The following is a 72,089-nucleotide window of genomic DNA, read 5'->3' on the forward strand; positions in this document are numbered from 1 at the left end:
AAATCCCCACTAAATCTTCAAGACTTCCACAACCCTTGGGAATACGTGACTCCTCCTCGCTTCCTGTGATTGAAAGGCATTGGTTTGCATGAATCTGAAGCTGGATTTCTTCCTCTGATATATTGATGGAGTCGGAAATGTTTTCAATGCAGCTGTTGGTCCTCAAACTCCTGGACTTTCACAATTTACACTCATATGTGAGAGCGAGAGTGCAAAATAAAAAGTAGGTCATCTTTATTGAAAATATAAGCACTAGCTAGGGCTCTGCACTGATTAATCGCATCCAAAATTAAAGTTTACATAATATATGTGTGTGTACTGTGTATAATTATTTTGTATATATAAATACACACGCACACACATGCATGTATATATTTGAGATTTATTTGCATGTATATGTATATATATATAATTTATGTATAAATAACACGTTTTCTTAAGTATATACATGCACGGTACACACACATATTATGTAAACACAAACCTTTATTTTGGATTCGATTAATCTGTTCTCATTGTATAATCCCTGTCATTTCATTTCTCTTACAGTAACTGTTTCAATCCCTCTTTTAATATCTGTTTAAGTGTTGACCGGTTGCAGTATATTTCCAATCTCTCATCCAAGACGATATGAATCCTCCTCTTACTCGGTTTCTCAGCTGGTCTGAGTGAATAGCCATAGAAATGCTTTATTATTTTTGTAGATGTGGACCAATATCACGGTTTTAACGCTGTTCCCCACTGTACACTTTTCCCGCTTTTGACGTTCATTGTGTCCATTCCTGTGTAACGGCGAGACGTGGCGTAGCTCTTGACAGTGCCTCACATTAAAGTCTCACTGTTTATCAAGCAAATGCTGTCTGAATCTCTCCACGCTTCAAGCTCTTTTCTTTTTGTTGTTTACTCCGCATTATCCATTGTCATATTTATCACATGTGTGTGTTTTTTTTGTATGACAGGTGCTTGCTAAGACTCACCCTGAAGGTATTCAGATTTTCAATGTAATGCATTACAAAACTGTATACACCTTCTGCATTCCCGGGTCTGTTTGGACCAGGTGGAACAAAGCTTAAAAAACAGGCATAACTTCATATTTTTTAAATTAAAAACATATTGTGTCTAATCAGCTCTTTTTTTAATTTTATTTTTTACCATCTACCTTTTTATTAATTAAAAAAATTAAGAAATGCTTTGAAATTTCGGTAACACTTTACAATAAGGTTTGTTAGTTAACAAACTAATAATGAACTGCACGTATACAGCATTTATCAATCTTTGTTAATGTTAATTTCAACATTTACTAATACTTTATTCAAATCTTGTTAACATTGGTTAATGACCTGTGAACTAACAATGAACAGCTTTATTTTTTATTAACTAACATTAACAAAGATTAACAAATACAGTGACAAATGTATTGCTCATGGTTAGTTCATGTTAGTTATTACATTAACTTATGTTTAATAAATTAACCTGTGTTTACGAAATTTAACAATTTTCAGGAACTACAGCAAAACCAGTGTGATGCAATTTTATCAATATTTATGAGAAGTTTTATTTCAATATATCATTACATTTATATGAACCTATGAGAATTACCACTATGAACTCCATTGAATTTAAATGAATTTGAAACTTATGACTGCTCAAAACAGACTAAGTGTATGAAACCTACGTACTATTTTTCTAACAAAACAACAGCAATATGACTTGCATACATTTTTACTTTATTCTGAAGAAATTCTGATGATACGGCTTGAATTTCCTTTTCATGTTGCAATGGTTCATCAACAGGTGCAGCAAAGTGAGATGTGGACTTTTTCTTTTCCAAATTTATTGTCTGTGAACTTTTGCTCAAACACATTAGGACATTAATATGTTTGTCATTTTATTTTTATTTCAGAACTATTCCGTGTTTGCATGCGTGACAAAGAAAACGCAGCCCCAGTGGGAAGGGAATATGTGTGTGTGTGAGTGTAGGAAAGAGGCTAAATGTATTTCACTGAAGTGATTTGGGTCAAATCAGCATAGTTTCATGTGTTAATCCACAGGTCACTTCCGGGTCAGAACGGACCCGGACGCAAAAGGTGTAACAGTTTAGTTTAAATGGTTATATTTCTTTATTTTTTTGTTTAAAAAAATTGCAAAAAAAGAGAAATGTGTATTTTGACATTTTTAACACACCCACACAATTTCCTCTTCATACTAAAAACTATGGTTTTTTTGTAAAAAAACAAACAAAAAAAACGGCCTGTTCCTGTTCCTGGTCAGAACGGACCAGAATGCAATAGGAGGGTTAAATCTCATTCTGCTTGGGTCATGTGACTTGTTGAGGAGAGATGTGCTGTTACTCTTTCATATGTTTTGTCCTGTTCCAATTAAAGTTGTAACTTCATCAGAATGGCACGAAACTTTGTGACTTTTCTGGCACTTGCTATGTGCACACACACACACACACACACACACACACACACACACACACACACAAATTGAGGGCATGATTTAAAGAGGTTAAAGGAATAGTTCACCTAAAAATAAAAAATTATCCTATAATTTACTCACTCTCAAGTCAATTCTCACCTATAGCTTACGCAACGCCTAAATCCCGTCATGCGTGGGGTCAGAGGTCACCCTTCCGCCGGGACTCGACCCTCTCGTGAACGCATGACGACGTTACTGGAAGCCATTGATTATAATTCATACTTTTCTTACAAAACCCGATGGCTTCAGAAGGCCTTTATTAAACTAATAGAGCGTATGGATTCGTTTTATGGTGGATGGACTCACTTTTTTTAACTTTAAAAACTAATCGCTCCCATTATAAAACAGGGGATTTTTGGGTGAACTATTACTTAAAGTGGTCATTAAAATCCAATTATGTTTTTTGCATAACTCAAGTCATCCTACCAAACCCCACATAATACCCATTCATCCATGTTTCAAACTGCATATAACCCACATAAAATAATAATAATAAATATTATTTATAATAAAACTTTCCTCACGTTTCACTGTACTAGAACGTATGCAGTGTATACAGTATATTTTATGCATCAAAGCAAGACCATACTTCATTATATGTTGCTATTCCTGTACGGATTCTGCATGTATTCTGTATCTTTTATTCAGAGAACGAATTTAAACCGTCTTGACTTTTATTAATTCCCAGGATATGAATTCTTGAAATCAACAATTTAATTTGAATGGTATAGCCTATGGTGACATTTAAATAAAATGTAATTTAATAAAAAATGACATTTTAATTTAAGATTAAATGAAAGTCCAGCTTTTAATATTGTGTATATGTCTCTGTGGTGTTTTTAATATGCTTTAAGACAAACCATGTGTAAATTCATAAGTCGACAGCATTGCTGAGTATTTTCTCCTTAAAACTGCAGTGAACCAAAGACAGTCTCAAAAACACGGTTTGAAATCGCTGGTGTTTCTGACGTCACAAACTACCTTGTAACCAATCAGATCAACGTGTGATCGTCAACGAGTGGATCTCTGAGTGAGTGAGTGAGTGGAGGCGGGGCTCTTTTGCATATACCCTTATACTAAAAGAGAAAAGGGTGTCGAGTTACATTCAAGCTATTTTAAGGCATGAAGAAATTATTTTCAACGAAAAAATGCTTAAATGTGTAATTTCGGTGATGAAAGATAAGTTTTAAGGGGGAAATGATTGACTACAGAGAGACTTAACTAGTGAAAATACAATTACAGATATCAAGAATTACAGTTTTTACTAGTTGAATTTAAATCATTGATATCGAGATTTCGTATTTCTGCGAGTGTTGACGTCATTGTTGATATCAAGAAATAGCATTTTACCAGTGGAAATGTAATTTCTGATATCAAGAAATACATATAATTGGAATGAATGATAAAAACGCTTGCCATACACTCTAAAAAAGGCTGGTTTGGGGTCAAATATAGACAAATCCAACTGTTGGATTTGTCTATATTTGACCCTATGATTTGACCCAAACATTTGATTTGACCCAGCATTTTTTTTTAGAGTGTAGCCTATATGGCAAGGGTAAACTTGTGTTTAGGGTTGTGGTTATGGATTAGGCCATCGAAAATATCTTTAACCTGATTATAAAGTAAATGGAGATAGTGATACAAACGCGCGCCCGCGCGTGTGAAGAAATGTGTGTGTGACGAAAGCTCAGCATTAGTGACGCAGTGTCTGTGTGCGCGCGGTTGGAGCGCGCGACTCCACCCAACGGCCAGAACTGAAGCACAAAACAACTTTCGCGAGCGCAGCGCGAGTCATGGCGTCAAAGAAGATCTCCTGAAGAACAAACTGCACAAACTCTCACCAAAAGCCCATAACAAGCCATCGACGACCGTCTGGATCTAATATAAACAACAAAAAAGTCCACTTTACGAAGGAATCATGGTTACCGAGTGTCGACTTTAAAGCTAGCAGAGCGCAGCTAGCTCAAGAGTTTGGCGTCGCGAGGAGTTTCGCGAACAGTGTAAATATAGTGTAAATATCTAATTTAATACAGAGTAGTGTGAGAAAGCGAGCTGTACGTGTCTCTGTGAGAGTTTGCTGGTGTGTAGTTTGTCTGTGGACGGGTGGAGATGGCTCAGTCACCGGTATCTGTTCAAGTTCCTGGAATGCAGGTGAGTTGGTGTGGAAAGGTAACGACAGGCCATCATCATCATCATCATCATCGGCTAATCCGCATTCACATTTTAATACACTCATGAATCATCTATATCACACCTTTACATTCGTTTCTGTCAGTTCAAGGCACACTTGCTATTTTTATTCAGCCCTAATATCAACTCTAACAAAAAGTACTATCGTATTACCATATTTTGTTGTTGTTGACATTCAATGTAAATGCGATGATTTTCTTCATGTAACGTTACCATGGCATTCTTTTAAATTCCTTAAAGTGCTATAAATACCATGGTACATGAATAACCCAAAAAATATAAGATTTTGAAATTTAGTAATTTATTTAATGTCATTGCATTTAAGAGCGTAAGACCATTAGTGCATTTTTGAAAAAAGATATATTATTCATATGTTATGCTGTCCTCTGTAGTGACACCAGGACTCAGTTGTTAAAAAAATTAAAAGACATGAAATTACATGTATAGGCAAAAACAATTGGATTTTTTTTCATTCAGCAAATAATTTTTAGGTTTCAGATTTTTTTTTAACTAAGCTTTGTATAAAGATGATTCTCAACTATGTTATAATACATAGAATGGAATGAAAATATACTATTTTACTTATTGCAATATCTGGGTAAAATGGCCATAAATGGGTTTTCCTATTCAATACAATGTATCTGTACTCTGTATCTAATCTGCATGTTAATGTGTTCTTGGGGGAAAATGTAATGAAAAAAGAAGTGTAATAATTGTCAACATTTCCGTAATATCTAATATTTCATAGGAATATTGATACATAATTTCACTTGTCTCCCAGAATGCCTGATAAACATGTTGTAAGTCCTGGTGTCTCTACAGTGTTCATGTATGCAATCAATGGCCTGTTCTGTAACAGAGTCATATTTTGATTAGAAACCCCATAACATTCTCCAGAGATGTTGATTTAAGTAGTCCGATTTAAATGATAATTACAAAATACTACCATATTTCCATAAGAGTGCTAAATTTGATCGCTAAATTTAAATTAATATTAAAGAGCAAGGAGAAGTTGTTGTGATGGTGAAACCTCCAAGCATTTGGTATTGCTAAAGAAAAAAAGCATTGACTGTGTTCTTTAGTCTTTACGACATTCACACTTAAAACTGTGACATATGTATACTTAAAAATAAATCCTATTGGTGCATTCACAAACAACTTATTCAGACTTTTGTCATTAAAATCGATTACTGTTTTGATCATGATTTAACTGAGCAACATTCAAAATCCTATGCATTGACGTATACTAGATTAGTTTATTGCTACATCATAAAATAATTTCTATTGAACATGGATTGGATCCATTTTGACATTCGACAGGTATAGATAAATAAAACAGAGCAAAGATGCGTTTGAAATAAACAACGCTCTTCTAACAGTTGTTTTCGGGTACAGAAATATATTAAGCAAACGTAAAATATAGTCTTCAATGTAAAAGTTAAATCATTAAAGTTACAAAAGCTATTTAGTCAAGAGTAGTGAGCAATGTTTTTTGTTAAATACACATATATATATATATATTTAATTTATTTATTATTATAGAGTTATTATGACAAACAAAATGTATCTAATATGTAATTATTTCCGAGAGCAGTTTGTCCAGTTTGACTGTATGTTAGAATGAGGACACTAATGAGGATATTAATTGTATAGAAATCTTTTTATTTATTAATTTTGCTGATGTTTTTTTTATACATGCGTGACTGAAATGATGGATTAGTCACTGAGTTGAAGTGTATCTATATTTGTAAATCTCTAATATGCTCTGGTCTAGAGATGGGGTGGATATGTGTTGTGTGTAAGGTGTGCTAGTGTTCGCTAGCAAGCGTTTGCTGCGTATGATCTAGGACAGTGATGTAATCCCTATCTTTTAAGCCTTTGTGTGTGACAGCAATAAATAGCCTTACTTGCAGCACAGGAAGACAGGAAGTGTGAATGTGGTTCTGTGTTGTGGCCGATGTCACAACTTCACACTCGGTAAACGATTGTAACAAAACCGAAAAACCCATAGTAGCACATCAGAACTTTCTAACAGCAAACCGGGATCAGAAACGCCACAGCTATTCCTCCTGGAATAACACACACTTCTCTGCTATGACAACTTGTGTTGTTGCTGGGTTTGTATTGTTAATCATTATGCAGCACAGCAGATGGGTAACTCTGCTCATTAATGTAACACTTGTGCCAGGCCTTTTAATGTTTGTTTTATGAGTTTTCCTAAGGTTTAAAGTGCAGTTTCGTCCCCTTTTACATAGGCTACGCCATTGTCCATTCACGGAGGTGATGTGCTAATAGCTCCAGAAGCACGAAGGAGTGTGTTTTAGGCGTAGCGTCGGGGTGTGTCCCGCGAGGAAGTGTTTCACACACTGGTTTCGCGCCTGAGTCAGCTCGACAGGTACAGTGAAAGGAGAGACGGCTCTGAAGGAAGGAACATGATCAAAGCTTGTTGTGTCATGTAGCTCGTACCCACGTGCACTTGCTGCATTATCCTCAGTGTGTTTCTGCAGGCCCTGAGGGATTCTGCTTTGTGTCCTGTTCGTGTGTTTGTCTAGCTGTCAGTGGAGGAAAATACGTCCGGCTGATAAATCTTGTGGGGGTACACACACACACACACACGCACGCACACACACCCGCCCCTGGGAGCTTGTTAACATGCAGATAGCCTAGTCATTAACGCGTCAGAGGTTTATCAGAGGGACGCAGACGTGCAGGATGAAGCGCTGTGGAGATGCCCGCTTTAATTGCATATAACATCTAACTAGATGACAAACCTTTCGTTTCAGAGTACTTTTTTTGTGCCTAATAACTGTGACTGCACATTATTAAAATTATAATAAAAGCAAAAGAATTATCACTATATTCTTAGAATTTTAGTAGATTAGTAATGCAAATTCTTTTAACTGATTAAAGTGCCCCTATTATGCTATTTTAAAGGCTCCTGATTTTGTTTTGGATTCTCCTACAACAGGTTTACATGCATCAAATGTCAAAAAAACACTTTCATTTTCTCATAATATACATTGCATACCAGATGACCCAGTCTGTTGTGATTGGTCTACTCTGATTGGCCAGATGGCCCAGTCTGTTGTGATTGGTCTACTCTGCTCTGATTGGTCAGATGACCCAGTCTGTTGTGATTGGTCTACTCTGCTCTGATTGGCCAGATGGCCCAGTCTGTTGTGATTGGTCTACTCTGCTCTGATTGGCCAGATGGCCCAGTCTGTTGTGATTGGTCTACTCTGCTCTGATTGGCCAGATGACCAAGTCTGTTGTGATTGGTCTACTCTGCTCTGATTGGTCAGTTGACCCAGTCTGTTGTGATTGGTCTACTCTGCTCTGATTGGTCAGCTGACCCAGTCTGTTGTGATTGGTCTACTCTCCTCTGATTGGTCAGATGACCCAGTCAGTTGTGATGGCTCTACTCTGCTCTGATTGGTCAGATGACCCAGTCTGTTGTGATTGGTCTACTCCCCTCTGATTGGTCAGATGGCCCAGTCTGTTGTGATTGGTCTACTCTCCTCTGATTGGTCAGATGACCCAGTCAGTTGTGATGGCTCTACTCTACTCTGATTGGTCAGATGACCCAGTCTTTTGTGATTGGTCTACTCCCCTCTGATTGGTCAGATGGCCCAGTCTGTTGTGATTGGTCTACTCTGCTCTGATTGGTCAGATGGCCCAGTCTGTTGTGATTGGTCTACTCTGCTCTGATTGGTCAGATGACCCAGTCTGTTGTGATTGGTCTACTCCGCTCTGATTGGTCAGCTGGCCCAGTCTGTTGTGATGGGTCTGCTCCGCTCTGATTGGTCAGATGGCCCAGTCTGAAGTGCTTTGTTATGGTGAGTTAATAAACTCAACCAAATGCATCCTATATGAGATTAATGAGATATATACAACATAAAAGCAATATTGCAGGTCTTCTGGCTTCAGATGTTTTCTGCTGCTTTGGCCGCACAGATGCTGATTCTCCCGGTGTCTTCACTGGTAAAGCACAATAGTATGCGTTTCATTTTCTGATTTTCACTCTTTGACTCAGCACACAACATTGTGCTTCTAGTGCATCTACATAAGCGAGAGGATTCTCTCCGATGTTTAGTGAATCCACTTCATTTCAGCATGGGTCGCACCGTATGTAATTAAAACACCAGACTAGAGGTTATGCATTGACGTCACTCCCCCTCGGGAACACACCCCCTCAGCTGAGTGGCAGAAGAGACTAGATTTAATAAAGGAAACTGCGAAAACGCAAGTAAAACAAACGATTGTCAGTTTAAACTAAAGGTTGGACAACTTACAACTTACCAAAGATCTAATGATCCCTGGATATAGACATGCAGCATGAATCGTGTTTCCTGACATTTATATGAGCCTGATTTCGACGCCGGGGAAATACATAAAGCAAATTTGCCTGTGAACACTTTATAAATACAATATAAGTCTAAATGCAGGTGATTACTTATATCAATGTTATATATCGTCCAGCCCTAAAACTTGTATAGGTTTTTGTCAGCGTTTATTTAAAAACATCTGAATATGCTTAATCAGCCCACAACGCACGTGGTCGTGTAAACCTGTTTTCTTTTATCGGAGTAAGGTTATAAACGGCTTAAGCATAAACTGGTCGACACAGGTAGTAGTTTTTTGCATCTTACTCCGATTTCGCACCGTATGTAAACGCATTACTGTACGTTCGCACTGCCGCCGACTTGAGCTCTGGCCGCCCTGTCAAGGACGCTTGTCAAAGAGTACGGGGAAGCTTGTTGACGCTTTGGCCGCTCTGACGTAGCAGCATTCTATGTTCGAGAGAAGAGAAGTGTCACAACATGAAATGTAAACAGAAAAAACAAGCAATACATTGAAACCTTTTATAATGACAGCATTTTTATAAACATTTTTGTCACATTTGGTTGAAAAAAGAAAGAATAATTAGCTATTATTATTATTTGCATCTAGTGCATCTAGTGGTCAAATCGGTGGTACCCTGAGCAAATGAATTGCATTCCTGCTTAAAATGAGTGTTTGTAAATATTTCCAATAAAAGTTGCGCTCATCCTCAAATGTGTATCACTGGATCATTATGGATCATCAACGTCATATCACAAATGATAGGAAACGCAACAACGGCGATGATTAGCTTCTCCATTTTCTCTGAACTAATGTTTTGGTAGCAACGAAAGTTTACATCTTATGTTTCTCCGGAAACAGCGTGAAGGATGTCTATATTCCGATTGATTGCTGCCGTTTTGCCGCTGAACCGCGTCATAGCTCGTTACCATAAAGTTGAACTATGGTTTTGGGGTGTCGAAATTAATCGTTTCTACGATGCATCGCGATGCAGACGAGGACGATTCGGTATCGGTTCGGTAACGGACCTCAACCGATTATAATATACTGCCACTTTTCTGACGTCATTTATCGGGTATGTGCTTTGTTGCGGTAGCATACACTGGCAGAGGGAGGCGAGACGTGAGTGCGAGTAATTAAAAATGCTCCAACTACTTTAAAAGCCTACATCTGGGCACATTTCAGCTCTTATGAACAACCGGGTGAGCACGAGCTGGAGAAGACTCGCTGTGTGCGCTCATGTCACGCACACATAGAATATGCAGGAGGTATACACTAACTTGATAAACCACGTTAGCCGTGTTCACCGCGAGCTGTTAGCGCCTGCAGAGTCTGAGTGCTTTAGAGATGCGCGGATGAGCTCCAGCGTCACCCGAATCCACAGCCAAAAACACATCATCCACCCGCCACAATAATGCTCTCTGATTAAAGTATCTGCACCCGACGGTCAAATTACAATTATTCTGTGGTTACGCGTGATTATAAATGGATGATCGTCACCTTCAACAGCGGACTCGGCGACGGTTGATGCGCGCTCTCTAGGGTAACATTATACACTGATGAATGAGCGCTGCTTTTAAATGAACATTTCTCTAAAACAAAATGGATTTGACAATTTTATTTTATTTTAACATTTATTTTCTTAATGGTATAAACAGGCTTTACACCCTTGAAACTTAAACTGGAATGTCACTGTTTCTGTCACTGCGACTTCCCGAACAGGCGAACACGCGCACACGCAACATTTTTTAAGTAAAATTGAAAATTGAGGATGCAGTGCATCGTAATGCATCATGATATCGAATTGAACTGAATTGATGACATGATAATCGTAATCGAACCGAACCGTGAGACCAGTGTAGGTTCACAGCACTAATCCAGACAGAGTGAGCGTTTTGCAGGAAAGGAAGAAGGAAATGTAACACAAACGCGAACTCTTTCATGTCCCAGAAAATGATAAAATGTGCTCTCATCTCGTGCAGCAGAAGTAGAAGTGGTTCAGTCAAAACGCTGCATCTGTCACTCGATTAGAGGTTAATATACGAGCTGTGAGTTTCCCGCTGACATGTTGCAAGCTTTATTTAACATCACACAACCACAACCGAAATACTCGGGAGTCAGATACGCAAATGATTGTTTTGTCATCACACAGGGGCATGGCCTGATCAAAGCGCTTTCCCGTTTTAGATGTGTTTTTCGCATCATTCATGCTGAAAACAAATGCTGCCGCTCAAAAAACGTATCGCACAGGCACAAGTACCAAACTGAGAGACATGGGTACTTTCGTGTCTACCTGCGCTTGAATATGGCCAGGCTTAAAAAACCCACACAAATGATGAACTTCTGTGAAGATGCAGCACTGGCTCGAGTGTCTTTCATACTGACCCCGGGCCATCAGGCAGTCCTTATTGTACAGCCCTGCAGTATATATGGTTTTAACAAGTACATCGCCAACCCACAAACAGTGTGAAAACTGCTTCCCATTGTGCCAATCAAAACACCCTTTAATGATGAATAATGATCAAGATTTACTTGTAAATTCTGTATACTTTTGTTTACCGGACAAATGTATAGAATGTGGTACTATTTTTAACCACCACAACAAATTAGTTGTGTCGATGTCCATGTTCTTGCATAAAGTTTGTCTCTGGCCTTATTGTCCAAAATGCATGTGGGGCTTGTCATAAAATGTGCCAAATCTGTAAAACCCACTGTAGTTTTAAAGCCCCTTTTGTGAAATGGCTTGATGAGTGCTGTTTTACTCTGTTGAAGCATTTCCATTTGAAACCAAAGTCTGTCACATCAGTATGAAGCCCTATAGTTTTAGGCATTGAGGTACAACTACTGACTCCAGTAAAGGTGGTTCGAGTGAGATAAACAGAATATTTAATGAGGAAAAATAGAGCACAGTAATAGCGCACCTCCATTACTTCTCTGTGGATTAACTTGCAAATTAATTGTTTAACACAACACAGGACTAGTAGTGTTCATTTTGATTGAATCCAGACTTTTAAGCTTATAAACGGACTCAAAACAACAAAACTTCACTATGCCTCTTATATTTTTATCAGTATTGACTGGAAGTTGGATTCACTTCCTCATCCAGTGAAATAACTGTACCTGCAATAGTTGAACAGGTTATTTGTATTTGATTTATAGAGCTCCACTCCCAAATGTTTCTTTGAATATTATTGACTAACCTAGTGTAGCATTGGCATTCTCTCTGTTATAAACACTTATAAACTTCTTATCTTTGATCTTCATTGTTCCATTAAGCTTTTATAAAACTGGAGGGATATATTTAAGCAACTACAAATCCTTTCTGTGCAGTGAAACACATGATTGTGGAAGATTTTGTTAATAGTCAATTTTATTTCTAACTATAAACTCGGATCCCAAAAAGCACGAGTTTGTGATTACCATGAACTTACCTGGTATATACAGTATTGTCAAGTGAACTAATCTTTTGTCTTGGTTTATAGCTATTTATCTAACCCTGTGTAACTTTTGTATTGCAGAACAGTCGAACAGACCCCGAGGAGCTGTTCACTAAACTGGAGCGCATCGGGAAGGGCTCGTTCGGTGAGGTGTTTAAAGGCATCGACCGCCGCTCTCAGAACGTAGTGGCCATCAAAACCATCGATCTTGAGGAAGCAGAAGATGAAATCGAAGACATCCAACAGGAGATCACCGTTCTCAGCCAGTGTGATAGTCCTCATGTCACCAAATACTATGGCTCTTACCTAAAGGTATGGATCGATGCTTTACTGGTTCACACATTAGCTGTAGCACATTGCTTGTAGGTTTGTTACAATACCAAAATGTCAGTAGTCGATACCAGAAAAATTCCACGGTTCTCTATACCATAGTGAAAACTGTTGGAACTGTATCTGAGAATAAAACATTAAATATGTTAATTATTAATGATGATAAAAAAATACATTCAAACAGCATGTACCCTTCAATTTTTTTAAAGTAAACATTGCTTTCCAAAATGTCAATTGAAAAGTTATTAAAATGAACTTTCATTATAAATAATAGAAAAGAGAGAGGTCCACTACTTGATGCAGTTCCTCCCAAACCTCTGACTCGACTTTTTAAAATACGTAATTCAACATATAATACATCCAAAATGTAAAAATTGACAGTCTACTCCACTTCCCTGCAGTGCTGCAATCCTGCACATTTAAAGTTTGCATTCTTTTAATTCAGTTAAGAGGTCACATCATGACTTATCAATCTTCTATTGGTGTCACATCTTTACTTCAAGGGATAGTTCACCCAAAAATAAAAATAATTTACCCATAACCCTCAAGCCATCCAAGCTGTATATGCGTTTCTTCTTTCAGCCAAACACAATCAGAGTTATACTGGCTCTTCCAAGCTTTATAATGGGAGTGAATGGGACCCTAGATTTTGAAGGCCAAAAAAAGCACATCCATCCATCATAAAAGTAATCCATACGGAGGTCAGAGGTCACTCGTCCACCAGAACTAGACTCGCGTACGGTCGTTACCAGAAGCCAGTGATTATAGTTTATTAAGTTATAAATATGGATATTTTTCTTACACAAACGCATGGCTTTGCAGCTTTTTTGGGCTTCAAAGTCTCAGGTACCATTCACTCCCATTATAAAGCTGGGAAGAGCCAGGACATTTTTTTAAATTATGGGAGACATTTATGGGTGAACTAACCCAACGAATTTGCAGGGCAACACAATGGTTGTCACATTTAAATATGGTTGTCATCCCTGAAACTTTGTCATCTTGCACAAGTAACATATCCCCCGCTTTTCTTCTGACCAGATGAAAACGTAAATGTTTTCAAATAAATTACATTACTAACGTTTAGATCTAGCCTTTGATCAGTAAGATAAGATCACATACTGCAAATTGGCTAGCTACCTACTGAGCGACTGAAACACCTTATGGGAAAAAGATATATATGCGTTAATCTTCAGTCCCTTCCGAGCTGTTGCCACCTCTTAAAAGCTATGCTGATATTTACTCCCGTTTTACCAGGTGAAATCGGACCCGACAGCTCAAATTACAAATCATTTTTTATAAGTTTACCGAAATCGGATAATCAAATTGAATCAAATTTAAAAATAATCACTGCATAGTCTTTAGTGTATTAATTACAAATCAATAGATTATTATTAAAGCTACAAAAGTTATTCAGTCATTAGCACAGACAGCAGCAAATGTATTACATTAAGACCTAATGCATGGATCTAATATAATATTACACTTTAGATTCTCCCTCCTACTGTTTGCGTTCACTTAAGACATAACCAACAATGCTTAAGTGAATACTCAAGACAGATGTTTTAAGATAATTCAGTGTGTAATTCAGTGCAATACGTTGCTAAAGAGAGCTCAATTCAGGATCACATGGTGTCTTTTTGTGCAGCGATTCGGGTGTGTGTCAGTCAGCACGAGGAACGCATCTTTTATGTGGATCATTGTGCATAGCTAATTAATATCAATCACGTCCTGCACTATTTTCACAATCACGCATGTGCACAAGTCCTTTGCTTCCTATTGACATGCGCAACTTTTTTATTAATATAATAGTAGTAGCCTACTTTATTTACAATAAAACAGCACATTAGTTTTTTTCAGGCCTATTTAATTACATTTTTTTTTAATCTTTTTTTTTTAATGCATCGATATTAGGGATGGCTCGATACCGATACTGGCATAGGGGATCAGGTCGATACTGTCCTCTTATTCTCATAAAAATTAGCCGATACCACGTACATTTTGCGAAACGGAACTGGCTGCCGCGAGTGCTCTAGGTGAACCGAGGCATAGGGACGTGCACTCCCAACGCAACAGTGCGGCGCGGCACTAGATCTGATGGCTGAGTGCGGGCGCGGACAGTAATGCACTCACTCTGTGTGTGCGGGAGAATAAAACGATTCGAGGGACTCCCGCAAACTAGAAATATCTATGAATAAAACAATTAAAACTAATAGATTTTTATTCATCTGTTGCAGAAAAGCAAGAATAACAACTAAAACAGAATAGAAACGATTTTAGGGCTGCAGCGATCGATTCTTTTTGTAACCGATTAATCTAGCACTTAATCGATCGATTAATCGGATATTTTTTTGTGTGTGTGTTTTATTAACAGAATAGTTATATTAAACTTGTGTCTATTTCAGTTAAAGCTGTTATATACTATAAGTTATATAGTATGCAAGTTATAAAGCTATCTCATATGTGAATTTTCCTTTAAGATGTTATAATATAACCACTCTAAGCATCTAAGCATATTTGTGTATTCTGCTAGTTTAACGCTGAAGAAGAGCTGTAACGAGACTTGTTGTTGAACACGCAGAAAAAAAAAAAAAAACTGACGCACTTTTTGTTCTGTGCGTTTTAACTGATAAATGAGTACTCCGAATCTTTATTAAAAACAAGCAGCCTGGGGACTTTAATTTTTTGTTGTTGTCTGTAACTATTTGGAAGACGTGAAATACAAACAAGGTCTCGCAAAGACTGCAATACAATATTTGTTCCTCCATCACGTCCCGGTGTGTACAGTGAATGCATGCTGAAATTGTTGTTGCGTGGCTTCATAAAAGTTTAAGCATATGTGATGCATTGCTGCAATTGGTCTGACGTGTGTGTGTGTGTGTGTGTGTGTGTGTGTGTGTGTGTGTGTGTGTGTGTGTGTGTGTGTGTGTGTGTGTGTGTGTGTGTGTGTGTGTGTGTTCTTTTTTTAGGCTATACTCTCTTGCAATTGAACGTGATAGTTAAGTTTACTACTTAAAAATGTCATCAAAGCTAAAAATCATATCTAGTCAAACCGCATCACGACATCCCTACAAATACAGTATGGGATTAAAATCAGCGAACATCAATAGGCTTAGACCACGTTACCTTGTTTCAGCGAGTTAAGTGTATTAAGTGAATTAAGTGTGTAATGATCACACACTTTATACAATTTCTGCCGTTTATTTACATATTTATTCTCCGCCATCGCGCAAACTAAATTCAAAATATATGCTTCCTGAACAGGTCCGTGTGAATAAACGGTCCGTGTGAAACAATCAAATCCCTGCGCCGCGCGTATACTGCGCGTCATAGGAATTTAACGAGGCTTCGATGCAGAGTTTTTGCCTCGAGGAATTTTTGTAATCGAGTAACTCGAGGAATCGTGTTAGCCCTAGATGTAGCCAATCACAGTCATATGTGTTGATTTCTTGAACGCAATGGCCAATCAGAAGCATTTAAGATAGACACCCCTCACCACTCAACTTTTTTGTTCAGTGCTGAATTCTGTATGCTGGCAAATCCTCTAATTATAACAGTGTGTGGATATTATGAAAAAATCAATGTGCAGTCAGCTTCACTGATAATAACAGAGATGTGTGAGATCGCGATGAACTGTCAGCTTTTTAGGAATTAGACTATTAAGGGAGCGCACTTTGCGCGCATTCAGTCATTCCCGACCACGCACGCAGTAACTGCTTGCTTTTGTGTTTAATTAACAGTGGTTTGTCTGTTAATACATTTATTATTTTACTCATTATTATTTATTTGTTAAAACAAGCAGAGAAGAAAATAAAAACAGTCTTCTAACCTGTGTTCTAAAATAGTCTTGTCTTCTTTTCTGGGAGCCTATAGTTACTTTTGCGGTAGAAATATCGGTATCGGTACTCTGTATCGGCAAGTACACAAATGTAAATACTCGTACTCGTATCGGTTTGAAAAAAATGGTAACGGGCCATCCCTAATCGATACTGAATCGTTCACATCAGCCTTACAATGCAAAGTAAAAATGATTATATTCCACATTTGTTCCACTCTGTCATAATCCACACTTGACTCATTTGGCTCCAGTGCCACGTGGAAATATTGACAGCCGTAAATTACAGAGCTTCTGTTCAGAAAGTGCAGCACTGGCAGGATTTTGATTCACGAGTACCCCAGTATTGTTGTAGCGCTGTAGTTTTGTGCAGTGTGTGTGTTTGTGTGATTTGATGCTACTGGTGACTCAGGGCCAAACCCTTTGTGCGATGTCACAATACCTGTATTTCTGGAGGGCTGCCAGAGCGTGTGCTCATAGATTTTGTCTGGCCGCTCGTGAGTGTGTGTGTGTGTGTGTGTGCGCATTGATGGTCAGTGTTTACAACAAATGATGACAAGTCGGCATTAGGCTTGACTTTTTTGTCCATGAGGAATTGATTGGATGGTTGAACCCACAAAAGACACTCCCTGCCCTTGACTTACTAACTTCAGTAGCTTTAATAACAATCTAATATTCAATTCATACAGTAAAGACTGAGTAAAGTAATAAAATATTAAATAAAACACCAGTCTCTATAGTCTCTATTTCTTACCTGAATACTACTGTTAGATGTTCCTCAAAAATTTCATTTTGTATTTATTTTATGCTATTGCATTTTGTTTCTTTGTTCATAGTTCCTGGCTGTTTACTTGTCTTCAATAATCTTTGAGAGCTTTTTACAGAGAGTTGAATCTGAAACCCCAATTGTCACAATACCAAATTTTCAGTAATCAATACCAATACCATTGAAATTTAACAATGCTTGATATCAATTTGTGATGCCAAAGATGATGATAAATGCAGTAGAATTGAATGTAGTCATATTTTCACCGGTTCATGTGGTTCAAACATTGCTGAACACTGTCCATAATGTCCTGTTTTTCTGCTTTCTGTAATCATAAATATATTTTTTTAATTCATTTATTTAGTGGTTAAGCGCCATACATGTGTAGTCACCTATTATTTCTCGTCTCATTATAATATTATGTATATGATATATCGGTGCCTGCCGTCTTACACTTAACCGTATTTCGCACTTGACAATATTTATCTGGAGTTTTTCAAATCGTGGTTATGAAACATGATTTTAATTAAAATGTGAAGTGATAATATTAACTGAAGAACTGTTTTTTCCATGTTATGGAAGTCAATATATTTACACTTTAAAGAGTAGAAAGTAAGTAAGTAGAAAACATGAAGATATATAAAATAAAGTAATTTTATCTGTGTAAATGAGATTTTTCATATTATAATCCAAGTACAATTGCTTTTCTCATTAAAAAAAAAGATGTTCGTCAGATATCATGTCATTAGATGCTTTCCCAGTGTTTCCTGTATCAAACACAGAACGCCAGTCTTAAAGATTCACGAAACGGCCTCAAACTCGCTTGAGCTAGCAATGTAAATCAGAGCCTTTACTGAGGTCACAAATGACATTTTTCAGTAGTGTCAGATTCAAAGTGCACCATGTACTGTGATGTATACTCATATATTATATTAACTATGCACTCAGTCAGAAAGAAAGAGGTTTCCCTCCCCTGAGTTTATAGTTAATTGTCTGTTGTTTTTCTTTTAGGGTAGTAAACTATGGATCATAATGGAGTATCTGGGAGGGGGTTCGGCTCTGGACCTGGTAAGCCCTTCGACTTTATCATTGAGCCTCCACAGCTACAGAATACATCTGATCCTGCCTCAACCTTGTGTGTGTGTGTGTGTGTGTGTGTGTGTGTGTGTGTGCGTGCGTGCGCGTGCAGCTGCGAGCCGGACCCTTTGACGAATACCAGATAGCCACCATGCTGAAAGAGATTTTAAAGGGTTTGGACTACCTGCACTGTGAGAAGAAAATCCACAGGGACATAAAAGGTGTGTACGCAGAGTATTTGTGTCTGCTTGGGTAAGTGGGTGTGACGACTTTGTTTTTCCACCGTCGTTTGTTTTTCCACTTGTCTGAACTGTGCAGGGCGAGGTAGATTCCAGCTGGGTCGTCTGCAATTAGCTGCACTGATTGGTGTTGTGTCTTCAATATTTGTTCAGTAGTTTTGTGTAAGTAAGAATGTATTCCTCTGGGCCTTAGAACAGGGTTGATGAAAAGCTAATAAATAATTAAATCAAACGTAACATTAAAATAAACGCTTTGGGCTGCACAATTAAACTGAAATAGCAGTTTTATCTTATCAAATCAAAAGTTGCAATTTTGAAGTAGTATATACAATTTTCTATGTTAAAATACATGATCTTAACGCAGTTTATCATTCATTGACTACTATAAGTATGCCATTCATAGGTTTCTCTGATTGATCTTCAATTATGTTCAGTAGTTTTGTGTTCTTAATATTATTATTATTTTTTAAATCTTTGTGTGATTTCAGTCTTAAACTTGTCAATATCCCATAATGAGAATTTTTTTTTTATATTTTCAGGTGTAAAATGTGAGAGTTTTAAAAGTAATAATTTATTCCTCTGGGCCTTAGAACAGGGTTTCCCAAATGAAGGTTTGTGAGTTAATGAAAAGCTAATGAAAAATTAAATCAAATGTAATATTAAAATGAACAAATTGGGCTGCACAATTAAACTGAAATGGCGATCATATCTTATCAAATCAAAGGCTGCAGTTTCATTAAAGGAGATGTAAGATTTTTTTATGTTAAAATGCATTATCTTAACCCAGTTTATCGTTCATCGACTACTATTAGTATGCCATTAATAGGTTTCTCTCCCAAAAATGTAAAAATTGAGCTCCTCAGGCACCTTAAAAACATCAGATCTGTCCATCTCTTTCCAGCTCAACCTATAGCAAGAGTTGGGGCCTGAGGCTGTTGAGCCGGTGTGGGGGTTCAGGATTGATGCGCTACATATGAAAAGACATTCAACTGCTTTTAGGCCTTCAATGATGAAACGGGTTATAGGCTACACACATTAAAGCGAACGTGACCTCGTTATGCACCCATTCAGTTTACCAGATGTTTACTTTAACTACTACAGTGTAGACAGTAGGGCTGGGTAAAAAATATCGATTTCTCGATTTTAATCTATTCTCATTTTTACGAACCGATGTCGATTCTTAAATCCCAAGAATCGATTAGTCATCCTGTTTTCAGTTGATGAATGAATGGAACATTGTAGCGCGCATCCCATCCAATAAACGCAAAAATTCTTTGTGCTTTGTTACTATTGATATGAAACAAAGTCTCAGATTTCAAATTACGTCCATTTTCTTACGAAATTCAAAAACAAATACCGTTTTGGCGCTGTGGCGTGAGATCGCTCTGGCGCAGCTCAAGAGAAGCAGCAGTGCCGAGCACACATAATCTTCTCTTCCGCCTTAATATTACCAGTTACAGCGTGAAATAAACATGAATGAGCATCTGAAAGTGTGTTAAAAGATAAGAGTATAACTTATCGAAATCCTTGTTGTCACATGGAATCGCTCAATCATTGTTTCAACCGAGGAAAGACGTCAGTGAAACAGCTTGTAAACAATGTCATGTAACGTCACATTTACCTCAGAAAAACCATATCCAGTGACCATGAACTCGTTAGTGAGCTAGAAAAATTAACTCTAGAGAGGAGCATTTTGCTAAATATATGCACCATATTACATATGCATTTTATGTTATTTTATAATTATTTTATGTTTTTCAATATTTAATGCATGTTTGAATAAATCTGGCAAGTTTTTATGACAGCCACCATTTAAATATTTATATTTCATATAACTTTATTATTAGAAAAATAAATAAAAGTGTAATTGTTTGTATACAAATCAGTAAATCTTTACCTTCAATATTAGGCTATAGTAGGCTAATGAAACAATTTTAATGATACAACTGAATCCCATAGTTTACAGCATTGGTTAAGAGATTTGTTTTCCTTGAGAAAATTTGCCATGTATTGTACCTGATATCCAAAATAATCAATATTGAATCGAATCGTAATCGAAATCGAATCGAATTGGAAGCTTGTGAATCGAAATCGAATTGTGAAATGTGTGTCAATACCCAGCCCTAGTAGACAGCCTTAAACAACAGTTGTGGTGTGTCATGTCAGAATAAGTGACCAGTGGAGATGCGTTGGATTGGTTTATTATAAGTAAGATGCTCATTCTCTCTTGCAGGGTTTTTCCTGGGTCAAAAATATTTTTTTTGGGTGGTGGCGGATGAACATGGTCCTCCACACATCCAGTACAAAGTACCCTTACCATGTGAACTGCGAGCCAGTACTGACAATAAATCCATAATTAATGCCAAGAACCATTTTGTAATATTTACTTTTCCTATTTATTCTCTAAATAAAAAATAATCACGGTCAGGACGGATCATAAAACAAAGTGCTTTGAACTATTTTATTTATAAAAATCTGTAAGTTTATTTAAAAAAAGGGGAATGTGTGACTTATTTGAAAGGAAATAAAATGAACAACAAAGTAGCACATTACATGGAAAAAGTGGCAGAATTATTAATTTGCATCATTTTATATAATACTAGATTGTTTTTTTCCGTCCATTGCTATGGTTATCACGGTCAATTACGCATTTAAATGCACTTGTCAATCCAGAAACTTTGCAATGTTAGCAGCTTTAAAATGATGTATTATATACAGAAAGCGAACAAAGATCGCTGCCGTTATAATCACTGAAGCTGTAAATAACAACGCGAGGCACACAAAGCTGCAGCCTTGAAGAAACTTCTGTTATAATCAATAAAGATGTGCAATGAATCTTTTATTGACATTGTGTTTATACTTTGTTGGTTATAATGAAAGGATTCGCAGATTCTGACTAACTTAGTCACATCTGATTGGCCCTTGCTTTCGCAAGTTCAACAGATATCACTGTGATTGGCTAGAAAGCTCAACCCTGCAAAAACACGTTGTAAATAGAAACCCTTTGTTTTTCACAGAGCACTTACACAGTCACAGGAATTTTTTTAAGTGTTTAAAGCAGCCGGCTATCAGAATAAATCTTTTGCGGGACAAAGATTAGTTTTGGCAGCCGCCAAAATATTTTTAATTCAGGAAAAACCCCAATCTAGACAGCGTGAGCTTACTCATTTGCACTCAAAAACACAGCTAAAAGTATTGCTAATGTTGGACCTTTGTTTGAACTTTTACCAATTTAGACATGCATTCACAAGCACCCGTTAGAGCTGTGATTGTGATGTTTGAGAAATACATTAATTTACACACATGCAGCTTATAACTGCGTGTTTTCAGAGGTTCACAGTAAATGCTGCTTCTCACGGACTCCAGCAAGTTCTGAGTTCAATATTCATTTGGAAACGCAATGTGCACTACGTTCACATTATTTATAGTTTAGTTTTGTTTAGGTCCTTTATTGTCCACAAGTGGAAATTTGTTCTTTGGCTTCACTATACACCTCACACAAGGACACCAGAAAAACAATATTATGCATAAAAAAAACAATAACTTTCCTATGTACATAAACAATTAATGCATAGCCTGCATATCCACCCCTACTCATATTCATATCTTCTCAACATTATATCTTAAGGCTGTCAAAATTAACATGTTTCTGTTTAACATGTTATAAATATTTAACGCAATTAACAGATCATTCTTTTTTTTTCCTGTCATTTTACTCTGCACTACAGTAAATGATCACGCTCTCATTCATTCAAGTGCCATAAGATGCCAAAAAAGGACTTAAATCTGCACTGGTACGCATCTGTGAAGCGGCTCTCTGTGAACAAACCGGTTCGTCGAGTGAGAACAATAAAAACATGAATGGGGCAGTTCTCCTCACCAGACATTATAGGCAATAGACAGCAAATGAGTATTTAAAGGGCAATAGAAAAATGTTATTGGCATCTTATCAGCCTTCTCTAAAAACTCACATGACATAGACTTATAAAATGTTTCATATTTTTAGAGATAACATCCAACATCCTCTGAAGTATGAGTAGACTTCTGGCTTCAGGTTCATTGTGTTTCTTAGTTGATGCAACACAGCCACATAATATTTTATACATTTAAAAAAATTTATTCTTAATATTTTATATTTTTGAATATCTCCATATTAATCTTGAACGGTAAACTCTCAAGTGTTGGATTTCTAAATATATATTGGTTATGCGTCTGTTCAGAATGACTTATGATCAGCAACCTTTTTATTTTGGGTGTGGCATTTATGCCCTACTTGACAAAATGGGGGGTGTGCTCTTAGGAGGTTGGTATATATGGTAAAATAGAAATTTCATCAGTTTTTTGATCATTCAAGTAGTAGTAAACGATTATGTGTCTGTTTTTCTTCATCGTCTCTCATCTTTACATGGTTACAGCCGCCAACGTGCTGCTGTCTGAGTCTGGAGAGGTGAAGCTGGCAGACTTCGGTGTGGCAGGACAGCTGACAGACACACAGATCAAAAGGGAGACATTTGTGGGAACACCATTCTGGATGGCACCGGAGGTCATCCAACAGTCTGCGTATGACTCGAAGGTAAGACCCTCTGTGTAGGGCTGTCACGATATGCGATATGAAACCGCAACACTCAGATCCACGAACCTACACACACACCTTCCAGCTCCCAGAGTTATCCTTCCCGTCCAGATCTAGTGCTACCACATCTTTAAATTACTATTAGTATTATTTGAGGTTAACATTACACAATACGTAGACCTACACCACAAAACTAGTTGATGATAAATTCTTTAATTTTACCTGTAACGGGCGTTTCACATCGCAAACGTCAGCCGCGCGTATTTTTTTCCCCGGCGTGCATGTTAATCAGTGTGCATTTACAGCGGGAACCTATTTTTGCTGCGCTGCCGCTCAAAGTGAAAGCATGCTTTTGATGGACAAAATAAATATGATTTCGCACAAAAAGTGCCCAAAATGCACAGAATAAACATATCTAGTGAGTTTTAACAAGAACCGGAGTTGGCAAACAAAAGAAAATGAAGACTAAATACAAATATTTATAGAAGATTTACCTGTAGTTTTTTCAAATGTTATTTAATAAAAACAAAAAATAAATCGAGGTTTGTATCGAATCATGATACGAACCGAATCGTGGGTTTGGTGTATCGTTACAGCCCTGGCTCTGTGCTTAATCTGCTTTAACCAGCTTACTACACCTGCAGCACGCTTGTTTATATCACTCCCTGATTATGTTTCCATAATCACACCGTTCTTGCAGTTATTAAAGGCTAAACTGTTAACACGTATCCATATATAAACATACATATCATTTAGGGATGGGTGATAAAATGTCAGCAATAATTATTGCAATACATTTTTCCTCAATAAAATTATAACAAAAATGTAATCTGTTTATGCATCAACTTCACCACGCAGTAGGCTTGGGCGGTATTCCGGTAATATCGTATACCGCGGGGTCTTAAAATAGCAACGGTATCAGTTTCATAAATATAGGTATAGGTATCATAAATATAATTTATTCAATGCCTAAAAATGCTTATGTATTTGTCATCAAGTGACAGTTTGGAGGAGAAAGAGAGAGAGAGAAAGAAGGGAGAGGCGGTAAATACTGACGAGGCAATTTGTAAATGTTGCAATAAAAAAGGTGACCGCGAGAGATGGAAACACCTCTAACCTAATGTCGCATCTCCGAAACAACCACCCACTCACTGCTGCGAGAATGCATTTTACCCCGAGTTCATTAAATAAGCGCATTAGTTTATATTTGTTAAAATATTATAATGTTATTTTTTTTACATTGATAATGAAAACTGAACAGCACGAGTAAGATGGGATGCATCGGGAGTCAGACATTGACCACTTAATTAAGTTTCATTTTGTAAAAGGCTTTTCTTTAAAGTGAATTTCGTTTTCTATAAATTGTATCTTAATTTTAATAATTTTTTTATCAACCAATTGCCTGGATTTAATAAATAAGAATTAAATATAGCAGACAACATAATCATGACATGATCGTGCGCTGGCGCGCCGCGGTCACTTGCATTGAAATCATCATAAATTAACCGAAACTCAGTGTATGTCTCACAGACATGACAGATAGGCCTATATCTAAATAAAGCTAGAAATTTCATTAAACGAAACAATTCAAAACGAAAAGAAATGGGCCACTCGCTGATTATTTAATCCATGATTTGCATTTCTCTCTATGCGCGTTCTAGGGCTGTGCAATTAATCGAATTTTGATTTCAATTTCGATTTCGGCTCCCAACGATCTCCAAAATAGTACAATCGAGTAAAAACGAGTATTTTGCCATGTTCTGTTTTGCTATTTTGTCTTGTGTTCTGAATGATTCGCGCACACGCATATCCGCCCCTCCCGAAGCCATAAACTCTCTCAGCCTATACAGTCATAAATTGCAAGCACAATAAACTTCCCAATAATAATTGGCTAATATAATATAGACTGGAGTGAGACCACAGACGTCTCTCGAGCTGTTGCGATCTCTTTCTGCTCGATCACTGTAGCGCCTCAGTTCAAGCGAACGGCAGCAAGCGCGCACATGACCTGATCATGTGTTCCGCTTTACAACACAAAACAAATCGAGAATGAACACAGGGAGCGATATTAACCCCTGTCTGCTTGTCCGGGAAAAGGGGATTTTTAAGTTTCAAGTGAAAGGGTTTTGCTTGCCCGACCGATCTTATACAGTCAGTGTAAACAGAGATTGGTAATGGATAGTTTCTGGAAGCTGCGCTGCCTAACAGCTCACACAAAAACTCACAAAAGAAACATACTGAGGTAGAAATGTTGAGTTTTTTTATTAATAATATATGATATAGTTAAGTAACATAACACGACTATGGGCTGTTCTATAATATCACGTTTGCAAATGTTACATTGAATTTAAAGTTTAATAAACAAGTAGCCTAGTTTATATATAGTAACTAGGCATGTGCCGGTATCAAATTTTCATGCTGCGATTAATTGATTGAGCTTTTATCACGGTATACGGTATTATCACGATATTTTAATTGCACAAGAGAAACAGACGGATTGGGGGTATCTAAAAAAAAACTTGCATCACAATGTGTAATTGTGATTGTCAAAACATTAATTTTATTTTTTAGTGACAACATGTTATAGTGTTTACATGGTTACTGAGGCTACTGTTTGTATTATTGCTTAACACAATTTTCATGATTTCAATTAAATTCTTGGATTTAATTTCAATCTTGATTCAATATTGACTCATTTGGATAAATATTAGGTAGGCTACAGTAGATAGCCTGCATTTAAATGTTTCTCAAGAAAAAAATATATCTCACATAATGCTGTAAACATACAGAGAGAAATTAAATATAATGCATACAATATAAATATAATAATAATATAAATATAAAAATGTAATATGCCGTAATTTTCATTATAATAACAATTATATAATGACAAGTAAACATATATTAAAATAATATAGTGCACATATTTAGCAAAATACTCCTCTCTATAGCTATTTTCTTATAGTCAACTAACATTAAATGGCTTTCCTGAGGTAAATGTAACGTTCTGTGACATAATTGTTCTCCTGCAGTGTTATTGACCTCTTTCCGTGGTTGAAAAACACTGATTGATCGAAAGTACGTACCTTTCGGTGGGTTGTACTGTATCTTTAATAAAAAGTAACAGATGATCGGTTTACTTGATCTGAGGCGCGCGATCTGTCACGTCACATTTACAAGCACCAAAACAGTATTTATTGTCTGAATTTCGTTATAAAACCTGAGAGCTGATATTTTTTTCATATCAAAAGTAACCTGCTCTGTCTAGTCTGTCGGTGTCAGTGTCCTCTTTGCTCCGCGATTTTTCTCTGGGTGAGAAAATGGATGTGTGGCGCGAGACCGTGTGAAAGTGTCAATTGCGTGAGTCTCAAGCTGAATGCGTGAGAGTTGGCAGCCATGCGGGGGATAAATAGTCGGCAGCGTTCCTCCTTCCGCCGTGCTTCTTCTCCATGTGAGGATTGTTTACATTAGACTAGAGTGCGCACTGCATGCACACAGTGCTTATACATGTGATGTGGGGATTGTTTACATCAAAGTGCACATGTGTTTTGCGCAGCATATACACATTGTTTTTTAAGCGGTTGATGGAAAATAAGCTGATGCGCGTTCTAAAAATCTAAATTCGGATCTATTATTTTTCACGGTATTTCGAAGTCCCCGCGATAACAATATCGTACAAATTCATTACCGCGATTTATCGCATTACCGAATACCGGCACATGTCTAATAGTAACTTACATTTTAGACGCAGTATTGACGGGTTTTGTTCTATTTCACAGACGAAAATAGTTACAAAAGAAAAGCATCACTAAGCGCTGTGTTTTGTTACTGAATGATTCATTATTTTGAATGAATCGTTTTAATGAATGACTCAATGATTCATTTATTAAGACGGTCACTTGACGCCACCTATTGATTTATTGTTTAAAGGTATCATTGATTTTATTTATTTTATTATTTGTTTAGAAATTAATCTCATAATATTTTTACAGTTGTAATTTTGCAGTGTAAATTAATTTGATTGATAAAAGCCCTTTTTATGAAAACTGAATTTGATCAAATGTAAAAATTTGACATAAAACATATATTTAGTTAGGTTTAATAAATAGTCCTTTATAAAGGTAAATAACGCCCTGGTGACCCCCTACAACAAATTACTTTGTAAACATGTCACCTTTTTCACCACTTCTGAGTTTGCAGGTCTGTTTAATAGTTCAAAAAGTACAATAAATGTTAAAATTTCGATTTTTTAAGAATTGTTGAAAGGTGTCTTTTAATAAATGCAACATTAGATCAAATTAAATGAAACTATTCCAAACGAAAAGAAATAGGCTAGCCTACTCTCTGATTATGTAATCCATGATGTGCATTTCTCTCTATCGTTCACTATGGAGATGGCGATTCGTCAATTTCTCTAAACAAAACAATTCAAAAGGAAAAGAAATATAGGCAGCATACTCTCTGATTAATCCATGATGTGCATTTCTCTCTATACGCGCGTTCACTACGGAGATATCAATCGACAATTTCTTTAAACGAAACAATTCAAAAGGAAAAGAAAAAGGCTAGCCTATACCTTCTGATTATGTAATCCATGATTTGCATTTCTCTCTATATATGCGCGTTCACTAGGTGATGGCGATCGTCAACTTAATCTTTGCAGCACTGACAGAAAAGTTGTATTAATAAAAATCAATGGACGCGTGTCACCGGATTTACAAATGCACGTCTTGCTTGTTGCTTGTTAATTTAATTTAAATTAATTAATAAAATGAATACTTTAATTGTCATAATTAAAATAATTAAATATTATTAAGTGTCCCATTTCTGCTCATTTATAAATAGTAGGGGTGTCACGATTCTCCAAATCCTTGATTCGATTACATTTTCGATTCTAAGGTCACGGTAAGATTCGATTCTCGATTTTTTTTTAAGCACAGGTTGCTGTTGCTCCTAAAAAGCTGACATCAGTTCATCGCAATCTCACACATCTCTGTTATTATCAGTGAAGCTGACTGCACAATGAATCTTTCATAATATATAGCCTACACTTTGTTTGTTATAATTAGAGGATTTGCCAGCGTACAGAATTCAGCACTGAACAAAAAGTCCGTTTTGAGCGGCGAGGAGAGTCTATCTTAAATGCTTCTGATTGGTCATTGCGTTCAAGAAATCAACACATATGATTGTGATTGGCTAAATCGCTCAACGCTGCCAACATGTTATAAATAGAATCTCTGGCCTGTAAATCGTTTCTATTTTGTTTTAGTTGTTCTTGTTGCTTTTCAGCAACAGATAAATAAATGTATTAGTTTTTATATGTTTTATTCATAGATATTTCTAGTTTGCGGGAGTCCCGCGAACTGTTTTATTCTCCCGCACACACAGAGTGAGTTTATTACCGCCCGCGCTCGGCCATCGAATCTAGTCCCGCGCCGCACTCTATTGCGTTGGGAGTGCACGTCTCTAGATCAAGAGCCCGGCCCGAGGATAGTGACGGGAAATATCGGCCAAGTTCGGGCTCGGGCATAGAATCCAAGTTAGAGGACTCACAGCCTTTCAACACGTGTGTTTTTTTCCCGCGCCGTGATGAGTCGTTCATGAACGATCCGTTCATTGCCTCTGTCACGTGACAAATGAACAAAAGACTCGGAAGGTCAAGTATTAATGTTCCCTGTAAATTACTTTTGACTACATTATAATGATTTCTTAATTCAGAATATGATCAAGATTGCGTTGGATGTGTTCGGGGAATTTGCCTGTTAAAAGTATAACATTTAAAGCCCCTGAAATGACTAGAAAAAAGATTAGTTAATTTTGATGAACGAGATTGAACAATAGAGACATGGGCGTGGCAGTATCGACGATTCCATTTTTTATTTCGATTTTTGAGTTTGTGAATTCATTTCGATCGATTTCGATTTAAAATCGAAATCGTGACACCCTTAATAAATAGTATTTATATCTACCACCCCCTCAGCACCTGGGTTAAAAAATTATTTGGCGCCACCATATTATAACGGCCCACGTATTAAAAATAGTCGAGTCTAAATAGGGCTCCGGCTCATATTACATTTATGCCGTCAGCCGGGATCAGACACAACGTGCACGGGTTGGCCTTGATTTTTGTTTTGGTTTTTTTTTGCCCGATCTGGTATTCAGTTTCTGAACGGTGTAGGCACAAGCCAACAGTTTGGTGACGCTGTCTGAGCCTTATGTCATAATTTTTAATTAGTCACGGTAATACCGTATACCCCGGTAAAATAGGGAGGAGGTTTGACGGTATCAAAATTTGGATACCACACAAGCCTACCACACAGACCATTTATCCGCTCGGCTCAAAAGTTAAACCGGCAGATACGTTTACTCTGTGATCGGTCTCGGTCACGTGACCACTAAACAGCGCTGTGAGATCCAGTGAGAAGCGCATGAATTCAGCGAAGAACACGAATGTCTCTGAGATTTAAACCGTTTAAAGACAGATAAAACCACACGGACGAACACTACAACCTACAAACCACCCTCATTTACCTAGGCTGAGACACTGCGAGCGTGTTTTGTCATATTGTACTTTAACATATGATCACAGTGTTTTAGTGCACATAAACTTTACGTGCTCCAACAAGCTAATCTATCTAATCTGTTATTTTATTCATGCTTTACAATATTAATCTTTAAAACAGCATAAGGATGCCAAAAAAAGTGGATATGTTTCATTTATATACAGGTGAAACTCGAAAAATTAGAATATCTACAAAAGTTATAATTTTGATGATTATGGCTTACAGCCTATGAAAATCTCAGAAAATTTGAATATTACATGAAGTCAATAAAAATACAAGGATTTTTAATACAGAAATGCCAGCCCTCTGAAAAGTATAATCATGCATATGTATATAGTTATATATACTAAATATATTAGTTTCACCTTTTAATTTGAATCGCTGAAATGCATGATATGTTGCACGATATTCAAATTTTTCGAGTTTCACCTGTATGTAAAGATGATGACATCTAAAATCTCTTTTATTATAATTTGAGATGCTTTCATTGTGTTAAAGGATGGTTATAAATCAATGATGGTTTAGCTCGCTCTTTCTTGCTTTATTCTAAAAGTGGTTTTCTTATGTCGTGCTCGATTTGTGTTGGACCTCATAAAGGAGTGTGTTTTTCTCTCAGGCTGATATCTGGTCTCTTGGGATCACTGCCATTGAGCTGGCCAAGGGCGAGCCGCCGAACTCAGACATGCACCCCATGAGAGTCCTCTTCCACATCCCCAAGAACACGCCGCCCACCCTCAACGGAGACTTCTCCAAGATCTTCAAAGAGTTTGTGGACTCCTGTCTCAACAAAGACCCTACATTTGTAAGCACAGCTAAAGCATTGCTTTCTGATTGAGGAATGATGTGCTTAAACTAGGGTTGTCACAGTATCTTAACTTTGGCATTCCAGCTAAAGTATCACAATACCAAGTAGTAGGGATGTGACGATACCAAAATTATAAACCCTAACGCTCAAAATAATTAATTGGTTTGAGTAGGACAAACTTAAATTAAACTAATTAGTTCAAAGTATTTATCCCATTTTTTTTTCTTTCAAAATAAAAAGTACAAAATAAAAATCTGCCAGTTCTGCTTGCTTAAACTTTGAATTTCTTAACTTAAAAAATTTTAGGCAACTGATTGCCTTAATTTTTTGAGTTTTGCCAACTTATTCGGGTTTACAGTAGTCGGCACCAATACCATTAAAATTTTACGGTTCTCGGTACCAATTTCGGTACCACAGCAAAATCTGTTGGGACTATTTTTCTATTTTATTGAACTATTTGAAAAAAATATTAAATTAAATGCAATTACTTTATTATTTATGATGGTAATCATAAGTACATAATACATATAAGCATTGAAGGCTACATGCTGTTTAACAGTAAACATTGCTTATAAAAAGATCAAGTGGAAAAACAAGCAACCTTCTATGCACACATTACTATTAGTTGTAGTAGTATTTTTATTACATTAAGACGTAGCTAAATCTACTGTACAACAGTTGGCTAATATAATTCAGTCAATTTCTTCAAGTTAAACCAAACTTTTATTTTGACGGGTTGCCGTGAAGACCTTTTGTGTGTGTGTGTGTGTGTGTGTGTGTGTGTGTGTGTGTGTGTGTGTGTGTGTGTGTGTTATGATATGACGATAGTTTTTCTCAAATGAAACTGTAAAATTCTCATGAAGTGACTCTCAGATCGGCTCTGAAGAGGAAGTTCATCATGTCCTCACATCGTGAGGCAGCAGAGACTGAAACATGCGCGTGTTTCAGTGTGTGTGTGTGTGTGTGTGTGTGTGTGGGGTAAATGAAACCGCGCGTCTACGCCATTCATTCACACAGAGACAAGCAGAACATGCAGGGTTAATAGTCTAGTTTTTGCGGTTTAATATTCACAGACACTAGTATAATACACTGTGGTGTATATCGGCTACAGTGCTCCTAGTAAAAGGTTAGTCTGGAGCCTCACGCTTAGATAAACACGGAAGCGACTGAACGCAGCTGTTAGTGGGTACCGAATATACCCGGGACTCGGTACTACCCGTACTACAGAAATGCTGGTATCGTCGCATTTTCTAAATTTCAGTACTGACTTGGTACCGAAGTACCGGTTCTTTTGACAACACTACCAAGTAGTATCCAGTGTCATATTTGTGATGCTATTGTAGTTTATTAATACTTTGAATTAGTTTATTTGGCCCTGTTTACACACGGTACTAAGATGCGTTTTGGTGGATCATGTAACACCGCTGTAAACGAGTGTAAAACGCTTCGAGCTCGTCCACTTCCAGTTGAAAACACATTCGACCGGATTGCTTTTGTAGTGTAAACGCTTATGTGATCGAATGTGTTCAAACACCCACTAAAAGACCGTTTTCTCTCTGTCTACTGGATAATGAGTGAACATTATGAGAAGAGATCGAGCCAGACGGGTTTAAACTTTACCGGCTGAAGACACAAGTTTGGTTTGAAGAGGGATATCAAACCAAGCTCAATGTTCTCTCAGCATTCCTGATTCCTAACACACACACACACAGCGTTCGGCTGATCTTGTGTCTGTCAGAGCAGAAACTAAAGCTGACGCTCTCTGTGTGTTTTTCTTGTGTTCATATGTAAATTGCGTGATCTTATTTTGTCCATTAGATTGAAAGATCTGAAAAAACACACACATTTACCCCTCTCGAAGGAAGTCCGGACGGAAGTGGTTGAGAGTGGACAAAAGATGTCTAGTTAGGTTTTAGCTTAATTTTATTAGTTATTGTTTTATGTCTTAATAGTTTTTATTAATTTTTGTTTTTATATTTTATTATTCTAGTAGCAAGTCAAAATTTCTTGTTTGTACATGAGAAATGTGGCTTTGGTAACTAGCTTAACTAAAACAAAATAACTTAAATATTAGTTTTTTATGACCCTACAAGTTCCATTAAACCATATTTGAAGTATAAAATATTTTCCTCACATTTTTATGAAGGAAAAGCAAAACACTAAACTTAAAGGTGCAAAAAAGTGCAAGCTACAGGATTTATTTTATTATGTAAAAAACAAAAAGGTGACAAGAAGAAGCATACATTGACTACAACATAATCAGTTATGAATAATTTTGTTGGTTCGTTCTTGTTTTTGCATGTGTTCATAATTCCGCTGTACGACAGCCTAGCCAAAGTTTGCGTTATTGCATTATCATCAACTTAAGACACAACTAGGCAATATGATTACAAAATCTTTAACAAATGTTTGAATAAAGGGTAAAGATGTCAATTCTCCTAGGCTGGACATCACTTTTGACCTTTTTTTTCAGTTAACATTTATTTTGTTTTGTTTCAAGTATATTTTATTTATGGTTTTGGTTTTAGTGAACTATAATAACTCTTATAATATCGCAATACCACTTACATTATTTGGAAGTGTCATCACTTTCGTTATGTTTGCTATAACAAACCTGAGTTTTACAAACAAACCCAGACCTCTCTGAAGTCCACCGAACTCATCACACAAGGTGAAGGTCATGTGGTTTGCTTATAATGTGCATTAAAGGGTAGTTCATATTCTGTGTGAACGGACTTTCACATGTAGGAATGTTTAGTTCTGGTTTGTAAATACTGTGGCACTGCCAGCATATAAAGGCTGCAACACACACTTATACTGATGTGTTTGTAAAGTGATAAAGGTAATAAAATGTCATTATATCTTCCTTTCTCAGAGGCCCACAGCAAAGGAGCTTCTGAAGCACAAGTATATATTAAAATACGCCAAGAAGACGTCCCACCTCTCCGACCTCATCGACAGACTGAAGCGCTGGAAAGCCGAGGGACACAGTGATGGAGAATCCAGTTCTGACTCGGACTCGTAAGCGCACAAATACATTCACAACACAATCATTTACAATCCTAAATAAGTTTGCACACCCTGCTTTCCATCACTAAAATGCCTGATGCTACTAAGTAGTTACTCTCTAGATCTTGTTTAAAATGAAGGATCACAACAGAATCAATGGTCAGACTTCAAGTCTCTTCTGCTCACCAAGGCTGCGTTTATTTGATTTAAAAAAATTAAAAAAAGTAATATTATCACAATTTTAAATAACTCTTCTATTTTAATATATTGTAAAATGTAGTTTTATTCCTGAGATCATTATTTTCAGCATCATTATCCCAGTCTTCAGTGTCACATGATTCTTCAGAAATCATTGTAATATGCATTTATGATTATTTTCAATGTTGAAAATTTTTTAATTTTCCTTGCATGCACGTTAAGTAAATTATATTTTATTAAAATGTTAATGCACTTTAAAAAGTGAATTATTTCAATAAAAGATGCGATGCTTGATCTGTTTATTGCGCCCTCTTGTGGGCATAGGAGACAATAAAGCACTTTTTTCCTCTAACATTAACATTAAGTATTGCCTTTAGAATACAAATATAATTTGAATTGTGCTAATATTTAAGAAGAAAAATTCGAATTTAGCTTTTCAGCCATTTTGACACAACACACCCTAATTGATGAAACTACCCTGAGCTGAGCATCTCGATGTGTTCTTGATGGTCTAATGATGTGTGTGTGTGTGTGCGCGCCTAACAGAGAGAGCAACAGTAAGGACAATGAATCGTCTCCTGAATGGTCCTTCACAACCGTTAGAAAGAAGAAGCCCGAGAAGAAACAGCCCAACGGAATGGTTAGTTCTCAATGATGATTTGGATATTCAATGTAGAAAATTCTGAAACTGGTTAATAGAGAACATGTCTGTGTCTTTTGCTCGCCTTCCTTCAGGCCGAAGAAGTGCAGAAGAAGTCCGTCAGTTTAACCACCGTCATGGCTCCTGTTTTTTCTGAGGTAGGGGACCGAGTCTTCTCACGTTCTAGAGGTCAAATGAAATAAAAAATGCCATTCAGAACAGGCCTGTGCCGGTAAACTTGACAACCGCACCGGCGCTGGTCTGCAAAAGCACAGATTCTGTATGTGATGCTGTTTTTCATGAATATTATAACAGGAGTGAAGCACAAAGCTTTGTTTACAAAATAAATTAAATATTACATCGCAGGGCTCCAGACTAACTTTTTTCACTAGGAGCACAGTGGCCCCCAACTGAAAATTTTAGGGGCACAACCAGAAAATGTAGGGGCACACACCCTAAATCAACATGCTGACCAAATATTCACATTTCTACTAATTTCCACTGTATTACTAATAAAAATCTTTGATAATAGATGCAGAAATTACAGTGTGCTGTTTCAAATTCAGTCACATTTTATAAGATGCAACAACAAGGTAAACCGACAGCACCATCGATGTCATGTCAGTACAAGTAGGGAAAAAATATACCATACATTCAGAAAGAAAAAGTGCTAAGTTACAAAGTGCTTAGTAACCTTTCGGTCATTTCATAGTTAAAAACAATACTGCACTGTCGGCAAACTTCGTGTTTCCCGCAGTTCTACCAAATTCACTGGTCACACATGTGCAACTTTGTGTAAATTTCAGTCACACACTCTCAAATTTTGGTGGCAAAATGTGACCATTTGGTCGCAGTCTGGAGCCCTGCATCGCAGCCAAACGTTTGGATTCGTGACGAATGAGAGAGTTGTGTGTGAGCCCATAAATGTAAGCTTTGTATTCAGTTTTGCGATCCGCTCTCCAGATTATCAGTGAATTTAGCAATATTCCTGTAGTTTTTCCACTGGACGAGGAATCTCTCGTTTCTTTCCCCAAATTTTCACTCACGTCTCACACATTTCCGAAGGGGATTATAAACAGTGTTTGGAATAACGGCGTTTAAAAGAATTGCGTTAGGTAACGACGTTATTTTTAACGCGGTGCGTTACCACGGGCGTCAGTTTGGTTAGAAATGTGCTGGGGACAGAGACGCTTTCAGAAGTGCATTTTCAGAAGTGCTGGGTACAAACTTAGGTAGATCTTTTGCCAAGCGTGTCAGAGGTTACGGGTTCTAATCCACACGTGTAGTTTTTTTTTTCTCATCAAAACTGAACATGTTCATCAGTGGTTACAGTCTATATCAAGCAGGACATGTTTGTGTGCATTTTATTTTGTGATTTCACCGGAATGAATAGAGTCCGCAACGGCGGTAGATTGAAGCGCGTCTGAGTGAAGACCGCGTGCGCCACAGAGGACGCTGTATCCATAACACTGATCGCCGAGGCAACGAGCGCTCAGCTTGAGTAAAAAACACATTTTAGCGCTAGATCACTTATTTAATAGCAAATTAAATGGCAACGCATGGCGTTGTTAGAGATTGATTTATTTAATTTGCTACAGTTACTGCAAACACACTTTATATTATTTAACTGTTTACTTTTGAAGAAAATACTTGAAGTACAGAATGTCTACCAGACCAGTTGTCTGACATTGGGAGTTTGATTTATTTAATTAAGAATAAGACTACAGAGCTAAACACACTTTTTTGTTGTTTAAAAGTTTACTTTTGTTGTGAACAAAACACTTGGAAGTAGCCTACAGGTTGTTTACTTGACCAGTTGTCTCAGGTTGAGAGCGTTTGATTTAATTTGCTAGAGTTAAATGCACTTTATATGGTGTAACGGTTTACTTATCTTACAAAGATAATACTTGAAGTGCAGGATAAACCTCTTGCTGCCTGTCGACGTGCAATAAATATCCAAAGTTATGTACAAACACCTGTTCTACTCATTTCAACTGCTCAAAAAAATCCAAATTCTTTGACATAGCAACTTTTTTTTTACAGTAACGCAAATAGTTGCTTTCCCTGGTAACGAGTTACTTTTATTATGGAGTAATTCGGTTACTTTTTGGAACAAGTAGCGAGTAACTATAACTAATTACTTTTTTAAAGTAACGTTCCCAACACTGATTATAAACGTTTCTTTCTTTGGTTCGCTTCAAAGTAGGCCTGTTATATTCTCATTCTTTACTGTGGTAAAGCAGAAAAACGCTGTAGGACGGATAGCCTACATTTTTACTTGCACGTCAAATTCTTTTTAACACAGTGTGTGCTTGTTATTAGACTTGCTAAAGCGCGTCAAGTTATGTGTAAAGCATCAGTTTCACACACTCGGGTGATTTTACTTTCACTTTCTCTGGCAGCGCAAATCAAACATAGTCTAAATGTCTTGTCCTTGTGGAAGATAAAATTCTCTTCTCTTTTACAACAAGTAGAAAACATGAAGATATTAGAAAAGAGATGGTCTTTCTGCTCGTGTCTCTCAAAGCGCAGAGCGGTAGGATTAGGCTACGTGTCTTTCTGTGGAAATATAAAACAAATGTTTTTTTAAATATTTAACTTTATTATATTATTTAAGTTACCATTATTTACTTTAATGCCTTACAGGCTTTAGTGTGTTTCATTGACGGAATTGCTCAAATAAACACGCATGTCTGTTAGGAAATGGATGTTTGAGCCTCGTTTATTATTTTATTTCAAAACAACCACCGCCTCCAATACCACCAAAACTGCCACCGTCACAGCCCTAATTCTGAATCTTCATTTGACATGAGAATCCTTCCAGTTATGACTGTTGCGTTTTCTGTGTTCACACCCAAGCGATTTTCGCTGACGATGAGCCGAGTGAACATGCTAATTCATTCCCTGACATTAGATGGCGTTTAATGTAAAACAGAAATGCCCCGGAAAGATAATCAAGTGAAATGAAAGGCCCATTTGCTCTGCAATACCACTCCATAAAAGTTGTCTTTTATCAATATTTTTGTAGTCGCTTGCGCGTTTGTCATACAGTTCCTTATGCTCCGACACCAGCAGCTCTACATTTACCATGGCTTGCATCTTCCTCGTCTTCTTCCCGACAGTGTGTAGACGCTGCTTGGCGTACATCTTCTTCGTCGTTGCGTATGTGTGCTCGGCAAGACCGTTTTGTGTTTGAGCGCCCCCAAGTTGTGTTTTACTGTAACTTCGGAAGCTCCAGACACGTGAGCAAAAGCGCCAATCTCATTGGTCGGATAGTTTTTGACGCGACGCATCAAAGCAAAAAAAACAAACCCGAGGCGTTTTTTTTTTTTTTTAAATGACACTTTTACGCCCTGCGTTTTTCGCGTCGGTGTGCACATTCACATTGGCGCCCTTTGTTTAATCACGAGGCGTTAACCGTCGGCGAATATCGCACGCGAAATTCGTCCCGGTGTGAACAAGCATTTATGATGTGAGTTTGTGTGGCTTTTTTTCAGCTGAAATCGCAGCAGCGAGACGATGAGATGACGAGAGGTGTGTTGGAGGAGCTGGAGAAGAGTCTGCATGTGGCTGAGGATCTCTGTCCTGGTGTCACAGACAGCATGATCAGCCACATCCTCGAGAGAGTTCAGAGGTCAGACACACACCGCACGATAATGTGTTTCTCATAGTTGAATTTAGGAGTATGGTTACAGTTTACTGACCTGGAATTTGTGTATTTATCTATGCCGTTTTCTAGCACTAATCATTGAAAGGGTCATGCCATGCGTTTTTTTTTTTTCTTCATGTGGTGCAAAAACAGTCATGATTATTTTCCACCCACTGTCTGATGGTACGTTTACACGACAATTATATGCTAAAAACGGAGGAAGCCCTGACGAGGCCCGATCGAGCCCCGGGAGTGACAGTGAAACGCGACTGGCACGCACTAGCCTTCTCGCTTTTGGCCCGACAGTGGAAACGCAGCAATTGAGGTCTTATGAAGTGATTTGGGTGGGATTTTTTTAAATGTGAATACTGTGACGTGTTTGTTCCCTGAAGAAAGCTTCAGACTACAATGGAGTTCAGAATCAGCGACACTAGCCGTGTTTCCACTGTCGGGCCCAAAGCGAGTGTGCTAGTGCGTGCCAGTCGCGTTTCCACTGTCGCTGCCTCTGGGCCAAAGAGCAGGGTTTTCTGGGCCGCCGAATATCTTGGTCCAAAGAGGGCCGACTCGGGCTTGAGGAGAGGTTTACCTGAGTCTGGAGACTCCATATACCAGCATTAAACAGTCCTTCCAGAAAAATGCAGAGTTTTTTTGTGATTGAATGACAAAAATCATTGATTACGCAGCACGTTTCCTTAAAAAATTAGATGAAATATGCAGGATATTTATGCAATTTTATGGGATGAAATTGCGGGAACTTGCAAAAACTGTGATTTGATGGAAAAAGAGGAAGAAAAGTGATTCCCCCAACACCCTGTTCTCACTAGGCTACTACCTTAATGTAAAGAGTCATTTCTTATTACTTCCTATGATAAGCAAGCGTAACACATCACAGAAAGTGCTGGGAATATTTCAGTTCTCATCTTGTTTTATTTCAGACCTTAATAAACACATGGCTCAAAATATTGATGAGTCAAACAAGTTCTGTAGCTTTACAAAAGGAATATGCTACAACTGTAAAAATGAATAAAAAAAATATAAAAAATAAAATGTGTGCTTCCTGTTTTACAGCTATTCAATGATGTTCACGTCGCGTAATTACGTCACTTCATAATGTTCCCATGGCAACAGGGAAAGCGGCTGCTCTTGTGTGAAGCAAACGTGACATTTTTCAACTTTCTGCTGAGATATGTGACCTTTTTTTGCAACAAAAAGGCGGGGATTATGAAATCAAGTGAGGCGTATTTGAAAAAAATGCGGCCCCCGCATAAATATGCTGATTTGGCTGATTATGCATTGAATTATGCGATTGCATAATCACGTTTTTCTGGCGGGACTGATTAAAGACTTTTAAAATCACTCAATCTCAGAACTCACTTTCAGACAGCAGCGAGTGTTTGAACACCTTCTGCTTGTGATCCGATGTGGATTTTGATCAAGGCAGAAATATTAATATGCGAATATAGTATACCAACAGTAAACATGGCGTATCATCATATAGGCGATCACAATCATGTATTTATTTCGTCTGTCTCGTAACTTTATACCGGACTGTCTGATATCCATATTTAGCTCCGCATACATCATAGAATAAAGCAACTCTGATTATTCAGGAGCGTCCTCTGTTTCTCTGCCTGAAAATATAAATGTATTGGGAGAGAGTGTTAAAGCTCCTCAGTAGAAATGATCATTCTTTCTAAATGTGATGTAAAGACTGTCCTATGACTGCACATAGACACAAACAGACGTGACTTAAGTACGCGTTTCCTCTTTTTTTTTTTTCCTGAAAAACCAGTAAATAGTACTTCTGTAAAACTAATGTGCAATCTTGACAAATGAATATGTTATGATCAGTGTATCACTTATTAGTGTAAAACATCGATGTTTGGGTTTTAAATCAGTAAACCACAAAAATGCCAAGAAACTGCCGCTTTTTTCAGGTTAGTTCTCCGATCTCGATAGTTTCCAGTGATTTCTTTCTGATAAATTTTCCGTTTGTTGGTGAAATGGTGTGTGTGTGTGTGTGTGTGTGTGTGTGTGTGTGTGTGTGTGTGTGTGTGTGTGTGTGTGTGTGTGTGTGTGTGTGTGTGTGTGTGTGTGTGTGTGTGTGTGTGTGTGTGTGTGTGTGTGTGCTTGTACAACTATCTTTGTGAGGACCAGTTTGAGTTTTAGACCATTGGAGTGAGGACAAAGAGAGTAAAGTGAGGACATTTTGGCCGGTCCTCACTTTCTGAGACCCCTTTAAAGGCCTGTTTGAGGGTCAAGACTTGGTTTTAGGGATAAGGTTATAATTAGGTTAAGGGTAAGGGTTCGGGTTAAGCACTTAGTTGTGATGAGTAAGGTTAGGGTAAGCGACTAGAGATCGCATTGTGTCAATGAATGTCCTCATAAAGATAGATGTACAACAGTGTTTGTGTGTGTGTGACGTTGTTCCAGAGGCCGACGGTGGAAAAGCGGCTGATATAGGGAGTAACTGGAACTTTGCAGAGCTTTTTCATGCTCAAACATCAACGATAGATAGATAGAAATTTTTTTTTTTTTTCATCTGGAAATTTGTTTCCACCGTAGATGCGTACATAACACAAACACACATAACTTGTTAAATTATCAACATCTCAGCGCAGCGCTTCTGTGTTGTACGTCACACGTAGGCTCACTATTGGCCGACGCTGGTCATGTGTGTGATGCGTGTGACGTACAACACAGAAGCGATACGCTGTTACACTAGTGAACTCACTCGAGGCCCACAGAGAAGGAAATGAATAGTTGAAATAAAGTCGTTATTTTTGTCGTTATTTTTGTTTGTTTTTGCGCACAAAAAGTATTCTCGTCGCTTGATAAACTTAAGATTGAGCCACTGTAGTCACTTTAGAAAGAAACACTTTCCTAAGAGTTTAGGAAATTTGTTAAAAGTATTGAAAAAATTGTCATAGCGATTGTAAAAAAACTGTTGATCGCAGACATGAACACACTTCCCTCCAGCCCGACTCTAGACGCCTCTGATATCATGTGTGTGTCGTGTTCCTCATCTCTGCTTCTGGATTGTGTGTTTGTAGGTTCTCTGTGAGTTAGTGGGAAACGCCACGCTTCTGCTGTCAGCCCCCGATGACTGCACCTTAACACACACTCACACAGAGAACACACATCTCATCATAACCAAAAGGAATTCTGCTCTTCTTGTCCCAAAGAATGGAAATATATATTATATTATAGAAATATAGTGTGTGTTCAACTGTATTTATACAATTTTGCCACATGCTTTTATATTAGTCTTCTGCTGGTGCCCAAGGATGTGTGTTACTGTTATTTTATTCAGCATTTTACTTTCGAAAGACACAAAATATCCTTACTGGTTAAGTAGATCTGCGTTCGCTAGATCTTTTGGTTCACATTTATTTATATGCGTTTGATGTCCCGATCTATTACTTTATTCTAAATGTTAAACTATGATCAATAATATATATATATGTTTGGGAGATCAACAGTGCCTTTCTGTTCGTCTTGGTTTGGGATTTCTTTATTACTCTCTACACACTGTTAACTGTAGCATTACAGAACTGCTGTATGGGATTACATGCATATCACATCAGAAAACAACAACAAAATGAATAGAAATACCTCATTTAAGCAATCATTAAGAAAGAAAAAAAAAATCAGTTTAATGAAGATCAAGATATAAACCGAGGAGTTTTGCTGTGCAAAAGCTTCCTTCACTTCTAGCCCACGACTATAGGGAATTTCACTTTTCTTTTAATTGGCAAGGTAATTTGTCTTTTATATAAAGGCCTGTTATCAACATTTGTTTCTCAGTAACGCCCTCTTTTACAGTGCCGTGTTCTTGAGCTGATATTTTTATATGAGAGTAGAGCTATACTGTATTTTTGAAGGAAATGTGCACTTCGTTTAATTTCAGAGACATTCCTCTTATCCTCTTACTTTGAGTAGATCTCAAGGGATCCTGCGTCTTTAACCAACGAGGACGTTTCTACACGCGTACACGCTTCCCAGCGCGACTCAAGTCCGGTCTAGAGCTCGAGCTCAATGCAGATCCTTCAGTTTTATGTAATCTCCTGTGATGAGGGATTTTTTTGTTTGTTTTTTGGCCAAGCTTGTAAAGAAACACAAGTGTGCCATTGCTGGTGCGGTGGTGACGTCGTCATCGCTCCTGTTGGCCTGGAGAGACTGTGCCAACGCTGCATCCCATTGTGCCTAAACAAAGCTCACGTTTTTATGTGTATGATGTCATTGTCTTCTCAAAAACAGCTTTAAGACGACGTTTTCACAAGGTGCCAGACTGCTGGAAGATTTTAGAGCAATAAAGGTGTTTAGTAGAACATTTGTATATTTCTTTATAGGAACATGTAGATGCAGAAGCTAGGTTTTGTACATTTCTTCACCAGAGCTTTTGTAAATTTAAGACGCCAGACGGAAATCTTTCTAGGCTGTATCATACAGATGCTGTTTCTTCTCTCTTTTTTTGTTTTTTTGACATCAACTGTTACAAATTAGTTTTTGTTTGGTGTGGCAAATAAAGATTTAAGTTATGACATTTCGGTGTGTCTGCTTTTTTCCCCGTTGATGACAAAAGTTTATTGCACTGTTGTCAACACTGCCTAAAATGATGAAATCACACTGTGTCCAATAGATCATGTTTATTTAAAGTGAATGTGAATTAAAAAATATAACACAAAACACTTGCGTGGGTTAAATATAATACAATTCTGTGGAAATTTATTCTAAAGCATTGTCCAAAAAAAGTAAATTTAGACTATCAAATAAATATCATAACTGAAATTCATGCGTTACTCTGAACTAGGACTATGCAATATGAACAAAAATGCTATCACTTTTTTTTTTTAATCAATATTGTAATCATTATTCCTTTTACACATAGCTTGTCTAACATTTTTTTAGGATAAGACTTTTTTATTTATTATTATTTGTGGGCACCATATCTTTGTTTACAGGGTTATTATAATAGATGAACCTGGAGCACAAAACCAGTCATGAGGGTCCATTTAAAAATTAAAAATAAAACCGTATGATGTATGGTTTGTTAGGATAGGGCAATATTTGGCTGAGATGAAACTATTTGAAAATCTGGAATTTTGAGGGTGCAAAAAAATAAATAAAACCTAAACATTGAAAAAATCTCCTTTAAAATTGTCCATTTTTGTTTGCAATTTTGCTGTATCCACTCACAAAAATATATATTTACGGTTGAAAATTTACGAAATATCTTCATGGAACATGATCTTTACTTAATATCCTAATGGTTTTGGGCATAAAAGAAAAATGTATAATTTTGACCCCTACTATGTATTGTTGGCTTTTACCCGTGCGAGCGACTGGTTTTGTGATCCAGGGTCACACATGTCTCAGTTAGTTACAGCTCCACTGAATGACTGTATGTAGTCATGCTTGTGTCTAAGGACGTGTGTTTAGCTTTGACAGCCTTCGTCACTTCCTCCTCCTCCTCCTGTAAGCTCCCGGAGGAAGGCCGCATGTGAGCCAGAGGCCCGGATCTCACCATATAGAGTATTTACATTTTATTTAAGCAACGAGGGCATAGTGTTTTGAATATCCTATCCATTAGACTATTATTATTTGTTTAATGTGGTCCTTTATAAATACAAATAGACTTTATTTTTTTCCACTCGTAGTCTGTCTTATATAGCCTAGTCTTCTGTGTTATTTGTTTAATATTTCTAATGTAGCATTTATTCGTTCATGAATGAATATATATATATATATATATTTCTCTCTCACTCGCTGTGCTATACGAAAATATGTGGGACATCTTATTTATAACAAGAGAGATTTAATAAATAAAGATGACCAGAAGAAAAACGATCTTGTGTCTGCTATCCGATCTGTTAAAACATCTCAATGTCCAACAAATTAACAAACTCTTGAAGATGATGTCAGGTAATAATATTAATACGATGAAAACAATTATATTTTTTTATGCAAATGAAACACCTAGAGCTAGATCAACGTTCTAATGAATAAAGACTTATATATATGCATATACATATGTATATCTATATTCAGTACATATGTATATATGGACTTTTCCCTTAAATATTTTGAAATTGAGTGTAGAGCCTGCAGTTAAACTCAGATCATCATCTCCGATCTTGTTTTTGAGTGTTTTAGACAATTATGAAACGCAACTATATAATAGACATTTATTTGACTTGACTGAGGCGTTATTAGTCATGTGAACCCGTCTTTTCTTTCATTTGTCATTTTTATTGATGAAAATGTTTATCTTAGCTATTAGAGAGATATAAAAAATGGATTTATTACATCTACGGGAAATGACATGACGGATAAAAATAGACAAAAGAGAGAAGTTTTTAAACTCATCTAACTCCGTCAGAGTTATGGACATCTGTCACAGTGCTTCGGGTAAACTGATGGATTACAATAATACTATAATGGATGATGATAATAGCACTAGTTTGGGCAGTGTCACTGTCATTGGAGATAAAATTGGCTACAAAATGCATATCCAGTACTATTGCAAATCTGTGAAGCTGCCAGTATAGGGAGAAAAACATGTTATGGGCCATAATGTAAAAGTTTAATGTTTAAATTCAGGCATTATGGCATATGTCATACATATTTTATAAAATAATATAGTTTGTGGATAATGTAATAGGTAATCGTGCCCGTGTTTAAACGTTCATGACGTAATCGAACCCTACTACAGCGCATGCGCGTAAAACGTCAACTTCGTATTTGATACAAATGACGTCATCGCGCTACTTCCGGTCAAAAAAAAAATCAGTCAAGGGTGGGGAAAAAGTAAATTAAATTTTAAGTAAATTCCACTACCAGTGGACTAACCTACATACAAATTCAGATACTCAGAATTGGAAACATGTCTGTTTTCTTTATAAATCAATAAATTCAAACAATGTAAGTTTATAAGACAGTATATAAGAGACTATGTTAGCCTAATAGGCTACTCAATCAAAAGGTTGAACACAACTAAGTCAAGTATACTTAGAATATTAATTATACTTTTAAGTATATATCTCGATCAAAAAGATGGGTACAAGTTGGCCAAATATACTAAAACCTTTATGTCAGTATAGGCCTATAAGTCAAATAATCCAACAAAGTCTGTTACAATAATAATAATAAAAAAGATTTTGAGGACAGTTACACTGTATTGAGACAGTAGAGAAATAATAATAATATTTTTTACAGTTTTCAACAATAATTGTCATTGTTGAACCCTTGTTCTTATTATGTTTCTGATGTCTCACTTTTGTCATTATGTTTTGCAAATAATTTATTTTATATACGTTTTGAGACAGTTTGTTTTAAGAAGTTTCAAAGAGTTAGTAAAAGAGTAAAGTAAAAGTTTCAACTTTTTTATTTAAGTAGGCATCTATTTTTTTTATTTATTAATACATAACCTCACTGTATTCATTTATAATGTATCATTATTGCGTGACATTTGTGTCGATAATCGTCAAGCTCAGGTGACTTCGCGTAGTGGGAGGAGGCCCCCAAATCAAATTCTGCTTAGGGCCCCCAAAAGTCTCGGGCCGGCTCTGATGCTAGCCTTCAAAATGTGTAAATAAAGGCTTGAATCGCTCTCAGTTCTGATAAAGACAGGATCACCTCATCTCCATTTCAAAAACATGCTCGCTGTCATCCAGAAAGAGGACTGGAAGAACACACACACACACACACACACACTGTCTCTGAATGCTTTTGTTCCAAGCGACGTTTATTGACAATAAATATCATTGTTAGCCTAAGTTGATCGCATTGTTTTCCGTATTAAGTTCCGGGAGACTGGAGTCTGTCTCCCGCATATTGATAGCGGCGCCCTGGTGCCCGCAAATTAGTTCAAATCTCCGAGAATGTGGAGCGCGCGAGCAGGAGCGCGCATGCGAGACAGAAGAGACTGTGCTCCAAACAGTGTAGCGCGCGCACGGGAGAGAGCGAGAGACCTTGCGTGTGTGTGCGTGCGTGTGCGTGTGTGCCTCATAAAGCGAATGTAAGACAGAGAGCATCCTGATTGGCCTGTTTCGCTAAGTCCAGCAATCAACCCCATTTTGGGCTGGAAAACCTTGCTGGCATCTGGCAAGTAACACACACTCATGTCGTCCTGATGATGAACACACACACACACACACACACACACACACACACACGGGCGTAGATTACTTTTCACTTTTTATACAATGTAAATTCGTCCCCCGCACTTTTTCATAGGGCAAGTGTGTCAACGACAAGCTGAGGTTTTCACGGGTGTGTATACATCGATATTTAAAATCAAGAGTCAAGGATTGTCTATACGTGACTTTCACGTTTCCATGGTAATCAGTCACTCGTGCATGACACGCTCGCACCCGCGCCGAATCCATCAGTTCTCCATAGAGTTCAAAATGGCACAAAAAAAACTCTTCACTCCTTTTTCACGAAAAAGTCAAGCACTGTAAGTAAGCTGTCATGTAGTATCCGAATTGTGTTGCACAATGATGAATGACTCCGCCTATTTCTCTTGTTGAATAATTAACAGGTTTTGTTGTAAATTCACTACCCGAACAAACATGCAATATTTTCAATCTTTTTTTACTCGTAATGCATTTTATTTTCACAGATATGTTATCAAAGCCCTTCAAATTAGAATAAACATGGTGAATTTTAATGCTGAATTTGTATTTTCTTGCATTAACAGCCACGATCTGCTTGAATCAGGCAGCGTTGCAACATGTGTACATATCATAATTTGGTAACACTTTACAATTAGATTAAAAAAAAGTTTGTAGACAAACTATTTTTTTGTAGTAGTAGTTTTAAAAGCTTGAAGTTTGAAGGTTTTCAATTGTAAAGTTTTAGTTTAGTAAGACAGACTTTGTTTAGGCTAGTAAGAAAATGTAATTTTGCCAAAAGAAGAACTTTTATTTTAAGTAAATGTTATTTTTAAATCAGCTTCAGTGTGATATTTAACCATATTATCATGCTTAACACTGATAATTTGAATAATTGTAATGCGATGATCAGATATCTAAATCAGAGAATATCATATGTTTGGGCAGTTGATACTGTTGCTACGCCCCTGCACACACACACTGTCTCTCTGGGGTTTTCCTGTGTTTTCTTCAGTAACACACACTCATGTCGTCCTGATGATGAACACACACCTTAAAGAAGTCAAACTCACATCATTCATACAAAATCAGAGACAGACATTTAAGGCATCAACTTGTGAAGCGTTCATAATTCAGATTAGTTGCATAAAAATACTTACCGTTAAGCATGTTAATATGTCATTAAGAATAATGCAATAAGTGTATTACCAAAGGTTATTAAAAGATAACACAATACATTGTGTAGTGACAACTATATAGGATAGGCCTATATAAAAACAAATATGATGTTACACTATATAATAATTAATTAGGTAATCAAATTAGGCATCGATTTCTTGTATAAAGGCAGAAATGTTGTTTGGCATCTTTAGACAGACGTGATAATATGACAATAATCTTTTTACACAGTCAGACTTTTGATATCACTATATATGCATGCTCAGTTTCAATGTAGCAAAAAGCCTGCGTTTTTCTGCGGCATGATATGATTTATGAATATAGTCCTTAATCTCTCATAGATTAACAGAAGCATCACGTCACAAATACAAGCTGTGTTAAAGATTCATACAGCGACACACCTTCATTGTTTTCCATTGTATGAGGGTTTTTATTTAATAATAGCACCAGTTTTAAGTTTAAGAAACTGATTTTCTCATGATTGGAAATTGGGCTAATATAACCATAATTAAATATAGGACTATACAGTATTTTCAGATTATGATCATTAACATTACTATAGTTTTGACACAGATTGTGTTAAATAAGCGTGTATAATAACAATTAACATTGATAAAAGACCGAACTTGCAACGTCGCAGAAAACCAAATGTTGATTCAATTTGCTACTAATTTATCACAATTTTTTACATTAGACTGGTACGAAATTTGGCAAAGGTTTTGGCACTTGCGGTGTGAACAAAAGAAAAATCATGGACAATGAGCACATTGGAAATGAATGTGAGATTAATTTCATCTAGTGGAAGTGTTTGGTACTGCAGCCACACACACTCTTACTGAAAGATCATTTTTTGAGTTATCAACCTCAAATTTGGAACACAACTTGTTTATATTTATGGCTATGAATTTCTCACAGTTTAAACATGTTTTGGAAAGAAACTAACATACATTTTAGCCTCTTTGCATTTTATTCATTGTTAAATGTCATTAATATTTGCTTGCATTTTAGTGAGCAACCTTATAAGTTATAAATGAAAATCTTATGTCAAAGATACCTGTCACCATGAGGCAGTCCTCCTTTGAGGTGTGACCACGCCCACCGGTGTCATATTACATCAGCCAACACTGTTTTATCATTTAAAGAAATAATTAAAGCACAGTATAATCAAGCTTAAACGGCCCACTTTACCTGCATTCACCCTGTATATCTCTATACAATTTTAAAATAGTATGTTTATGCATTTTTTATCATAAAAAACTTCAGTTTCTAGACTATGACTTTTTTAAGTTTCCTATAAAAAATCAACAACTTTTTTTCACTTCAGCAATAATCTACCTTCTTTAAAAAGAGACCGAACTTCATTTCATTTTTCAGGTCTATTCTCAAAAAGTGTTTAACAGGTAATAAATAGATCATTACTGACCCCATATAAATATAATTTAGTAGGCTACTATAAAATCCCCCAAAACGAACCTTGCTGCAATGGCTTGCTAATGAGGGAGTGAATGATTGACATCTCAGATAGCATACATATCTTTGTTTCTTATCAGAAGTAGCAGAGCACAAAGCACTTTGCGATTATTGGATGAGAGGCGTTAAAAATAATGTTTGATGGGGAAACGTAGATCTGGCAACCCTGGCTCGAACTACGGGTAATTCATAGGGTCAAATAAAGCCTGCATTAACGTTACTATTTTTTCACTTTTAATGCGTTATTGTTTCGTTAACTTGCCCTAAGTTCAACACAAGAGAGACTTTCTTCACACGCAGTGTGAGTTGCAGTCGGTCATGTTTTGATTGACAGGATATAATCGGCACTGATCATCGGCTGTTTTTAAAAAATCGGCGGATGGCTGATAGTTCCCTTTCGAACGGTCACTTCGTATTGCGTAGCTATACGCAGTGGGGAAACTCCTTTTCCTCGATTTACTGAAGCCTTTATGTAAAGCGCATTTGCAGCTGCACAGCTAGAACATGAGCGTCTGGCTCGCTCATAGGCTGCGCTGCGGCAACTGCACATCCAATGGCGCAGGCGCCTCTGACGTGCAACCAATGAGATCACTCTGCGTCATACACGTCAGAGCCCGCCAAGGGGGCGTGACCTCAGTCTATAATAGTCCCCGAATTCGCCATTATAGCAGATTTTACTCCTTCAGCGACAAACTTCACGTCTCTGACCATTTATTGAGCCTTCGCCGTCGAACAAGCCTTCAGCCTGAGCGAGCTACAGTTCAGCAGACGACACATTTCACCGTGTTTCTCCTGACGCCGTCTCTCCTGTGGATATCCGGCGATATCCTTTTCAATATCTGTTTATTATGTGTTTATATCTGTATCAGCTTTGTTCCATATGCCTCGTGTTATGCGAGGCCTACAAACACGCGAGCTGCATTCATGCCTGGGACTCTACCACGCAGAGAATGCACTCTCTGTCGGCGGATGTGCGGCCTGCGCGTGCATGCCTATCTCCGTGCTGCGAACTCGGCTAACGTTAGCTCTCTTTCGAGACGGCGGCGCCGCGTCACCCGCGCTCCCTTCTCCGGCCCTACTTCAGCCGAGGAAGAAGAAGCGCCGCAGCCAACGGCATCCAGAGAGCACGGACGTTTGTGAATGCACGCCGGCCACGTCCCTGCGTGCTTCACTCACTCCAGCTCAGTCATCTCCGGTCCCGTTTCGAGGGAGATCAGCGCCCCCCCACCACCACGTGGCGGGCCTCGTCTCTTTCGGCGGACCCAGCGAGGCAGGACTAACTCCGACGCTGAAATGCTTCGGATCCTAACACAGGCCGTCGCGGACCTCGAGCTCGAGTGGAACTAACCGTGCTAGCTGGCGCCGACCAGCAAAGCCGGCGAAACAGGCCTCTCAGCCCCGCCCTGCGGCTGATGACGAACGCTTCCCGCCAAAGCCGTCCTAGCACGCAAAGGAAAGAGAGGGCACGTGTCCCGCGCTTGCCGGACCACCCTCAAAGAAGCCAGCAAAACTTCCCACAGCCCCCTGTACAGTTCAGGCGGATTTTATTATTGTAAACAGGCCCGCAGCAGTGAGCGCGTCTTTGCAAACAAACGCCGTTTTCACGGCGACCCAAATAAAGCACACGAGCACAACACATGGGTTCACGGTCCCCCTTCACTAGGCGGCCCCTCCCTTGTTGTAACACTGACTTCCCCACACGCAAATGCTTGTGCAGTCAGTCCAACATTCAATGTGTGCACAAATCACAATATATGGGTTCACGGTCCCCCTTCACTAGGCGGCTCCTCCCCTGTTTTAACACTGACTTCCCCACACGCAAATGCTTGTGCAGTCAGTCCAAGATTCAATGTGTGCACAAATCACAATATATGGGTTCACGGTCCCCCTTCACTAGGCGGCCCCTCCCCTGTTTTAACACTGACTTCCCCACACGCAAATGCTTGTGCAGTCAGTCCAACATTCAATGTGTGCACAAATCACAATATATGGGTTCACGGTCCCCCTTCACTAGGCGGCCCCTCCCCTGTTGTAACACTGACTTCCCCACGCGCAAATGCTTGTACAGTCAGTCCAACACTCAATGTGTGCAAAAATCACAATATAAGGGCATCAGGTCCCCCTATGTTAGGCGGCCCGTCCCAATCAGTGTGTCAAGCCCTAGCCACACGGGTTATAGCCTGGCAAGCTATCCCCGATGTGTCGAGTTGAGTTATAAACGCTATAAAGCGAGGCAACTCGCTCCAATTCGCTCGCAGACCCCCAAAGTTTCAGGCGGTTCTCGAGACTTCGGTGAGAAGCAACGTGGGTCACATGCTTCGCACCGATGTACAGAATTCATTAGCAAAAGGGGTGATAGAATTAGTCCCCCCTGTGCTAAAACATACGGGTTTTTACAGCCGCTATTTTCTAATTCCGAAAAATGACGGCGGCCTCAGACCCACTCTAGATCTGAGACATTTGAACAAAGCTCTCATGAGACGGCCGTTCAAAATGTTAGCTATCAGTTTCACAAGCACAACACATGGGTTCACGGTTCCCCTTCACTAGGCGGTCCCTCCCCTGTTGTAACACTGACTTCCCCACACGCAAATGCTTGTGCAGTCAGTCCAACATTCAATGTGTGCACAAATCACAATATATGGGTTCACGGTCCCCCTTCACTAGGTGGCCCCTCCCCCGTTGTAACACTGACTTCCCCACACGCAAATGCTTGTACAGTCAGTCCAATACTCAATGTGTGCACAAATCACAATATAAGGGTATCAGGTCCCCCTACGTTAGGCGACCAGCCCCAATCAGTGTGTCAAGCCCTAGCCACACGGGTTATAGCCTGGCAAGCTATCCCCGATGTGTCGAGTTGGGTCATAAACACTATAAAGCGAGGTTACTCGCTCCAATTCGCTCGCAGACCCCCGGAATTTCAGGCGGTTCTCGAGACTTCGGTGAGAAGCAACGTGGGTCACGTGCTTCGCACCGAAGTACAAAATCTATTAGCAAAAGGGGCGATAGAATTAGTCCCCCCCGCGCTAAAAAATATGGGTTTTTACAGCCGCTATTTTCTGATTCCGAAAAACGACGGCGGTCTCAGACCCATTCTAGATTTGAGACATTTGAACAAAGCTCTCATGAGACGGCCGTTCAAATTGTTAACTATCAAACATATCCTCGCGCAAGTGCGCCCGGGGGATTGGTTTGTCACAATGGATCTGAAAGATGCTTACTTTCACATTCAAATAAATCCTCGTCACAGGCCATTCTTGAGATTCGCCTTCGAGGGCCGGGCTTATCAATACACCGTTCTGCCGATCGGTCTATCGTTGGCACCCCGTACATTCACGAAGTGTGTGGATGCAGCGCTTTCTCCTCTGATATTTCAGGGAGTGCGCATGTTAAATTATCTCGACGACTGGCTGGTGCGGGCACAGTCGAGAATCGAGCTATTAGCTCACAGGGATTTGATTCTCGGCCATCTAAAATGCCTGGGTTTCACAATCAATGTTTCAAAAAGCAAACTAACCCCCAGCCAGAGCATGATCTTTCTGGGCACAGTTTTAGACTCGAGAGCTATGACAGCGTGACTCACACAGAGCGCGCGCTCTCGGTGCGAGCGCTTGCAGGCACTTTCAGATTGCGCGAGCGCGCGCCACTGAAGAAATTTCAGAAACTGCTTGGTCTCATGGCAGCAGCATCGCCAGTACTCCGCATGGGATTACTGCGCATGCGCCCGATGCAGCATTGGCTGAAACGCTGTGGGCCAACTCATGCATGGCAGTCAGGCAGCTTGCGCGTTATGGTGAATCACGGTTGTTTAAGAACCCTGATTCCCTGGCGGGCTCAGAACTGGCACCACGAGGGGGTGACAATGGGAACAATTTCCAGGAGGAAAGTGGTTCTTACAGATGCGTCCAACCTGGGTTGGGGAGCGCTGCACGAGGGCATAGCTGCATCCGGCCTCTGGTCGAGCACGGAGCAGAGCTTACATATCAACTGTCTGGAGATGAAAGCAGTAGGGTTGGCCCTGAAGGCATTTCTGTCGAACCTCAGAGGTCACTACGTCTTAGTCCGCACAGACAATACGTCAGTGGTGGCCTACATGAATCGCCAGGGGGGCATCAGGTCAGGTAACCTGCATGCGATGGCGAGAGACCTCCTCTATATGGGCACAAACCAACCTGAGCTCTCTGAGAGCAGCGCATATCCCGGGCGTCCAGAATGTGGGCGCGAATATGCTTTCATGGGACAACACTCCCCTCGGCGAGTGGTCCCTGAACCCACAGACGGTCAGTCTAATATGGAAGGTGTTTGGCGAGGCCGAAATCGACCTTTTCGCCTCGAGAATCAACACCCACTGCAAATTGTTCTTCTCGAAGAACAGGGACGCGCTGGCCCATGTCTGGCCCAACCGTCCCTTTTATGCCTTTCCCCCCCCCGTCTCGATGATTCCACAAGTCATCAAACGGGTCAGAGAGAGCGGGTGCCCAGTCCTTCTGGTGGCCCCTCTCTGGAAAACCAGATCGTGGTTCCCGGCACTAGTTCAGTTATCGGACACAATCCCATGGCCTGTCCCACTGAGGAAAGACCTCCTCACACAGGTGAACGGGACATTGTGGCATCCGAGACCCGATTTATGGGCCCTTCAAGTTTGGCCCCTCAACGGGTACCCAAGAACCTTCCTGAGAAGGTTTTAAGCACTATATCTGAAGCCAGGGCCCCGTCGACTCGGCGCCTGTATGCTTCAAAATGGTCAGGTTTTTCCAGCTGGTGCTCGAAAAATCAGGCTGACCCAGAGTCATGTGTGATATCAGTGGTTTGCTCATTCTTACAGGAGCTGCTGGACGCGGGTTGCTCCCCGTCCACGCTCAAAGTGTATGTGGCAGCCATAGCAGCACATCATGTTCTGACGGCTGGCCAGTCACTGGGAAGAAACGACCTGGTCGTAAGATTCCTGAAAGGTGCGAGGAGAATGAACCCCTCCAGGCCTCCGTCTGTGCCGCCTCTGGACCTCTCCACGGTCCTGGGGGCTCTGAAAGGTCCGCCTTTCGAACCGCTCCAATCGGTTGATCTAAAAACCCTCTCGCTGAAGACCGCTCTCCTTATGGCGTTGGCATCTATCAAACGAGTGGGAGATCTGCAGGCGCTCTCTGTGAGCCCTGCATGTTTGGAGTTGGGTCCAGATGACTCCAGAGTCATCCTCAAGCCCAGACATGGTTACGTTCCTAAAGTGCTCTCAACACTGTTCAGAGCACAGGTGGTGACGTTATCAGCCCTCCCTCCTTCTGCAGAGGATGGAGAGGTTAATCTTCTCTGCCCTGTCTGAGCGCTGAGAATCTATCGGGAGCTTTCTGCGTCTTTTAGACAATCAGAACAGCTTTTTGTCTGCTTTGGTGGTAGATCCAAGGGGGATCCAGTCACTAAGCAAAGACTGTCTAGATGGATAGTGGATGCTATTTCTATGGCTTATACCGCAGCGGGTCAAGTTTGCCCTATAGGTATCAAGGCCCATACGACCAGAGGTATGTCTCGTCATGGGCTTGGTCATCTGGCATTCCCATTAGTGATATTTGTGATGCGGCCGGCTGGTCCTCGCCTTCCACATTTATGAGTTTCTATAATAGGGAAGTGCCTTCCCTGCAGGCGAAGGTGCTTTCGGTATGATTAAGACCCATCGGTGGCTGGTCTTGTCATATATTACTGTGCACTATCACATTCACATATATATATAAAACCCGCTGCTGGCTGGTTGTATTCATGCATAAACCCGCTGTTGCCGGTTATATTTACATATATATAAAACCCGCTTTGGCCGGTTATATGACATATATAAAACCCGCTTTTGCCGGTTATATTCCATACATATATAAAACCTGCTTTGGCCGGTTATAATTTCATATATAAACCCACTTGACTGGTTATATGTTCATATACCAATAACCCCGACAGTGTCTGGGTTCATTGGTGTAGTAGGTTGGGTTATTTCTAACTGATGTGTACTATTTTAGACCTGACGGTGTCTGGTCTATTTATACATAATTATGCGGTTATGGCTTGTTCTGTATGCTCAGGGGCCTGAGTTGCAGTGGCAGCCAGTTACTCAGTGCAGCGTTTTGCATGGCGTCCCCACTGCGTATAGCTACGCAATACGAAGTGACCGTTCGAAAGGGAACTACTCGGTTACTCACGTAACCTCAGTTCCCTGAGTTAGGGAACGAGTATTGCGTAGCCAGCCGCACTTTAGTAACATGGCAAGTTGTCGCTTCAGTCGTTAAACCTGCTATAATGGCGAATTCGGGGACTATTATAGACTGAGGTCACGCCCCCTTGGCGGGCTCTGACGTGTATGACGCAGAGTGATCTCATTGGTTGCACGTCAGAGGCGCCTGCGCCATTGGATGTGCAGTTGCCGCAGCGCAGCCTATGAGCGAGCCAGACGCTCATGTTCTAGCTGTGCAGCTGCAAATGCGCTTTACATAAAGGCTTCAGTAAATCGAGGAAAAGGAGTTTCCCCACTGCGTATAGCTACGCAATACTCGTTCCCTAACTCAGGGAACTGAGGTTACGTGAGTAACCGAGTAGTTTGGTAGATAGTTTGAATCAACATGCACCAATGCTAGATTTTCTAAACGTCATAATCATTTGTTAACAAACAAGTATAAATTACTTCAAGGAGCTCATTGTGTCTGAATTAAATTATTACATTGTTTAAATGAATACATTTTTAGCTAACTATGATTTGTATATGTAGATTTCTGAAATGCATAACTTGGACAGTTTCCTCTGATAACAGATCACTGTAAATTGTAATATGGACTCATGCACTTTCCGTAAAGCTGCTTTGAATTGATGTGTATTGTGAAAAGCGCTGTACAAATAAACCTGAATTGAATAGTGAAAATAGTAGCTTTTATTGGCCGATACATCGGTGCATCTCTAGCCCGCACACATCAAGACGGTTTTAGTGTGAGTTGTGGCTTGCTGTGTGTGGCCCAGATGTGGCACATGTGACCTTTGCTGATGTGCCATAGTTGGCCCAGATGAGGCCCGGATATGTTTGTTTTTGCCAGAAGATTGTGGGAGATGTGGGCCACAACTGGGCCAGATGTCATTTGCTATCTGGGATCTTTCTTCTTCTGGGGAGTCTTTGAAACGTTACAGTGGGTTCATTTATTTTGCCGTGACCTCTATAGAAGAAATATACCATAGTTTTCTTCCACGTTACAAACTCTGGAAACACAAACACTTTAAAATGCGTAATGTCTGTGTTTGTCACGTAGGTGTCAGTAGAACAACAAAAACGACTTCCCCTCTGTATAGAGAGCTTCCATTAAATAAAGCAAATAAACAAATTAATGTAATCTCTGGGTAATAAGCAAAATCATTGCTTTTTAATACTTAATATAAGGGACGGAACAGAGAGTAAAAACAAAGTTAAACAGAATAACATAAATCAGAATACACGTTCTCTCCTATAGCCTATTAATTCATTCAGATTGGCTGTAACCCTAAAATAATAATAGATAATCCATACTTCCCTAATGTTTTATACCATTTAACGCTTCTCTACCACTTATAGACACATTATAGGCATTTTTTATAATTAGTCAATGTGTATTGCTTACTATACACAAAGTATAGTTTACAAAGTAGACTATCCAAATTATTCTGTAAACGATGAAGATGAAGTTAATAACATTCATATCAGGGGAGCTGATGAAAATGAAATGCTTGACATTGTTAATAATTGTAAGGATACATTTGTTACTGATTGCTGTGTTATATCGGGTCTAATTTAAGTCACGTGTGGCGTTCCACAAGGTTCGGTGCTTGGCCCTAAATTGTTTCCTGTGTATATAAATGACATTTGTAAAGAGCCTAAAATATCAAAAATTGTTTTCTTTGCTGATGACACAAATTGATATTGTTCGTGGAAAACATTGGAACAGCTTCTGAATACAGTGGAAATTGAATTGATAATCTTAAAAAAGGGTTTGATGATAATAGACTTCGAATTGAAGTAAAGCAAAGTTCATTAGGCTATATGTAGTAATCGGAAAAGTAAAACAAAAGCTAAAATTAGGATTAATAATGAAAATACATATCTGGGTGTTATAATTGATCATAAATGATGCAGGAAACCACATAAATAATGTAAAAACAAAAAAAATGTCTAAATCCATTGCAATATTGTACAGAACAAAACATATTTTAAATCTCATTATAGTATTGTTCCCTCATGGTTCCATACATTAGGCCAGATAATTATCTCAATATGAATAATTTGTGTATGTGAAATGTAAATTTCATTAATTTTGTATAAATGTTTGAAATGTAGGCCTACTTTTGCAGTTATTTATGCACATTTTGGGAAATGTCTTATGTAACTTTTTGTCTTCAGTGAGAAAAGTGAGTCTTTTTGTTATTATGTATAGCTATTTTGTAAATTTAAAACTGAACTCTAATGATAAAACATCATGATGAGGTCTGAATACAATGAATTCAACCATTTTATATAACAGAACCCGTATGCGCGACCCACTGACAGTTCAGTACGTGAGTGACGAGTGTGTGGGCGTGGTCAGGGCCCGTGACGTCACACTCGTGGGCGGGGTCTTTCGCGTGGGCTCAAATACGCGGGCGGAGTCGAGCTGGTTCAAATAAAACAGAGTAATTGTTGGCGACTTTGTCTTCATTACATCCTCCTCGGAAGGTGAATCTTTCTCGATATTCTGTGCTACAAAAACTTGTCTTACGTCTGTTAGTCTTGCATAGGGCTTTGAAGTTTTAGCAGTGAAACATTTCTTTAATCTGTGTTTCGTTGTTGTGTAAGGAATGCGCTTGTTTTCCAGACATGGAGGAATGATTTTCTGCATATTTATGCAGTTGAAGCCAATAACAGAAGCTGTGTTTGCTTTTGCAAAGGTAATTTCTGTTCCAAAACTTTCCTTGCCTTTGTTTACAAGTGCACGCAAACTAAAGCGACCCGCCCATATCTGTGCGCTTTTACTTTCACATTATCTCACACATAAATGATGTGTTCTGCTTTTCTGTGTGCTTATTGCAGAACAAATATCGTGCATTGTTCAGTTTTTTGTAAATTCAAGCTCAAGTTAATAAGATGTAGACATTGATGGTAAACACTGTGCTTTAGGCCTGATGTTGGGACCATTTTGCATTGCATAGACCCCAACATCAGGAGGTCCAAGAAGAGAAAATGCTCTTAAATGTTATTAAAGTCAAGTCACCTTCATTTATATAGCACTTTTAACAATATAGATAAGTTTGAAAGCAGCTTTAGATAATAGGAAATGAAAGTAACAGAGATTGTTTTGGCTTTACAGCAGCTCTAGAATAAAGTTATTGTCCAGATAAAGTTAGTTTTGATTGATTCACTTACGTCGGAAAGATCATTAGTTATTAACTTAACACGACACCGTTCTAACAGAAAACACACACACGCACACACACACAAAGTCAGAAGTATTGCCTGATACACTGCCTTCCTTGCTTGAATAAATCACTTTGGATGAAAGCTGCTAAACCCATAAACTGTACATGTCTTTATCAGGCTTTACTTCCCTTGAAAAGGTTTTGATACGGTCATGAAGCCTCCCGGCGAGGAAGAGAACGGGCGTTTGGACACACTGCTGTTCAACACCCTGGCCAGAGAGAGGCGTCTCTGGAGGACGCCGGTGATGAGGAACGGATGCCTTCAGGTGGGACTGTGTTTTTAACTGGTTTCTGAACACGCTTAATCCTCGTTCAGACCGCATGTGATGTTTCCCTCTTTACAAAACATTCTTCCTTCATCTCAGTGGTGTACACTGTCTATCTAAAGACACACACACACGCATACAAAAAACTGGGCTTCGTTTGGGTGACCCCACATTGAAAACGAATGGGAAAGGTGAAAATTAATGTTTTTCTTTAAATTTTTCAATAAAATAAATAAATCCAGCATAAATCTAAAATTTTCACACCAAAATGAAGGCCTGGTACTACAGCATAAATGTAATGTGGAATGAACACACACACACACACACACAAACAGCCGTGACTGCAACTACAGAAAGCATTTGTATAGAATTTGGCATAGAAAATCAGCCACACATGCAGATATGAAGGGGTAAGACCTAACACGCATACATAAACACACATGCATGCACACAAACACTCTTTCACAGGCACACACATACACTTTTACATGCACACTCAAACACACATGTACACACACAACTCCTGCTCATTTCTGCTTTTCGCTATTGGTTTTATTTACATTTTATTTTTTATTTATTATTATTTTTATATCTTGTTCTAAAGTTTTTTTTTACGTTTTTTTTTTACATTTGCTTTATTGAAATTATTCATAAATGCAACCGGACTGAGTTTTTCTTTTTGTTGCATTTTAGTTATATCTTTGCAAATTTGTGGCATTGCAAAAATGGACACTTCAAAACACCACAAATTCTAACCTTTCACAAAAATACTGATTTTGAAGTATTTTATAATGTTTAAATATATTAAAGTATTTTATAATGTCACAAAATAAATATGAATGTGATCGAGCAGTTGGCCACATTCAGAAAAGATGAATGTATCTCTATGGCCCTCTGCTGGATCTATATATATATATATATATAGTGTGTGTGTGTGTGTGTGTATATATATATATATATATCTAAACATTATTTCTAAAACTATAATTCCCACAGGGTTTCTTGTAACCAGCAGATGACAGATATGGACGCTTGTTTCCGCCGCAGAATAAAACATTTCAAAAGACAATTGCGATTTTTATTTTAAATTTTTTTTTTATAGTGCAATTCTGACTTTATTTCTGAGAATTGCATGTTTTAAAGTCCGAATTGTGATATAGCCTCACATTGCGAGATATAAACTCTCAATTCCTTTTTTTTCCCTTTTTTCTCATAATTGAGAGTTTATATCTTGCAATTCTGGCTTTATAATACGCATTTGGGAGAAATAAAGTTGCAATTGCGTGTTATAAAGTTCTGTGAGTACTTAACATTTAACTTTGTATTTTGAGCACTTCTTGCGTTGTTCTTGCCTCTTCACGATGACTCGCTTGCTTTAGTCCTCAGTTGTAAGTCGCTTTGGATGAAAGCGTCTGCTAAATGACTAAATGTAAAGTCAGAATTGTTAGATATAAACTCGCAATTCTGAGGAAAAAGTCAAACTTTTTTTTTCTTCTTCTGTGGCGGAAACAACTCCCACAGAACTCTGCCTGTAATGATGATCTAAATTAAATGCAAGTCGTTTCTGGATATTGGTCTAGGTGTTAGTTTTATTTTCCAAAGAAATTTGCGATTTCAAACGCAAACTAATGGTGTAGTTAAATTAATTTTATGGGTAAAAATCGGTAAAAAAAGTACCACATATCCCCGAAAACACAGGATAAATGTATAGTTGAGAAGTAAAAAAAGAAAAGCTATATCATTTGTATTAAAGAATTGAACACTTTTTTTTATTTTTATACAATGGCTCTGTAAATGTCATATAGCGTTGTGTGCATGTGCTTCCAGGGTTCAGATATCAGCCCAGCTCAGTACCACGAGGTGATCGTGTGGCTGCGTGAAATGAGCAGCACGTTCCAGTTTTCCTCCGAGACGTTTGCTTTGGGAGTGTGTGTTCTCAACAGCCTGCTTGCAACGGTCAAAGTGAGTGAAACCACCATCACACATTTCCATCCGGCTCGCAGACGATGTGTTGAGACTCTTTCTTTGCAGACTCAGCTGAAATACCTCAAATGCATGGCCATCACCTCTCTGATCCTCGCCGCAAAAGTCAACGAGGAGGATGAGGCAAGATGCAGAAACCACAGAAACACACCACACGACTTTTAACCATTCCAGTGCCTTTATTGTTCTGTTTTGTTGGCGCACAGGTGATTGCATCGGTTAAAGACTTGCTGGAGCAAAGCAGATGCAAATTCTCAACCGCTGAGATTCTTCGCATGGAGCGAGTCATATTAAACAAGCTGCGCTGGGACCTTTACATCGCAACGCCCCTGGATTTCATTCACATCGTGAGTTGCAACTCATGCGTCACCTTTCTTGAGTTCAGATCAGAACTTAACGGGACTATAAAAGCACGGGAAAACATTAGGGTTGGGTATCGTTTGAATTTTCAACGATTCGGTTTCTCGATTCTTATCCATTAGTAATTTCGATTCCGAACGTCATTCACATTTATTCTAAGTCTTATTGCAAAACGATGTCATTGTAGCTGAATATCATGAACAAAAATCAACAGGCTAAAGAACACTTACACAAGGAACCTTCAGAAATACCATCGCAAAAACAACTAGCATAACTAATATAGATTTTCAGTACACACACCGTAATTAAAATAAGAACAAATAAAAAAATTGGCAATCGCACAAATAAATACAAGTGAACACAATTTCAATTGAAAAATAAATAAAAAAGACTATTTTCAGGTATTCCGGTACAGAAACTGTAATCAAATGTAAATGAACACTGCAGTTTATGCATAAAATATGCATTACAAAAGTTATTCAGTCAAAGAACAGCAAATTAATTTTCTCTGTGTTTGATTAGTGTTATTATAGTGACGACAGTAGGAATATTAGGCTGCTGTCACTTTAAGAGCTGCGCGGATCCAATACACTGATACACATGCCTTAACGTTCACAAAGGAATCGAAATGCGTGCGTCTTATCAAATCCATGGTTTTCTGTAACCGGTTTTTGATACCCAACCCTAGAAAACATACAGCCGTTTTGATGTGCCCATTGAAAGCATCAGCAGAAATTGACTTTTGGTCCTTGATATTGTGCATGTAAAATCTGCGGCCGCGTGGCACCTGTGTTCGGCCAAGGCACTGATCTGACTTCACTTTAGCAGGAAAGCAGATAGATAACCCTGCAAAACATCTCCAGTGCAAATATACCTGCAGAAACCAGAGCTGTCCTCATACTTCATCTGTCCTACATAGTGGGGTTCAGTTAAAATATCCAAAAATATGAATTTTTAGCAGAAGTTAATGTAGCAAAGAGTTGGCAGAGGCATTTAGCCACACGATCGGATCAACCACTAAACATGGGAATGGAAGTGAGTGTGTTGCATTGCTGTTTTGGCACAACACGGACAGCCATAAAACAGCCAGAGTACATGGAACGAGACCCGATAAAAATACTTCTGTGGTTTAAAGAGAACGGAAGATCCTGATCCTGAAAAAAAAAAAAAAACTCTTAGTTAAAAAAATGATAAAATCAGTTTAAATATGGGAGAAACTTGTGAAACCTGGGTCTTATTTTACCCTAAATCAAAATAATATATGTATTTTGGATAAAGAAAACCAAGCCTATTTTGGGACCGTTAGGGATTTTTTTTGTATAGACATTAGTCGGGAAAGATGACATATTTAATATTTTCCCATTAAGTGGCTGGTTTTTGGTGTGATAAGCATTATAAGATCTAAAGTTCTCCACAGTTTTATCCCTAGGAATTATTTTGTAAAGATGCATTTTCAATTTTAAGGCAGTTAAGCATGCAGGATTCTGGTTTTCATGGCAATTGAACATTTTTCCTTCTCATTACTTTAATGTAAAAATTGTCTTTATCGTAATGTAGAAACGATATACCTAACAATATGCACTTGTACTGCATTATTTTTGTCCTGAATAATAATGCCAGCATTCAAAAGAATCTCAATGGTCCTAAAAATGCTTAATTTTCTTCATCCAAACCATTTTAATTTTTTGCGTGATGTTTTTCAACCCATATAGGTCATATTAAAGATAATTATAACGCATAGAATAATGAAATATAATTGCTTGTGAAATGAAAAAATATCTAATAGCATAGAAAAATAAATTTCCTTAACTTCCCAAATAAATATCCACAATACAGAATACCTTAAATATATATTCCCATACAAGGTCCATGTGACTCATCTGTAAAGTGAAGACACGCTCACATACAGCCATAGATATAAAGTCACGCTTCCACAGTAAACATTTAACGAAACATTCTAGCAAGATATATATATTTTACCCTGAACTCATGAAACTATCCCATCATTCCTACTCAAACAAGATGGCTTATCTGTTTTTCCAAAAGGCTGAACCTATAAAACTTGAGCATTGAAAGTAAACGTGAAACCAGAATCGGTCCTATTTACTTTCTTAAAGGGGTCATGACATGAGAAATCCAATTTTCCTTAATCTTTTGACATATACGAGGTCTTTCTGCCATTAAAACATCCTGCAATTTCAGAGATTAAAACATCCTCATTATAAACTAAGCACTTATTTAATCAAGCTCTAAAAATGGCTCGTTTTGATATTGCGTGATCTGTGATGTCACATGGGTAAATGCATTTGCATATCCCGCCTCCAGAGCAAGTCGCTGGTCATCGCCTATAGAGGGCGCAGCAGGATAAGTCCACTTTTACGCTCCGTTTCCAACAGTTAAAACGACAAATAAATGCACACTCCGAGAGCGCTCCACATGTTTGATTATGACCATCAGATGCTCAGAATTGATCGGGTGAATGCATGTTTTAAACAGCTTATTGTACACGCAAGTTAATCGCCGTGAAAAATCGCCATTGTACATTTCTGTGCGCGATTTTCATGTAATATCAACACTGTTCTGTCATTTATCAATAAAATGGCTTAGAAATTGAAAAGTTTGAGCATTTATTTCTTCGTAACTAAAACCCACAGCTTCACTATTAGTATAGAGACGCTGCACGCAATCGCTCTCTCCCTAATGCATTCATATAAATGTAATCTTTCTTTACCTGTATCATATTTCTCAAATTTCTGCTCATTCTAAATCAAACGAGACAAACGAACAAAGACGAGTCGTGAAGTCGTGAGTAAAGTGAAGTCGTTCAACTGTGTCGGTGTTCAGACTTCAGAAGATCCCAGCGTCAGGAACAAGTGGATCTTTTATTTTAATGGCGTCCTGGATCGCGTCGCAGGATTATATGTTCGTTCGGAGCATTTTATTCTGTAACTGACGCACAGTTTAATGGAGAGTTCACAAAGAAACTTTTGTTGACGGATGAAGCAGCGACGTTAATCTGACAGCAGCTTCATCACAAACCAAGTAAAGATTTCATAATGCTTTATCTGTAAATTAAGGTTTTATATGGATAATGTTTTCATAACGTTAATGCAGTTTCCTATGCAGTGACGTTAGCCAATCATAACAGTGGCATTTACTGACAAGCCTTAAAGGAGCCGCGCCTTAAAAACTGATCATTTCAGACAGAAAAAAACTTTAATAACGTTATAAGTGAACCTCAAGGAATTAAATAAAATTCATGTCATGACCCCTTTAATGTAAGTTTTCTGGTTTCATAACGCATAATTGCACATTATTAAAGTTTTCATAATTATTCATCACTGAAGATCAGTGTGATATCTTGCTTTGGGCTCATATTCAGCTCTGACTTCAATAGTGAAGGAAAGTCAATCAGGGACTCACTTCTCAATATGAACAACAACAACAAAACCAACAACCTATCTGGATTTGGATATAGAAGAGACAGAGACTTCTGTTATGGAGACTATTGAACACCGCACATGTTTTAGAGGTTAACACACACACACACACTGTCCTGGTGTGGTTGTTCCTCCTGCAGTATCACGGGCTGCTGATGACCCGGGTGCCGGCGCTGGTCCGGGACGGGGCTCAGAACAGGCCGGTTCTCCAGGCGTCGCTGTGGACCAGGCAAGCGCAGCACTGTATGGCCTGCCACCAGCTCTGGCAGTTCAAGGGCTCCATACTGGCCTTGGCCATCATCACTTTAGAGCTGGAGACACTGACGCCGGACTGGTTCTCGGTCTTCACCGATCTGCTGGGGAAAGCACAGGTACTAGTGAAGCTTATAATACCAGCGTCACGAAACGTTTAAAGGACAATTCCGGCGTAAAATGAACCTGGGGGTTAATAACACATGGGTACCGAGTCGACCGTTCTCTGGGATGCGTTTTCATGATGATCAAATGTACCAGGTTTTATCTTTAGTTTTACCACAGATTAGCTTATAACGCTAGTATATAGGGCAGGGGTGCCCAACCCTGCTCCTGCCGATCGACTGTCCTGCACAGTTTATCTCCAACTCTAATCAAACACACCTGCCTTTAATTGTCAAGTGATCCTGAAGACCTTAATTGGTTGCTTCAGGTGTGTTTGATTAGGGCTGGAGATGAACTGTGCAGGACAGTCGATCGGCAGGAGCAGGGTTGGGCACACCTTATATAGGGCATAGGATAAGTAAAAATAAAAATCGCTAGTTAATACCACTAGCAAGTCTCAGAATAGCCCCACACTAACACTAGCATAATGAGGGTTTCTACCTGCAAAGCGAAGCATTGAGAACTGTGTAAGTGTACAGACAGTTTAATAAGGAGATACTTTATAAAGACAGTTCACTTCACGTATACAAGCAGGAGCCATCTTTGGAAAACAGTCTCGGCCAGTCGAATCACGAACGCCGCGCTACGTGCTGGTCGATAGGAATTACGTTTGTGAAATCTAATTACATGGAAATGCATGAATTACATCTGTTAAACTATATGGGTGACTAACTACAAAGTGAAAGTGACGGCCAAGTATGGTAACCCATACTTGGAATTTGACCTCTGCATTTAACCCATCCAAGTAAGTGCACACGCATTAGGAGCAGAGTAGTGAACACACACACACACACTGCAAATGTGGATACACACACCCGGAGCAGCGGGCAGCCTTGAGTGGCGCCGGGGAGCGATTGGGGGTTAGGTGCCTTGCTCAAGGACACCTCAGTCATATTCCTGTCGGTACTGGAATCGAACCAGCAACCTTTGGGTCACCAGTCCAACTCTGTTACCATTAGGCCCCATACTTACAATATTTTTACCAAAAACATATCAAGCATTTTCTCTCTGAGATGCGCTCAGTGCTTTCTTCCGGAAACAACGGACCATATGCGATTCCACGTCTCTGTTCAGTTCGCGTAGCGCGGCGTTCGTGATTCGACTGGTCTAGACTGTTTTCCAAAGATGGCTCCTGCTTGTTTACGCGAAGTGAACTTTCTTTATAAAGTATCTCCTTATTAAACTGTCTGTACACTTACACAGTTCTCAATGCTTCGGTTTGCAGGTAGAGACCCTCATTATGCTAGTGTTAGTGTGGGGCTATTTTGAGCCTTGTTAGTGGTATTAACTAGCGATTTTTATTTTTACTTATTCGATGCCCTATATACTAGCGTTATAAGCTAATTTGTGGTAAAACTAAAGATAAAACTGGGTACATTCGATTATCATGAAAACGCATCCCAGAGAATGGTCGACTCGGTACCCATGTGTTATTAAACCCAGGTTCATTTTTGGCCAGAATTGTCCTTTAAGTTGATCTGCTTGATGGAATATTATCGGTATCGGCCCATATATGATGATTTTTAATGTTATCGTTATCCGCATGATGAGAAGATTTGGCTGATTTATTAAAGCCGATAAATAATGTATTTTCACTTCAGATGTGCTCTGTTCAACATGATGGTTTTGAATTGCTTGAAATATGATTGAACCGTAATTTAGTTTTTGAAGTGATCCAAACGCAAGTCTGACATATCGGCTACATAACATTATAATTGTGTGCTTGAGGACATTCATTTTAATGGTGAGACTTTTGTTTTTGTAATCGAGCAAAAAAAAATCATATCTAAAAGATGAGTTTTGTTCTCACATCAGCTGAAAACGGCACAGACTAAAACATCAAAATGAAGATGCGAAACTGCAATGTAGTTTTCCGTGTGTTTCAGACACTGATGCGGTCGAAACATGCCATCGGAAAAACGCCAGTTAAACCAAATATTATCGCTCTCTGAAATTTCAGTGCATTATTAGTAACCTCAAAATGTTTCAAGAGTGAAGCAGTTAAAGGAGTAGAATTGTCCAAAAATTAACTAGTTGTCAATTTAAAGGTCCTATATTGTCAACTGAAATTTCCTGGCTTTTTTCATATGGTAGTTTCATAGAGCCTAGACTTCTAATTTTCAAAACAGTCGATCCACAGACAAATGCACACAGCCTGCAAAAGTATCTGTGCCTTTTCACGAGCCGTTGTGACTTCTGTATAAATGTGATGTCAGAACTACTCAGTCTCCGCCCCCAACAATGGTGGGTCACTCAGAAAACAACAGGCCAATCAGAAGAGAGGCTCATGTATATTAAGTAGACAGGCCAAAATCGAGCTGTTCTTGTTCAAGAGAACAAAATCGTCAGAAACATTAATTTAATGCACGTTTTTAGAATTTATCCACGTCTCTGAAATTTTTTTTTTTTAATGCAATATCCCAAAATGCTCATGAAAACGTGTCTGAAGTGTTTGGTCTGGGCTGTTGTACTTCTGGCTTATTTATTCATTTTTTTTATCCACATCGTCTTATAGATGAAAAATGTATCCCTCTCGTGTTTGTTTGTTTTGTTTTTTTTGGATGAATTTTTCATCTGATAAAACGACGTGGATAAACTACAATGGAAACACATTTGCAGAATAAATTCATCCCAATTTGATTATTTTTTTTTTTTTTAATGCACATTTTTAGAATTGATGAACAACTCTGAATCTTTTTTTTTTTAATGCAATAAAATGCTGATGAAAACGTGTACCTGTACACATGGCAAGTTTCATCTTTGGCTCAAAGCCACTTGCTGCAAACTTTTCTTCGCGGAAGCTTCTCGTTTATGTCAAGTGAGTGAGATAAAATATTTCAACTCAAAACAACATTTTGTGCCCAATTATTTCCCAGATGTAGTTTTAGTATTGAGATCAAAGTTAACTAGCCTTGCGTTCGCTACAACAGTGTTTGATGGTCACACAGGACGACTCGGCAGATTTGAAGTGTTTACCGCTATCACTGCGACTTTTTTTGTGCATGTTCTTCAGACTGTGACTATCCTAGATTAAGTTTCCCTCAGGATTTTTGTAAATGCCAAAATACGACCACATCTCAGATTTGGTCCTCTTAAAAGGCTGAAAAATCTCCCGAAGACGGTCACTGCCTTCCGCAATTCCTTCTCGAATGAAAAAAACAACAACAACATTGCGCGCCTGCGTCGGACTGTTGCTGGCTGGAGAGGATTTATAGTGAGTTATTAAAATCGCGATAATCAAATACGGTTTTAATGATAATTTAATTTTAAACGATATTACTAACCGTCAGTACATTTTATCGTGGTTTATCGTGAAACCGGTAATCGTCCCATCCCTAGTCTGTATATCGTCTCTAGATCTCGAGCACAGAGTTCATCTGCTGTATTAGATTTGACTCGTGCATGTCTGTGTCGTCTCTAGATCTCGAGCACAGAGTTCATCTGCTGTATTAGATTTGACTCGTGCATGTCTGTGTCGTCTCTAGATCTCGAGCACAGAGTTCATCTGCTGTATTAGATTTGACTCGTGCATGTCTGTGTCGTCTCTAGATCTCGAGCACAGAGTTCGTCTGCTGTATTAGATTTGACTCGTGCATGTCTGTGTCGTCTCTAGATCTCGAGCACAGAGTTCATCTGCTGTATTAGATTTGACTCGTGCATGTCTGTGTCGTCTCTAGATCTCGAGCACAGAGTTCGTCTGCTGTATTAGATTTGACTCGTGCATGTCTGTGTCGTCTCTAGATCTCGAGCACAGAGTTCATCTGCTGTTGTAGATTTGACTCGTGCATGTCTGTGTCGTCTCTAGATCTCGAGCACAGAGTTCATCTGCTGTATTAGATTTGACTCGTGCATGTCTGTGTCGTCTCTAGATCTCGAGCACAGAGTTCGTCTGCTGTATTAGATTTGACTCGTGCATGTCTGTGTCGTCTCTAGATCTCGAGCACAGAGTTCGTCTGCTGTATTAGATTTGACTCGTGCATGTCTGTGTCGTCTCTAGATCTCGAGCACAGAGTTCGTCTGCTGTATTAGATTTGACTCGTGCATGTCTGTGTCGTCTCTAGATCTCGAGCACAGAGTTCGTCTGCTGTATTAGATTTGACTCGTGCATGTCTGTGTCGTCTCTAGATCTCGAGCACTGAGTTCATCTGCTGTATTAGATTTGACTCGTGCATGTCTGTGTCGTCTCTAGATCTCGAGCACAGAGTTCGTCTGCTGTATTAGATTTGACTCGTGCATGTCTGTGTCGTCTCTAGATCTCGAGCACAGAGTTCGTCTGCTGTATTAGATTTGACTCGTGCATGTCTGTGTCGTCTCTAGATCTCGAGCACAGAGTTCGTCTGCTGTATTAGATTTGACTCGTGCTTGTCTGTGTCTTCTCTAGATCTCGAGCACAGAGTTCGTCTGCTGTATTAGATTTGACTCGTGCATGTCTGTCGTCTCTAGATCTCGAGCACTGAGTTCATCTGCTGTATTAGATTTGACTCGTGCATGTCTGTGTCGTCTCTAGATCTCGAGCACAGAGTTCGTCTGCTGTATTAGATTTGACTCGTGCATGTCTGTGTCGTCTCTAGATCTCTAGCACAGAGTTCATCTGCTGTATTAGATTTGACTCGTGCATGTCTGTGTCTTCTCTAGATCTCGAGCACTGAGTTCGTCTGCTGTATTAGATTTGACTCGTGCATGTCTGTGTCTTCTCTAGATCTCGAGCACTGAGTTCGTCTGCTGTATTAGATTTGACTCGTGCATGTCTGTGTCGTCTCTAGATCTCGAGCACAGAGTTCATCTGCTGTATTAGATTTGACTCGTGCATGTCTGTGTCGTCTCTAGATCTCGAGCACTGAGTTCATCTGCTGTATTAGATTTGACTCGTGCATGTCTGTGTCGTCTCTAGATCTCGAGCACTGAGTTCGTCTGCTGTTGTAGATTTGACTTGTGCATGTCTGTGTCGTCTCTAGATCTCGAGCACTGAGTTCATCTGCTGTTGTAGATTTGACTCGTGCATGTCTGTGTCGTCTCTAGATCTCGAGCACTGAGTTCATCTGCTGTATTAGATTTGACTCGTGCATGTCTGTGTCTTCTCTAGATCTCGAGCACTGAGTTCGTCTGCTGTATTAGATTTGACTCGTGCATGTCTGTGTCGTCTCTAGATCTCGAGGACTGAGTTCGTCTGCTGTATTAGATTTGACTCGTGCATGTCTGTGTCTTCTCTAGATCTCGAGCACTGAGTTCGTCTGCTGTATTAGATTTGACTCGTGCATGTCTGTGTCGTCTCTAGATCTCGAGCACAGAGTTCATCTGCTGCATTAGATTTGACTCGTGCATGTCTGTGTCGTCTCTAGATCTCGAGCACAGAGTTCGTCTGCTGTATTAGATTTGACTCGTGCATGTCTGTGTCGTCTCTAGATCTCGAGCACAGAGTTCATCTGCTGCATTAGATTTGACTCGTGCATGTCTGTGTCGTCTCTAGATCTCGAGCACAGAGTTCATCTGCTGTATTAGATTTGACTCGTGCATGTCTGTGTCGTCTCTAGATCTCGAGCACAGAGTTCATCTGCTGTTGTAGATTTGACTCGTGCATGTCTGTGTCGTCTCTAGATCTCGAGCACAGAGTTCGTCTGCTGTTGTAGATTTGACTCGTGCATGTCTGTGTCGTCTCTAGATCTCGAGCACAGAGTTCGTCTGCTGTATTAGATTTGACTCGTGCATGTCTGTGTCGTCTCTAGATCTCGAGCACAGAGTTCGTCTGCTGTATTAGATTTGACTCGTGCATGTCTGTGTCATCTCTAGATCTCGAGCACAGAGTTCGTCTGCTGTTGTAGATTTGACTCGTGCATGTCTGTGTCGTCTCTAGATCTCGAGCACAGAGTTCGTCTGCTGTATTAGATTTGACTCGTGCATGTCTGTGTCGTCTCTAGATCTCGAGCACAGAGTTCGTCTGCTGTATTAGATTTGACTCGTGCATGTCTGTGTCGTCTCTAGATCTCGAGCACAGAGTTCGTCTGCTGTATTAGATTTGACTCGTGCATGTCTGTGTCGTCTCTAGACCTCGAGCACTGAGTTCATCTGCTGTATTAGATTTGACTCGTGCTTGTCTGTGTCGTCTCTAGATCTCGAGCACAGAGTTCGTCTGCTGTATTAGATTTGACTCGTGCATGTCTGTGTCGTCTCTAGATCTCGAGCACACAGTTCATCTGCTGTATTAGATTTGACTCGTGCATGTCTGTGTCGTCTCTAGATCTCGAGCACAGAGTTCGTCTGCTGTATTAGATTTGACTCGTGCATGTCTGTGTCGTCTCTAGATCTCGAGCACAGAGTTCGTCTGCTGTATTAGATTTGACTCGTGCATGTCTGTGCCGTCTCTAGATCTCGAGCACTGAGTTCATCTGCTGTATTAGATTTGACTCGTGCATGTCTGTGTCGTCTCTAGATCTCGAGCACTGAGTTCGTCTGCTGTATTAGATTTGACTCGTGCATGTCTGTGTCGTCCCTAGATCTCGAGCACAGAGTTCGTCTGCTGTATTAGATTTGACTCGTGCATGTCTGTGTCGTCTCTAGATCTCGAGCACTGAGTTCGTCTGCTGTATTAGATTTGACTCGTGCATGTCTGTGTCGTCTCTAGACCTCGAGCACTGAGTTCATCTGCTGTATTAGATTTGACTCGTGCATGTCTGTGTCGTCTCTAGACCTCGAGCACTGAGTTCATCTGCTGTTGTAGATTTGACTCGTGCATGTCTGTCGTCTCTAGATCTCGAGCACAGAGTTCATCTGCTGTATTAGATTTGACTCGTGCATGTCTGTGTCGTCTCTAGATCTCGAGCACTGAGTTCATCTGCTGTATTAGATTTGACTCGTGCTTGTCTGTCGTCTCTAGATCTCGAGCACAGAGTTCATCTGCTGTTGTAGATTTGACTCGTGCATGTCTGTCGTCTCTAGATCTCGAGCACAGAGTTCATCTGCTGTATTAGATTTGACTCGTGCTTGTCTGTCGTCTCTAGATCTCGAGCACAGAGTTCATCTGCTGTTGTAGATTTGACTCGTGCATGTCTGTCGTCTCTAGATCTCGAGCACAGAGTTCATCTGCTGTATTAGATTTGACTCGTGCATGTCTGTGTCGTCTCTAGATCTCGAGCACTGAGTTCGTCTGCTGTTGTAGATTTGACTCGTGCATGTCTGTGTCGTCTCTAGATCTCGAGCACAGAGTTCATCTGCTGTATTAGATTTGACTCGTGCATGTCTGTGTCGTCTCTAGATCTCGAGCACTGAGTTCATCTGCTGTT

General features: G+C 38.9%; 3 protein-coding genes across 7 annotated transcripts in view; all 3 read left to right on the top strand.

Moving 5' to 3' along the window:
- tmem185 (transmembrane protein 185) overlaps positions 1–2,401 on the top strand; it is a 19,932-nt gene extending 17,531 nt beyond the window's left edge. Inside the window, exons 7-8 of one of the 2 annotated variants that reach the window (XR_013201294.1) lie at positions 1–223; positions 960–2,401. The exon at positions 1–223 is cut by the window's left edge and continues 544 nt beyond it. The gene's annotated coding sequence lies outside the window, so the exon portion shown is untranslated. The other variant, XM_077224843.1, reaches the window with a different exon arrangement.
- Positions 2,402–4,179: 1,778 nt separating this feature from the next.
- stk26 (serine/threonine protein kinase 26) lies at positions 4,180–42,679 on the top strand. Of its 3 annotated transcripts, none has more exons than XM_077224838.1 (11): positions 4,180–4,635; positions 12,534–12,764; positions 18,392–18,448; positions 18,570–18,678; positions 23,112–23,269; positions 30,449–30,634; positions 33,513–33,658; positions 34,391–34,484; positions 34,580–34,642; positions 37,982–38,118; positions 41,187–42,679. In XM_077224838.1, exons 1-11 carry the CDS (start codon positions 4,594–4,596, stop codon positions 41,200–41,202), a joined length of 1,239 nt encoding a protein of 412 aa, XP_077080953.1. In that variant the 5' UTR covers positions 4,180–4,593; the 3' UTR covers positions 41,203–42,679. The 3 variants fall into 3 exon arrangements, 1 of the variants encoding a protein (XP_077080953.1); XR_013201292.1 differs by lacking the exon at positions 41,187–42,679 and adding an exon at positions 38,606–39,180 and having other exon boundaries at positions 4,186–4,635; positions 37,982–38,385; XR_013201293.1 differs by lacking the exon at positions 41,187–42,679 and adding an exon at positions 38,616–39,180 and having other exon boundaries at positions 4,186–4,635; positions 37,982–38,285.
- A 14,825-nt stretch (positions 42,680–57,504) lies between these two features.
- The window catches only part of ccni2 (cyclin I family, member 2), a 16,270-nt gene continuing 1,685 nt past the window's right edge, over positions 57,505–72,089 (top strand). Inside the window, exons 1-7 of one of the 2 annotated variants that reach the window (XM_077224846.1) lie at positions 57,505–57,606; positions 57,746–57,818; positions 58,465–58,612; positions 60,440–60,574; positions 60,644–60,718; positions 60,802–60,942; positions 64,536–64,766. In XM_077224846.1, the coding sequence (XP_077080961.1) occupies positions 58,499–58,612; positions 60,440–60,574; positions 60,644–60,718; positions 60,802–60,942; positions 64,536–64,766 (696 nt within the window). In that variant the 5' untranslated portion in view covers positions 57,505–57,606; positions 57,746–57,818; positions 58,465–58,498. Of the gene's footprint in view, positions 57,607–57,726; positions 57,819–58,464; positions 58,613–60,439; positions 60,575–60,643; positions 60,719–60,801; positions 60,943–64,535; positions 64,767–72,089 lie in introns of both variants that reach the window. The other variant, XM_077224848.1, reaches the window with a different exon arrangement.

The sequence above is a fragment of the Siphateles boraxobius genome, unplaced genomic scaffold, assembly GCF_051911475.1.
Source record: "Siphateles boraxobius isolate OS27281-9 unplaced genomic scaffold, OSU_SipBor_1 92, whole genome shotgun sequence".
In the NCBI taxonomy this organism is placed as follows: Eukaryota; Metazoa; Chordata; class Actinopteri; order Cypriniformes; family Leuciscidae; genus Siphateles; species Siphateles boraxobius.

Excerpts from the sequence above, each read along its gene's own strand:
- stk26 (XM_077224838.1), top strand. The coding sequence starts at position 4,594 with ATGGCTCAGTCACCGGTATCTGTTCAAGTTCCTGGAATGCAG. Across the intron at positions 23,270-30,448 it reads AGTCTGCGTATGACTCGAAG|GCTGATATCTGGTCTCTTGG; the intron begins GTAAGACCCTCT and ends TTTTTCTCTCAG. Across the intron at positions 33,659-34,390 it reads TCCAGTTCTGACTCGGACTC|AGAGAGCAACAGTAAGGACA; the intron begins GTAAGCGCACAA and ends CGCGCCTAACAG.